Raw genomic sequence first — 72,089 nt, forward strand, 5'->3', positions numbered from 1 at the left:
GAGAGCTCTGTCCGGCCGTGGAAGGAAGAGACGAATGCGGCACCTGCCGAGCGTCCCGCAGGAGCCGGGCTGGGCGCTCCCTCCTCCTGTCCCAGTGATGGATAATCCCGGCAAGAGCCCTGGGAACAAAACGCCAAAGAGAAGAAAAGAACCATACCAATGAATCGCTCCACAGCCCAAACGGGGCAACCGGCAAACAAAAGCCAATCTGATGTTGTTTTTCTCTGCGTTTTTCGCACAAACTCAAAGTTTCTGAACGATTCCTAGGAGTCGTACAGTTAGAATCTTCGCTCTTGCCGGTTCCGGACCTCTTTTTCACCGCTCCCTTTCTCTAAGGAAGAGTTTGGGGTAAGCTTTTTTTTGCTTGCTAATTGTGCAAGAATTTCTCAGGACTTCAGCCTCGCTGAAAAGCACTTTTCATTCCAATTCATTCCTTTCCAAGCCCTCGGCTCAAAAGAGCTTTTTTTTTTTCAAGCCAGAAAACCTCGTTCCTCTCTCTGGCTTTTGAGGCTGAAATAATTGGAGCTGGAGATTGCCTCGCACTGTACCAGAGCCAGAAGAGCGGCCGTCCGACCAATTCGGAGAGAACACCTGGCGCAGTGTTTCTCGGGAAGTGCCATTTTCCTGAATCGCTGTATTATCTCTGAGGAAGGGGGAGGGGGGGGTTAGGGGGTGTAAAACCACCCAAGACGTAGCCCTTGATGATCTGGAGGCGATATGTTGTCCGGACTAGAGGGAGAAAGAGGGACCCCTAAGGAGATTAAAGAGCGAGGGCCGATTCAAGATACCAGCGCAAGTATGAGATGCCATCTCCTGTGGTCCGCGCAGCATCCCGAGGAGAACAGTAATGAGAAGGAGGACGACATGAGCTTTTTGAAACCCTGAAAACTCTGAAGCACGGAGTGCCTCTGTGATGAGAAAGGGCAGCGCCAAGACTTGCGGTGGTGCTTTTAGTCTGTACCTCTCCCACCATAAGACACAAAGCCAAGTTTGAAGGGAAAAGATTCCTTCAACCTTTAGCACACACTTCTAAAGCCAGAAGAAAAGAGAACTCGGCCCAGGACCCTCAATCTGTATTGTACCCCCCCCCCTCCCCCCCATTCCTTTTCTTTTACTCTCTCATTCTCATTTATTCACTAGGCCCCTTTTTCTCGCTCTCCCTATTTTTTTCCCCTCCCTCTCGAGTCGCTGAAAGCCGCGGATCGCTAATCCATGGGCGTTCCGTCAGATTGTCCATGCTGATTTTGCCACTGATTGGCCGTCTACTTCAGACCCTCTCCTCCTGTACCCCTCCTTCACTCGCTCTTTCGCTCTCCTTCATTTTTACCTCCCTTCCTCCTCCTCCTCCTCACTCCATCCCTCCCCCCTCCCTCTCACTCTCTCACTCTCTCTCGCTCTCTCGTTCTATCTCCCTTTCTCTCTCTCTCCCTGCTTCATTGTCTCAGTGTGCAGTAGCTGAGCTGCCGGGGAGCCGACCCTTTTTCACAGCTCCGGCAAGGACACGGCGAGGTTGAGGTGAGTGCTTCTTGAGTGTGTGTGAACGCATCCCTACGGCTCTCCACTCTCACTGACACCTCTCTTCCCACGGGCTGGGTGTGAACCAATGTCCCTTTTACATGTGCGTCCACCACCTTTTCTCACGTCACCTAGGTTGTACGTACCTGTACGTCTTTTCTGTCTTACTTATTCAGTGTGAGTCATTCGCGCAGTGGGACATGTGTGTGTGTCTGTGTTGTCTTCTTTGTTTGGGGAACGCGACAATGTCAGCTCCTGCATGTTTTGGGAGGGTAGGGGGGCAGCTTGTAGGAGTGTGTCAGACAAGTGGGTTTTCTCTTTTGGGACCTCATGTTTTAGAAATGTGGGTTAAAGGCTTTTGCTTAAGGGTGCAGCATTAGCCGATAAAGTGTGAGTGAGTATGTGCGCGGGAGAGGGTGTGTGTGAGGTTATTAGGATGCTGGACTCGTCCTCCTCTCGTTAGCGCTCGATTGCGTCGCCTTTCGGTTCAGTATGCGGACAGCCTCGGGGCAAGGGCTGCTGTGTCCGGCACCGTGGCTGGAAACCGCTGACCACTGCTGCATCTGTGCATGCGCTCTTGTTATCCCATTCATGCTTGCGGCTCAAACTCGCACACGCGCCGGGATCGTAACACTTTGGAACACAGTGATACACACACACACACACACACACGCACACACACGTTGGCTATGATAAATTTAGGTATTCCCCCAGGACTGGATGGAAATAGTCGCCATGCTAAATTAGGACAGGGCTCTAAAAGGTACAAGTCCTCTGAAAGGGAGAGCGTGGTTGTGCAGCCAGTGTGATACTGTGCTGTTTAAGAGAGTTTTCTGGACCATATGCTGACACACATCTCTAGCGCTATCTCTAGCCCCTTACTTGATGTCGGTGCTACTGCTTTCAGTGACACCCCCCTTCCTGCCCCTCATCCCAAAGCAGGATCTCTGCAGTGACACCTTAATCTCTCACCGGCCTGTCAACACGATGCCTTTCAGAGAGCGAAAGTCCCTTAAGATCTTCATTTCCATGCAGACTGCTGTTACCTTTGTTACAGCGGTTGGTGTGCGGCTGCTTGGGAAGCTACTCCGTTCAGTTCAGACTCCCTTACAGTTCTGCTGTTGTTGCATTACTAGGACATTTCTGAGGTCTTTGTTCTTGTGAAGGGGAGCTTTCAATCGTTAAGCGTTAGCCGATTTCCGAGTGGGTTCCCGTCCTGTCCGGGTGGTTTTGCTGGTATCAAAGATTGTGAAACTTCGTACTTCAGAGCCTCGCCACTGTATTACTGCGTACAACTGCAAGACGAGAGCGGCCGAAGTGGCGGGATTTACCTAATCCCCAGCATGGCGGACCATAGACGGTGGCGTGGAGTCAAAGGACTCAGCCTCTCTGAGTAGAAAGTGGATTTTTCACAGTGAAACAGGATTCCCTTATTTCCAGCGTTCCCCTGCTGCTGGGGGACGTGGGAGCACAATGGGAGTGTGTGTGTGTGTGTGATTCTGTGCACTCTCTTTATGTGTGTGCGCGTACAGGTGGGTGTGTATGGGGAGAGGGCAGAATCCACATGCTGCGAACGTAAACTGACAGTAGCTAAATTAGTCTGGACAGATTACGGTGGGATCCGCGCTCTCGTTCTGAAAGGGCTGTACACCTACGGGGGGTGGTGGTGGAGGTGAGTGGTGGAGGTGGATGTGGTGATGGGGAGAGGGGGGTTGGTGGGGTGATACACTGAGCCCTGCTCAAAAACAGCAGGTCCGCTGAATCCTGTCCTTCCCAGTGAATGCCTGTCTGTTTTACACAAAGGCTGAATGCAGAGAGGGAGTAAAAAGAGAAAGGAGAGGTAGGGTAGAGCAGAGAGAGAGAGAGACATACGTAATTGGAATACAATATATAGAAGAGTCCAAACTGAGGATATTATAATGTATGGTGATATTATGCTTTCGTATGAACAGCCCCGATTTGTCACAGACAGGAACTTTTATGAAAAAAAACAAAAAAAACAAACATATTACACAAATTAGACGAATGGCATGGAGCACTAATGCAGCTCAATCTGGCTCCCCCCGTTCGCCGGGATCCCCGTGTTCGGAGACAGTAGTTCATCTCCGACCATCCTTCCACCACTTCTTCATTCTCCCACTTAAGCTGACGCCCGAGACAGTGGGGCTGTCAGGATTAAGGCTGCTGAAGGAGCTCTGTCTGCCTTCAATAACTCACCCTCCATTCCCCCCATCGTCTCCATCCCATCTCTCTCACCTGAGACCGCTTCCAATCTGCCATAAAATTGGTCACATCCTAAAATCTTTGGAATAGTTGACCGTATGTTCTCACTAGATTGCGACCTAAATGCACAGAATTGCGTGGAACGATTGCTGTCCGGGTCCGATTTGTATGACTTGAGTAGCAATTTTCTTTTTGGAAGAAGGGGATTCCTCGATGCTTTTGAAGTACGTCAGAGTTGCAACGCAGCAATTACTTGGAAGAGACTTGTTGTAAGAGGCTAGGATTGTGGTTTCGGTGTATACAGCACAGGGCATCCTGCCTTTCAGGGTTTTCGTATGCCGCTATATTGGCATTCTGGACAGGTTCAGCGATTACGTCATTTTCTAAAGCTCAGTGTTGACTGTTACTGGGGAGGTGGGTGTGGCTGAGCGCAGTGGTGGCACCCTCGTCTGACTGGGCGATGAATCGCTGGTAGAGGAGTAGAACAGATCTCCTGCACCGCTGCCTCCACAGGGTGTGGTTTACGTGCTTATTTTGTCTTGTTTGTGCTTTTGCTTTGACTGCGGATGCTGCCATGGCTTGGTTGTGGTCTTTCAGTTCTATCACACCACAGCATTTCAGTTAATGAAGAAGGTTGAATCCAGAATTGTAGTCCGTCCTCGACTTCAAAATCTAATTCAACAGCCTCAAACCACGACCCCACTGTTTTTGTGTCTCTTGCAGAGCTAAATATGGAGCCACTGTCTGTCTTTCTCAGTTTCGGCGATTATTCAGTTTGCATTATCTAATAATGGAAGTCCCGGAATAGTGACGATAGCCAAATACAGATGTAGCCACGATGCCCAAGGCTTGAGCTGCTTGACTGAGATGCGAAGATGGTGTGTGTGTGTGTGTGTGTCTATTTGGGGACAAAATGTGCCCATGATTATGAAAATTAGATTCCTCAGGGGTTGGGTAAGGTTCTTCAGGGGTTGGGTAAGGTTCTTTAGGGGTTGGGTAAGGTTACGAACTGGTGGAATATTTTGGTTTTCTAGCTACAGTAAAACTGGGGGTCACTGGAAACACCCCACAAAGACAGGAAAACAAGCCTGTGTGTGTGTGTATCTGAGCGTATGCTATTGGCAGGCATTGATGACCGTGATTGTGTTAGTGGAGGGGGACCCCAGCCTTCAACACAGCAGCTGCCACCATTGCATCACTCACTGAGTGAGGCAGAGAGCGAGGAGGGAAGGGGCGAAATGGAGAGGGGTGGGGGGGTTGGTAGAGCGAGTGAGTGAGCAGGCAAGCGAGTCAGTGATTGAGTGTAAGACGGACTGAAGAGAGAAGCGAGGGAGAAAAAAGAAGAAAGAGAAAAGGGGAGTTGAGCATCCTCCACATGAATGCTGAGGACTCTCTAGTGCAGGAGTGTGGTCATGCCAGAGCACAATCACCCACAGCCTACAAATTCATCCCAGCCCAGGGAGGGATCCTACACCTCCTGTGTAACCTTCCTTTTCTCCCTCCCTCTGTTTTATTCATCCTTTTCTCTCATTCGACTGGTAATGACTCTCTCCCATCAATTAGGCTGACTCCATGCTAACGCTTTTTCGCTGCTGAATAAATACATAATGATGTCTCGCCCGCAGCCCCCCATTTCTCCCCGGAGGTGTGGAGCAGGGGAGAAAAAAAAAAAAAGAAAACCCTCTCACCTCCGCAGGGGAAGGCATTTGCCAGAGATAAAGCTAATTTAATCCGATGAAATGTGACATTTGGCGGCGGGCGCTCCGATGCTCCAGCATGGGCCAGAGTGCAGGTGCTGCATCAAGATTAATGAATCGCCAGCAGCCAAACCGTTCACTCGGGCGAAGGGAGAGGGAGCGGAGTGCAGAGAACGCGTGCCAGGACAGCGAACGGCAGGAGGTCAGAGTTCTGGTGTGTTAAAAAAAAAAAAAAAAGAAAGAAAGAAAGAACGAAAAAGGTGGGCACCGGACCACGTAGCTCGCGTGGCCGTTTGTCACCAGCTGAAGCCTGCTGAGAGAGCCTGAGAAGGCGGCTACCTTGATTAGAAGTGCAAGTTCTTTTTTTTTTTTGGTGGTTCTCTTCCTCTCTGTTTAGTTCTCCTCCTCCTCCTCCTCTCAGTGAACCTACTGCTGTTCCTGAATTGTGTAACCAGCATGGAGGACGCAATATGCGTGTGTGTGTTTCTGTGTGTGACTGTTTACTCGCATGGTTAACAGCACCCACGGTTGGTGGGGAGTTTCCTTGCATGGAAAAAAACAAAAAAACAAACAAAAAAAACACCCGTCCCTGCCAAGCCAAGCAGATTGGCACTCGGCTCATGCCAGGGTACAATAAATAATTATTGCCTCTCACGATTACTTATGGTCTGCTGAGTAGAATTTCATTAGGAAATAAAGCCTATTAACGCCCAACGACTAGCTTTCTGCACAAACCTTATAATTACTCGCTGCTTGTATCCCAGCGCTTTTGCTTCTTAGCTCTTGGTTGGTGCCTCAAATTAAGGGGGTCAAAACTGTTTGGCCCTCCGCTACAGGACTGCCCCCTTTCCCTTATGTTCTTCTCCAACATCACCTTGACCTCCCCACCTCTCCTAAATTATGGCGGGTGACAGGGTGGCCTCATTAGGAGAGAAAAAGAGGGCGCTCCGTATTCACCAGAGGACTCGATTACCATAAAGTGACAGTGAACAAAAACAACTCAGGGATATGAGGTAAGGAAGCAGACCTGTGCCCTTGATAAGCTAAGCATAGCTGGGATTTGGCTGGAAATTTGAGACAAGAGACAGACCCTATACTGAACGGCAGCTCTGTTCGCACTGTTAGCTTGATAAAGCTAAACACACCAATGAGAGCGCCCTTGCTGAAAGCAGAAAGCCGTGTGTAGGAGAAGTTAAACAAGTGATTTCCTCTCAATTCTAGTGAAGAACAAATGTATTTCTTTTCAGAGGGAACAAAAGCATACTCCTAAAAATCATTCTTGTTAGCAAACTCTACAGTACTGTACTTGGCCAGTCTTTGTGAAGAGCTTGCAGTTAGTTACATAGGGGACACCACCTTCTTTTTCATTGCGCTTCCTCCGAGATGTTAACTCCACCTCAAGCTGACACCCATTTCCCATGCAGTAGTAATTTTCCTTTTCCCCCTCCCTGCTCGCTTCCCTATTCTGCCATCTTTCTAAGAGCACCGTGACCTTCTCCTACTTACCTGTGCTGCTTTGTGGTTTTAGATAATCCCTCAGTGCAAGACAAGAAATCCCCCCCCCCTCCTCCTCCTCTTCCTTCCCTCTCTTTTTTTTTTTCATGTATTGATCTTAACCATGTTTGGATGCCTCAGCAGGAGAGCTGAAATAGGCTTATGTCCTCACATTCATTTGTATTGTTTATTTTTATTATTCATTTTCTTCCTTGAGTGTGCTCGCACTTGTGCTCCTCCTTCTCCAAGCCCTAGGTGGCCAAGTGTGCTTGGATGTGCTTAGTCTCTGGGTAGGATCTACCCGTGTCATTAGCAGCTCGGCGAAAAGGCCGGCGTAATAGTGTTGTGACTGTTAATAAGCAGTGCTTACTCTTTTCTATAGGCAGTGTGTGTGTAATTAGGTGGGGCGGGATGAGCCGTGCTGTTTGATCAGGAGACTAATGCACAGCTCAAAGGAGCTCGGGAGAGAATAGTGGGGAGATTGCCGAGCGCTGCCGGGAGGCACAAAGACCACTGGCGAAGGCTGCAGCTGTCTCTGCTTTAAGCCTCCCAAGATCAATTTGCCATATCCTGGACAGAGACTGTTTAGATAGCCGAGGAAAGCGAGACAAAAGAGGTTGCGTTCTATGGCCGTCCTCTAGGGGGAGACGTCGACCCCAAACAAACAGTGTACCTCGGGTGGAGGGTTAGAAAAAGGGCTTTCTTTTTTCTATTTGATTTAATAACTCTTAAAACAGACACACACACACACACACACACTCCCACAAACTCCCTCCCTAGTTACTCTTCTGCCACTCATATTGATTCGTCCATGATAGGCAGGCAGTGCCCAGTTTCATTCAGTGACAAAAGTATCAGTGTCTGTGGCCCTTACAAAGAGCTGTTTACCCAGGCCTCCTTACAGAAAAAAAAGAGGGAGAAAAAAGAGAAGGAAGAGCAAAAAAAAAACTGCCCTGTAAGTGTCCTGAATGGAGGCTTTGTTTGCAGGGGCCAGAGCCCAGCGTGAGAGGACACAGGGCACTGATGGATACTTATACCTGGCCCCCCTGGTGCCTCAAATGCCTCAGCCAGATACCACTTCCACAAACGCACCCTCTGTCCACCTCTTCTCCCGCCTTCCCTGCCCCGCTTTGTGTACGAACAACCGAAGCTTTTTCTTGCCTTTGCGCTCTCTTTTTTTTTTTTGGCCTTTCCATTTTCTGCGCAAGAGCAGGGGGAGGGGTTTGAACAGTTGTCCAGACTCACCTGTGAAGAGTGGCTTGCGGAGAGAGAAGAAGGGGAAAGGTATGACCAAGGTATTGTCCTTTTCTCAGAAGCCTAAAAGCAGTGATCAACTCTGAAGCTTTTCCAGGGGCTCTTTTTCTAGACAACCTGTTGAACTGAGGTGTTTTCCATCACGAGGGATCTGGATTGAGAGGTCTGCAGATTTGTTTTTTCTTTGTCTTTTCCATCATGGCTGAAGCAAATAGGCATATAACATATCTTCATCATTGGTGATATAGATATTAATGCGTCTCTGCAACGCTATGATTAGTGGCATGTCAAATACAGGATGGTTTAAGTGGCTCTCTAGGCCTTCCAACCAAGGAACTGCAGTGTGGCTAATCACTGAATGACATGAATTGTTGCTTCTTGAATGTAGACTGTAGTAGCTTGGGGCTCAGGTCTTCCTTTCTGAAGAAACCGTGCACTGTGTTGTCTCGTCCGTCTCAGAATTGCAGTATTTGCTCAGATTTGTATGAATGCTTTCATTGCAAATGTACTTTTAGACAGAAAAGGCAAGTTCAGCGAAACAGCATGTGAAGGAGGCCAGTGGGACGACCTGAGCGACTTGGTTGAGCTTCTTTTTTCTTTTGTTCTATTTTTGTTTTTTTTAGAACGTATGACTCACTTTCCCTCCTCACCACCTTCCACCCCACCTATCCCTCCTTTCCCTTCGTCTTCCCTCCCTCTCACGGCCGCTCAGACAGGGTTGAGATAGATAAGCACCACTGATCAATGAGGCCGCGCTTCGCTCTTTAACTAGACTCTCTCTCCCTGCACGGAGTGCAGGGCGCCGTTCCGGCCACCGCCATCCATTTCACTCCTCTCCGGCCAAATGGATCCGCTGGAACGACGGGGATCGACTTCTTTTTGTTCGCTTGTTCGTTCCTTCTCGCTGCGCTCTGAAAGGACTGACACGCACAAGACAAAAACCAATCGATCGTCCTGTCGATGAATCTTTTTTTTTTTTGTGAAATGCCATAACCTGATCGAAACGTCAGCCCAACATGCCAAAATTTGATCAGTGGCTAGAAAGAGACGCCAATGAATTATAGCCCGGGTGACCCGTGGCTCTTATCTGTAACTGTCACTCGTGCCCTTTGCCATTCGTCCTCGCAAGACAGAAAGCACCAGGGATTCAATTGATGGCTTTGAATTTGAATTATGGAGAAAGCCGCCCCCTTAATAGCCTTGTGGCCAAACTTTGTTTCTCCGTCGCTGAACGTCAGGATTATAGTCTCTCATGTCCATATGTGGGAAAACCTCGGCTTATTGGCCTGTCTTGCTGGGAAATAGATAGATAGATAAATAAATAATTGCATAAGGCTACTGCCCTTTTTCGCAGAGATCTTGCTAACAAGCGAAAATCAGCTTACGACTTCTTTCCTCGCCCTCCTTCATCATCCTATCACCCTCTCTCATGTCCAGGATGTGGGAGACAGAGGGCGGATTTAAGTCTCCCCCTGACCCTCTCTGTCTCCCTTCTCTTCTCATTTCTCTCTCTCTCTCTCTCTATATATATATATATATATATATATATATATACATACATAGTCAGAAGTGGTTCCAAATGTACAGAACTGGAAGCAAGGAAGCAAGGATTAGGCAATCTACTTTATCTATGCACCAATCCATTCCCATGACAAAGCCCCCCTTTGATTAACGCTGTACCTTTTTTTCAACCCTTTGTTGGTTGTGAGGTCTTGGAGAGCATCGCTGCGTGCGTTTTTAAGACCTTCGAGAACTGACTTAGGCGTTCACAGTTTGACATATTAAAAGAGAAGGAAACTTTTCTAATAAAGAAAGCTAAATGCTAAATTAAACACCCTGATCTTTGGAATACAGGTGAAATGGTGAAAGTAATGAAAAGGTGAAGTAATAAAAAAAAGGAAAAAGGTTTGTTATTGCTAACTGCACTCAGGCTGGAGTCATCCCTTTTTCTGCGAGTTAATTATTCATGCCTTCTGGGAGCCTCTCACTTTTCTTCTCACATGAAGTGGTTTTCCACTAGGCCTAAATAATCTTTAAAAGGACGAAACCAATCCAGGTACTATAGACCCAACAAACAGGTTTAAGCTTAGCTTAGCGAGTCTGTGAGGGCTGCCAGTCTGAATGAGACTATCCCTTGAGATGTCTGCACTGGTGGCTCAACATACCATCTTTTAGTCCTCTCTTCCTTCATGTTTTTGAGCCTGTGCTTGTCGATACTCCAGTCTGGGGTCTTATCTCAGAGCCTCAGCGGTGTGCTAGCCCTTCCAGACCTCTCTGCAGCAGACAGACATACAGGTGCTGAGGGACCGGTTGCCCGTTTAGCCTGCTTGTCCGTACCTCAAGGAGAGCGGCGGAGTGTCTCTCTCTGGAGCTTGTCTGTTGTGGGCATAGTGTTGTAAGAAGGGGGGGGGGGGGTTGGGGGTGCAAAAAAACAGCTGAAGAGAGTGTGGAGGGGGTGGGTGGGCTGGGAAGGACAAGCGAGTTGGCATGTCTCTGCGGTCACGCTTGGTCACTGCTGTGTTTTATGGCTTTCTATTCCTATGTGATTTTTCTCTGCCATGTCACATAGGGTTCAAAGCCATTGGGTACAGAGTGGAAGTTCAGCTGGGGACAGATGCAACCAGGGAAGTGCACCTGCTATGAAGCTGAGGATCTGCAAGGTATAGCTCTCTGTACGACGTAAAGAATGACGCATCTTAGTAGATTATCAGGTTGGTTTGCCTCACAATGGAAGAACTTCCAGTCGCATGGCTGGCGCAGATTGCCTTGACATTTTCCCCCCAGTATTTTTCAAGTGCTGACAGTCCAACAGACTGGATATGGCAAACACTTTGGTTAATCATTGGAAAAAACGCGAATGTTCTGTTCTGTCAGGGGGAGCACAGCGTATGAGCATGAGCTCACTTTCCTCATTCCATTTCCACCTAAAAAAAACAACCCTGTTTGTACAATAGATGTTTGTTTCGTCTCGAACGTCTCGTCTTATTTCCCTAATTAACGCTGGTGTACCGGCAGTGTGCTCATAATGGCTTGTCTTCCCACTCTGTTCAGCTAGTGTGGATTGCTGCTGCACATGCTATATATTTTAGCGCCCAGCAAACACAAGTAGCTCCTGCGCTGTTCCATCCATCTTGGTAATGCAGTTTGCATCGAGCTGTGGAATGCAGTCATGCTTTTAATATGGTAATTAAAAGTGCGGCTGCTGCTGAATGGAAGCGCTAGTCTTGCTGCTGATGTGTGTGACATTATGGCACTCAGGAAGTGGCAGGCATGCACAACGCTGGCAGTAATACTACCTGATTATTTCCCTCACACACAAACACACACACACACACAGCATGCCCAGAGGCACTCTCCCTGCATGCTCGTAGGCACCTGCAGCACCGTGGCTGGTAATTGTCCCCGTGGCAGGCAGTTTTAGCGGCGTGTGGAAAGTGCCTCGCTTCCCAGTTAGAGCGGGCTGCTGAGTCAGGCTGTTTTTAATGAAGCCTGCAGTATTTATCACCCGTCTCCCGTCCTTAATTAGACTCATTGGGAGCAAACGGATGGGAAGTGAAATGTTAATGTTGTATTTCCTCTCGGGCAGTGGTTCACCCCTGCTTGTTATTGTGTGGTCGAGGCAGCGGTGGCGGCGGGAGCTGAGGGAGTCAGTCGCGAGCGAAGAGCAGACAGTTGCATCGCTAAAAAAGAAACGGATAACAATAACGGCCATTGGAGCAGCGAGAATCTGGGTGGGCAATTTTTTTTTCTAGACCAGCAGACATCTGTAGGCACACCGTGGCGCAAGGCCCCGAAAGACTTGGCTAATTTGTCAAAGTGTGAGTGCTAACTTGTCATATTCGAGAACTGCAGCTGTCTCGCAGCTTCCTTTGTGCAAGCGTTTGTGTGCTGGGTGCTGGGCGCCTGTGTCTGTGTCCACCACTGCGTCTACCTCTATCTTTATCCAGGTGTTTCAGACCAGTGTGTGTACACTGTGTGTTTCCAGGGATTTGGCGGTCATGTTAGAAATAACAACGCTATGTAGGTATAAACCTCTTTGCGTGTTTGAGGGTGTATGTCCGTGGGATTTGCCGTGGGTATTTCAGTGCGTGTCCTTCGAGAGCTAATGATTAACAAGAGACTCTGCAACGCTCCACTGGCCTGCAACCCTTCATCTGAATGACTGAAGCCTATTTCCCTGCAGCTACAGTACTGCTCCGGACACAAAATAATACCATAATAAGAGTACTTTCCTGCAACCTCAGCAAGCAGTCCTCCTCCACTCCAGTCACAATTGCCCTAAGCACAGCTCAAGTGCCGTGTGCACTAGAGACAGCCCCCCCAGCAGCCCTTCTCCACCATGAAAACAATCATCAGGACAGTTCATCAGGTCTACAGCCTTATGCCTGAGCCCATCTCTCGCTCTCAGATTGCCCCTGAGATCTCTGCTTGCCTTCGTTTGTTGCACCGTGCCGCTACAGTTGGGTTTCCATGCAGGTGAAAGCTAAAAGTTGGAAGAACATAAGTCAGAACAGATCAATCACCTTCCTGCCAGGTGTGATTTTTAAGCATAGGACACATACTGCTCTGCGGACAGGCCTTTCGTAACCTTACTCCAAAGACAAAGCCAAAAAAACCCAACATTACAGATCTCCTGGACTGAGATGTGCTGTAGCTGTTTCTCAGAACTGAGCAAGGCAAGGTCATCTATCCATTTCGTTGCGCTCTAAGATGGGTCCTGCGTTCGCTTACTGAGTAAACTGGCTACCCTTGGGACTGTAAATGGCCTCCCTAGTTTGTCTAAAACAGGAAAGCACGAGTCTGGTGGCTTTAAGTCGCTTACATGTGTAGTTCTCATCGGTGGAGAGCCCTCAAACGTTACTGGCAAATGCCCTAATGGGACCACGGGGACTTCCTGAGGTTTCGCACAGTTGAATTCACAAACGCATCAAACCCCCTAGTCACATTGCTTTTCTGTCCACGTTCCACTGCACAACCTTATACTCTGGCGCACACACACATACACGCACACCCACTGCCCTCACCGAATCCTTTTGCGCCACACCACATGCATACGCATGAACTGATATTGTCGGCTCCCCATCCATATACATAAGACAATTCGGGTCCTTATTGAGGAGGTCTATGGACGAGCACAACCGCAGTTTCCGCAGCTTCCCCACACATGACCTCCTCTCTGTGGTGTGGCTTAAGATGCGAGGGTCTTTCAGGAGTCTCAATCCCTCCGAGAAGAAGCACCACTCGAGTTAATTGTGGCCTGCGTGTGATATGATAGGCACGACTTGCTGTTGCCATTCTCTCACGGAAAAGCTCATCAGTGCACAAGGTGCCTGGCGCAGCCAGCCAAGTCCCAAGCGCATCCTGCTAGTAATCTCCCCTTTGCAGCACAGCACAGTATTCAGCAGGCCTGCAGCCCAGAACAATGCAGAGCCCATAAACACAGCAGGCATGCCAGGCCTCTACACTTCGGCGTCTGTACGATGCATTGTAGCTCTGCAGTACTGACCCGTCCGTGCTCCACCAAAAAAAACAAGCTACTGTTGCAAGGTTGGACAAGATTTACAGAACCAGAAATTGTAAATCATAAACTACATACAATATGAGTGCATTACTGGTTTCAAATGATATTTATTTTATATATGTATGAAAGGTCACACTGTTAAGGTTGATCAGGTGTATTGTCTTATGTAATCTCGACCTTTATTACAGCTACAGTTATAATATAACAGGTAATATTGTCATTATTCCTATTGGCTACCATCATTTCCAAAGATATATATGTAATATTTACATGTTTAACAAAAATACTAAGGGCTAAAATGAATGTGTGGCTGTATAAAAGGCAACATTATCATTATTATTATCGTTATTAGCAAAAAATGCCATTAGTGGCCATTCTTGCCACCAATTTGGAGGCTGCCTCTTCACATATGCTAATAAGATACTACTACAGCTAACCAATAGCATTGAAAGCTGATGAGGACTGTCTTAGTGGTACTATCACCAATTCTGAACATAGATAACATCAACTAGAGTAGTCACAGCTTTCTGAGGCACATCTTTTTAGAACAAAACCAAAATAATTGGCACTTGGCCGTCGTCTTCCTGATTTCAGCATTTCAATACTGGCACCTTCAATCCTGGCTCAACTCAGGTACCTGTGCACATCCCTATAGGCTTATAGGCTATAGGGTTAACTGACTTTGCAACAGTATGCACAAAAGAACTCATTTGTGGGCAGATCGTGGTAAATTATGATTTCGAGGCTTGCGTGTTTGTTAGCGTACACTGAAGTACGTATTCTTTGAACGTTTGAATGCCTTGACGTCTACCCAAGTTTCTGTGTCTGGTTTGACTAGAGACCATCATGTGATGTCTGTGTCAAAGATTGATCATCTTCATCAGCACCTCTTGTTTTCCTCTCTCTTTGCCCATGTGTCTCTGCAGGTGGCGTGGATCGTTGGAAGAACAGGAGACAGGTAGGCAATGCCTCAGTTCACCTTCGCCTGCTTCTGCGGCCTCCATGGCCTCTGCCGCCGGAAAAAGAAGAAAAAGAAGGAGGAGAAGGAGCAGCGGCAAGTTGAGTATGAGACAGAGGTTTGATGTGTCGGGACTGAAACAGTACAAAGCCTCCTTGCAAGCCCAACATCGGGCAACCTCAGGGTTGAAGTTAACAACTCTGGTCAAGCGGTACTTCAGGAAATATGCTCACCAAAACAAAGCAACACCAAGACTGAACAGGCTGTAGTACATACTCTTTTCCCTGAGCTCTTTAGCTCTGAGTTAGTCTCCTTTATGAATGAATGAGTCTTTCAGTCCCAGCTGCCAAGGTGAGGCCACAGACTTGGTCATTAACTGAAACTTGTGCATTGAACCGGAGTTAACACCCCAAAGAATTTGGAACAAAATTATCTGTCGTTCAGAAAATGAACAGGGGCAGGTGTTTTGCTGTACAAAATACAGGTATTCAAATATATACTGTCTCCTGAATCAGGGTCCTCAGCCCAAGCCACTGTGCGCTTGAAATGTGATGATAGTATTTTTAGTAATGACAGCTGATTAATGGCCTTTTCCATTTATGTATGAAAGTGTGTTTCAGTAGAGGCTGTCAGCTATGAAGGTATTCCTCGGCACCTGGTTCTGGTGCCTTCATTTTCCAACAGTTTGCCTGTTAATTGACTTCATGGTAATTATGGACCCCTAGGGAGAACCAAGTGGCCCCTTCGCAAATGCCACTACGGTAAAGGATGGTTACCATCTGTCATTTCTTGGGTACACTTCAAATCTGGCCGTGAGCAAGTTTCACCTGACTTCCCCTCAATTATTGTGCGGAACTTGGAAGGCGACGTGGCATGAATTTGAATGAAACGTCTGGGTGGAGTGTGAGTGTGTGTGTGTGTGTGTGTGTGTGTGTGTGTGTGCAGTTTTTTTTTTTCTTTTTTTGGTTTTTTATTGAGAGGTATGTCTGGAAAACGGTCAGGACACTACATCAAACCATGTAATCAGTCAGGGAGAGGCTTATTCACGCTGTGAATTGGACCTTACCAATCATATCATACCAGAGCAGTCTGGCAGCCTGTTGATAGAGAAAAGCGTGAACATGAGTCGAGATTCAGGGGCCTGTGTCGGCTTCCTCTGAACAGTTTCTGACCATCTCTAAGGATACGGGGTAGGAATGAGGAGTGATGAATATGCAGACTATTTCTAGGCACCTTTTCCTCTGACCTCAAGTGGTTGCTCACGTCTGTAATTTCTTTCTAAGGTTAATGTGATTAGGCCTTAAATGGCAGTGGTAATTTATGGGGGTGGGGGTCCTGTCCAAAGGTTACAGAAGTCAACAACATCTTATTAGGTCACGTCGACACAAAAGTCACCTCATCACCCGAATACCAAAAAGTGCCCCACCAAACTAAACTTTGTCCAACAAAGTTCCTTAATTATCGCTTTTCTTAGCACATTTATGCATGTATAACCCCCAAAGCTTGTGTGAAAAAAACACCCATCAGCCCTGCATTAATATATTCAATTAAAATGGGAAGAAGTTCACCATGGCAACCAGTCTGACCAAAACTTTGGCCTTTGGGTGCAGAGGTTTGAATGGGTTTGAAAATAGCAGTAATTGTGGTGGTAAATGGCAGGCCTCATTAAGGAAGGTGATTATGCAGTCCACGCCTGCTAGGATGGGGCGACGCAATTAATCTCTCTCAACAGGAAGCGGGCCAGGATGACGGATGCTCCTAAATCTGATGTCGCGGAAACAAAAAGGAAGAAAAAGTCAGTCTTAAACTTGGGATAATCTCCTTATGCATATTCAGGCGCAGGGCTTCGGAGAACGCTTTAATACTAGAGAGTGTTAATAATTACAACGCCTTTCTCCCTCATGTGATCTTGGGAAGAGATTGACAAGTGTTTCGTTTGCAAGGCGTCTTAAGCTGGACTTAGCGTTCCGATTAAACAGGATTTCAATTTCTTTAGTTTACTATAGGAAGCATGAGCAATTCTCTTATAATCTAAACATGCATCTGAAACAAGAGATGGCCAAATCAATTTTGCGGAGGTGAGCGCCTGTTCGCCAGACCAGAGTTATCACGTTGTGGGAGCAGGACCTCTGTCAGACGGAGGACAAGATTTAATGATGAGGAGATTGAAATGGTTGCTAATTACCTGCAGCCGCGCTAATTGGCTACATCTCTCTTGCTGCCTTGAAAACTGCACTTTATATGGGCAGGGGTGGCATAAAATGAGCACAATGCATTAGTGCTGGACTGTTTTTGTATGTTTGCGCCATTAAACAGTGACAGCAGTCGAACATTTTATTATAGTTTTTTAGGACCACCAAACATCACATTTTTTGTGCTAATGTTGAAGCTTTTCTTTTTTGTGCTAATGTTGAAGCTTTTCAGCTTTTGTTCCCTTGTTTTTTTTTTTGTTTTTTTTTGACAAACCAAAATATTCCATGTCAAACTGTGATATGAGGAAGATTCCCGAGTGCCGCAACTGTCTAAGTGCTGAACCTATGTTCGAGCGATCGCGAGTTTGTTCCCCAGTAATGCCAGTGCTGGAGGTCCAAGAGACCATTATTGGCTTCGCTCTCTGTCTTGGTGGGCAGGGCGGCCCTCCCTCTAGCCAATGTAGGCATCTGTTAGCTGGTAACTGAACTGGCAGTTCCTCCCAATGAGCTGTCCAACAACATTACATTAGCAGCAGTTCACTGGCTTCCCATGCTAGCCTTCACCCTTCCAGCACTGGTAGCATTGTGTGATAGGGGGAGACCTAGCTAGTGGGTTAGAATTGCTGAGGCCTAAAATTGGAAAAAACGCTGGGAAACTGGACTCCAGGTACATCGATAGAGTGGTTTGTAGTGGAGTTATTTCATATAGTGAGACCTGATAAAAAATAGGCTTGGAACTTAAAACCGGCCTTGGGTTATATATTGCTGAGGGCGAGTTGTTTGAGAGAATGTTGTGTGTCTGTATGCCACCACTTTCCACTTGTCCTTAGAGGAACAAAGATACCTGAAGCTAGTACAATCTGAATACTACATCTAAAGCTACCAGTTAATGACATTCAGCATAATGATTTTATGCGAAAACTATTTGGTGCAAACATTACAACACTCATTCATAATTTACACTGTAAGCTCAGGATGTGTGGAAGATGTTGGTATGCTTGTGGCTGTACTAGATTTTGAACCCAGTTCTATGCCCCATGGAAGCTTATGCAAAGGCATTTTTGGCTGCATCTGACATTAGAAGCACACATTTGAAACACTGAAAACCTGGAAAAAAAGATTGGACTGGACTATTCCTTTAAACCTTCCAACTTTCTTTAGCCCAAACTCTCCCATTAAACTGTAAACCTACCGCCTGTCAGCCCTCACAGAAAAAATGAAGGGAACACAAATAATCGGTGTCACACGCAGGGCGACATTTATCGCGTTCAGGCTTCATTTTTCAGCTGTGCTGCGTGAGAGATAGAGACGGGGTCGGCGACACTCGTTCGTCCTGCCGACGGCGCCGTTCCTTCTCCTCTGCGCTGACAGCCGACCCGTCTCCGCGCCCTAATGAAGATTAAAGCAGGCTTCCTCCTCTTAAGCTCCTCTAATTAGCCAATCGTCCGGACGGACAGGCGGCCAAGGCCCTGGCCGATGGCAGCCCCTGATAGAGAGCAAGAGCTGGGGGTGTGGGGGTGGGTGGAATGGGGGTGAAGTGAGATTGTGTAATTGCGACGGTAATGGATTTTGTCGGGAGCACCTGTCAGGGCCCCGGCAAAAACAGCCAAGGCAGCCGGGGAAGGGAATTGGAGTCAGGATGCCAGTGAGCTGAGCTTCTATCTGAGCCAAGCTCACCTGATTGCCAATTTAGGGGAGTCTTCATGCATCAAGCGTCAAGAGCGCAGGCGTTAAGGGGCCTGGTAGGTGGCGATTCTCTGGGCAAGCCATTAAAGAAAGTGTCAGGGCGAATAACCGGCCAGACGGGCAGGATTGAAAGATAAAACCAAAAGACGTTTAATTTCCAATTGAAAGCGTGGAAAATGAAAAAAAGGAACGCACCAGTGAATTTGCCCCACTAACACGAGGCCCTTGGTCGGAAGTGCTCTACCAACCACACAAAGTTGATGCGAGTGAACCTGGCAGCCGCATTGCAGGGAATGGGGCCTGTTAAGGAATGAAAAACACACCATCAGAAGTCAAAACACACAGGGGTCTTTCCTTGCATGTGAATGCAGCTCGGCAACAACAAATAGTAAAGCCCCCACATAGCTGCCACAGTCGGCTTGTGCTTGAACCGACAACCTCTTGGCTGACTTTGGCCTTTGGCCACTTTCCTGTTCTACTTATCGTCATCTTCTTCCAGAGGTCAAACATCACATGTCTTCAGTATGCATGGAACTGCTTATCTCTGTATCTATGCATCTATGGAGATGCAAACGGTTGCCAAAATAGGCATCAAACAACCAATAGCTGACAAAAAAAGTCATTTTTACTCTTCATGGCAACGGTAGCCAGCTTGCAGCTGCCAGCTGCATTATATTGAATCAGTCCTGCGATGCAGGCCGGCTGTGGAAACGGCTCATCTTTTTAAATAGGTGAGATGGCTTTGCAGCTGCTCAGTGGACATATCCAACACGCAAATACTGATTTGGAGGCTCGGAGCTGGCAGCCCAGGGCCCGTGCAGTTTATCGGCAGTAAACGATAATGACAGCGCTGTCACTAGAAACTCCAACGGGAATGTTCCCTCCCGTCAAAACTGAACACTTCAGTGCTTTCCAAGACACTATTTTGGTGTAATCTGCAGCTGTGTCAGGGATGTTATTTAGGAACAGTCTGAGTTGCAATCAGAGAATTAGAACGATTACTTGGATGCAATCTAAACTGATTAAAACTGTGTTAGCCTTTCCAAAAAAGTTTCAGAGAGAAGTTCACACGAGCCAGCAAGCCAGACCAATGAGATGGGCTCCAAACTACACATTTAATCTTAATCAGATACCTATGGGATTCCCTGATTTTATTGATTAGATAAATCAATGGTCAGTCTCTCTTTCCCTCTCCCTGACTCTCTTTCTATCTCTCACACACACCCACAGTCAACATTCTCAGCATTCAGGCAAGCTCTGATGAATACTGATGTTGGCTAGGAAGCCAGCTTGGCCAGCTCAAGCCTGGCTAAGATGGTAGTTTGATGGTTTAGACGATCAAACAACATGACCAACGTTACCAAACTGCCTGACCATCATGACCAACTTGGCCAAGCAGCATACTCAAGCTCACCAAACAGCATGACCAGCTAAACCATCAAACTCAAACAAAAGGTAGCTACTTTGTTGCCCAGTCCAGATAGATGCCCAACTTCAACTGTCAACTAAAAGGACATTCAAAGACCAGGGGCTGGGTTTGCAAAAATTAATTATTTTTCTTTCATACTTAAGAAACTAGTTTAATTGCCACTACAAACCGTGGGTCGCAAGTTCGAATCCCACGCCATCCCACTTTGCCATCAGCAGCAAAAGTCCAAGAGTGCACAATAGGCTGTAGTCTAAAAGGGCTGTTTCCCCACATCACTCTTAAAGCAATATTGGCCGGCACTCTTAAAGCAATATTGGTAGCAGTTTAAAAAGAGGCAGTGGTCTTCACATGTTTTTGGACAAGACCTGTGTAAAGTCCTCACCTAGTGTTGGGAGCATTGTTAGTGCTAGAGGGAGAACAGGTGGTTTTATTGGCAGTACCAAACTGGGAGAAATCCCACTTTCACAGTCAGTTGATGCCGACGTCCACCAGTGTTTTCTTATGTGGTATTTGTTCAACTCACAAGGACAATGGTATCCATCATTACAAGAGCAGAGTTGTGAACAATTTGGTGTTTTAAAAACACATCATGAAAATGATGTAGACTTTTTGATAGGACTTTATTATTATTTATTATTTAAGAAATGTATTTTTAAGATATTGGTGAATGAGCCCCCGTGTTCTTTGAGTGCTGTTAATGCTTACATAATGAAAATAATAGCTTTCTAATGTTCTTATGAACCTTTTAGTGTTTATCTTCAGATTCTTTGTAACTTTTCGTAGGAAAGCTTTTGCAAATCCAGCCTTTGTTGAGACCATCTGGAACCAGCTATTAGCAAATGCTGGTCTTAGCTGTTTTTTTTTCTCAACAGTAAGGCCTTTCCTCACAACCTCCAAGAGTATGATGACTGTAGTTTTCCCAGATATGTACATTTCACAGACATCCTTATCCACTCTACTCATATTACAGAGAAAGACAAAAGTAGCCCTGGGAGTTCTGTCTTGTGTACAGTGTGTTTTGTTTGCCTGGGCAGTGTTACCTACTACGCTATACTCATGCATCCTGGTTGTGAGAGAGAGGGGGAAAAAGGGTTTGCATTTGTTTCCATCCAGTGCCACCCTTGATACGGCCTTCCGTCAGTTCCTGTAGGTGAGAGCAATGGAAAACATCAACATTCTAATTTGCTCTGCTCATTTCCTTTTTCTTTTTTTACTGCTCTTTAGGAAATGAGCTATGCCCCATTGAAGTGTTTCTCATCATTCATTAGCTTCTTGTATCCAGCGATTGTGTTTTGCAGACATCTCACAAAATAATTCCCATTATAGCCCTTCGTTTTCAAAAAAGAAGCGCTTCGGCGTGGCACATAGAAAAAAGAGAGCTCTTTTGTCTCATGCTATACTTCCCAGACTCCGACTTAATCGTGAGTCAGATGTTGCTCCTTTGTTTCGTTTGACTTGGACCCCCTTTCAGCTGCTTTTGTGTGTTTGGTCTCATTTGGGAGATTTGATGAAGCAGCTTAGCGCCCCCCACCCCCTCCCCTTTCTCCCTCTCTCTGTCTCTCTCTCTCTTTCTCGCTCGCTCGCTCTCTCTCTCTCCACCTCTTTTGCATTATCTCTGTGTGCCCGAGTCAGCAGCCGTAGCGAGCTTGACGCTGCTGTAAGCCGCTTCGCTATGTTCCAGGTAGAAAGTTCCATTATTCATTTTGCCAAAGCAGGCAAAGGAGGCTTGTTCACTTTTGCTGCAGCAGAAGGTGAGACTAGTCGGTACATACCGTCTCCCAACCCCCGCCACTTCCCTCGCTCCTCCAAATAATATGGAATGAACCGTACAGGTAGTCGTGTTGTCGTGTTGGTGTTAGGCAGGATTTCACCACAAATTTAATTTCCAGTTTTATGGGTAATAGGTTAGATTTAATACATGAGCCTATGTTTAAAATGTTACTCCAGTGGAATTTCGTATACTTTTAACTACTCTGGATGTTTGGCCCAACACTTCTTATGCTTCTTCAGTGTTAGCTAATGAAATGTAAAAGTAGGTGGGGCTAACAGTAACAGACTGAAGCTCTATCCGGACGGGATTACTTCGTAAAATACATGACCGATCAACACGGGATAAAAATGGCTGAGATGTCAATAGCTACTTGATTGACATGCTGTCATCGACTTCATAAAAAGAATAGTAATCTTATAATCCACTAATAGTAATAATGCAATTTAAGCTTGACAATTAGCAGCTACATGTTGAGAACATGTATGTAGGCCATAGGCTAGGCTACACAATGGTTTGCCTAAAGCTGCCAGAAGCGTCGTGCCTCTGAGGAGTCCTTTGGTTGGTGTTCTGGATTTGACTGAGGTCAACGACTCAAGGAATCTAGGCACAACGAAAATGCATGCCTCTGAGCGTCTCCATACTTGAGGAAAAACTCCTTTTCCACAGGGTTTGATGGAATACTTACCCACATGTCGATTCACACCTGATTAATTTAATCGGAGGTTATTTTTGCGGCTTGTTTTTAAGGAAAGGTAAAAGGTGCCGGAATCTTTAACTGATGCGTGACTGTGCAGACGTGACTAGTGAAAAGTATTTAGGCAGCCCTCCTTAGAGTGAATCTTAAGAAAAATGTGCCTGAGTGCTGTTGAAACTCACAAATGATGGTGCTAGCGATAGCCAAAAGCTACTCAACACAAAACTGTTCAACTACATAAAAAGTCCATGCTAAATTAAACACCACACTGGTTGGTGCCTGCTCTCCCCAACGTCCCCTATTACTATATACATATTTCCTCACGTATGCGAATGTGGTAAATCAACACAGTAGTACACGCCTCAGTTTACCTCCTTTTGACGATTATTGTCTAGATCCATTTTAACCACGACCGATTAGATTTTCATCATTCATTTCTAAACACAGGATCGGGCCCATCGTCCAGAACTGATGTATTGCTACGCTGCCGAATCGCAGCTGTTGCTCTATACTTAGAAGCGAGGGGAAACAATGGCCTGTGCCCCTGCCAGCTCTCTTGATTAGGAAGCTTCCTCCTCTTCACCCAGCAAACGGCACTTGTGTTGATGAAGGTTCAGGCGAGCGCACGCGTGATCTGATCCGCATGCTCGCAGCTTAAGCCCAGATGCATGGTCAGGGGAGGGTTGTTCCTCCTAATCATGCTTATGTGCCTCTTTGCCTCCGTCTCCGATATGAGAGGAATTAACGAGCGCCCTCGGATCAAACCTTGCACCAGGAAAAAGACGCACAATGCAGCACGCGTGCGGTTCATCACGCCTCAAGGTTAATGATGTTTCGTCAAACGTACACACACACTCACAGGCTGCAAGGAAAAATACTCGTGCCAAGCAGCGCTAACAAAGAGAGAGACAGTGGGGCACAAAGCAACAGCCCGTGGTGTCTCAGAGCGGCCGAAGTTAAGGCATGACCCCTACACTGCCTGTGTGCATGTATGTATGTGTGTGTGTGTGTAGGTTGGTGGGGAGGGGAGTGGGTGGATTCTGTTTGGGATGCCGAGCACGTCTGCGTTGGACGGATCCCTCCGGCCCAGGGAGCCTCATTAGAAAGACTTGTGTGCCAGTCTTAAAGCTGGGATAAGCTTAGCGGCCAGGAGCTAGCGATAAAGGAGTTATGTATCGCTGTCTTACATGCGCATGACAAAAAGCCCTCTTATCCAGGTGCCACGGCGGCCTAACCTTATATCACACGCTGTGGAGGATGACACTGAGCCCGTTACAATTTGCTCTTATTCAATTCTCCTCCTCCTCCTCCGAGCGAATTAATAGGCAGCCGCTGGTGGACGAGAAAAAAACAGTTAAGCTTGAGCTTCTGTGAGTGAACGCGCTTGTAACTAGATTCGCTTCAATGCCATGTTTCTTTTCAAGTCAAAAGTGGCAATACCGTGAGATTTTAAGGGTTTTTTTCAGCTTTTTTTTGATAACCCAGAAATCAGACCCCTTTCGCCACCCTTCTGTACATAATCAGAGCTGTTTCTGCGCACTTTCTCTCATTCAGCCGACACTGAAACCTAATAGCAATGTCCTTGACTTTAAATCTTTCATATTTGCTGTTAACGACAGGATTACGTGGGCTGAAGCGGGCTTTTGAAGACCATAACTTTCTGCCTTGCTAATAAGATGCTATATGATTCTTATCCATGTGCATTGTAAACATGCATATCATTGCTGACTGAACAAAATCTCCTATCTCCATTTCTCCCAAAACGCACACTGTCCATTATGCTGGTGGTTGACAATGAATGGGCCAATAGAAATGAAATCTCTTTATATTGACTTCAATGCAAACGTAGGAAGTCAATGGTAAGTCATTTTAGCCTAAAATCAACGTTGCCAGTACTAGTAAAAACTCAAATTCAAGATCTCTGTAATGCAGTTTAACAAAGCTATCTGGACTAGTCATATTGCCAAGATGGCATATCCTTAATGTAATTTTGACCAGTCATATGTTACTGGTACTTTACATGGAAATTCACTTTCTCTGATTTGTTAGATCGCTATAATATCATTTTACATATCAAAAGTTCAGGCTTTTTACTATTCACAATTAGACATCTGCAATTACAGTATCTGCTAGTAAAACCGTAACTGCAGAAATCTATAACAACGGTAACATATTACTTGTAATGCTGGTGTGATTTTAGGCTAAAATGCCTTGCCATGTCTTGTAGATCTGAGATTTGGTTCAGGACAGCAACCATGCACAGATATACAGTATTGAGCAGATGTTAGGCACCTTAACACAGTGAAACGTAACAAAAAATTCTCATTCTCAAGAAAGTAGCTGAGATCTTGCAAACTAGTCAAGCTTTGAGAAGAACAAAGCTTGGTTTCAGGTTTACCCTGAATGCCACCAGCCAGTGCATGGATGCGTTCAATTCCCTCACCAGCTATAACACCTGACTTAACATCATTAAGCACTGATTTTCCAAACCAGGTGTTAGACTAGAAATAATGCTCGACTCCCATGTGGAGATGTTTTATAATGAACAGTGATTTAAAAACACCTTTTTGTATGAACGTTATTTGTATTTCTTCTAATATTTGCATTTTCTTGAGTAAACACAACCCCATTAACACCCAGATTTTGAACTCCAGCTGCTTAATTCTAGTTTCCTCAGTTTCCAGAGGTGCCTGGTACATTTGCTCAGTACTGCATATTCCTGCATTTGACTAACAGGTTCTAATAAAGTGTAACAATCAGTACTGTAATCCTGGAGCATTGTACACTGTGGCTGAAAAACGCATAAGAACGAATGGTTATGAATTGCTATACTTCTTTGTATACTTTTAATACGGTACTATAATGATGGCAATGACTTACCATCGTTCCACTTTCTTAGCAAATGCTGAAAATGTGATTGCCATGTTCTGTGTGCCTTTTTCAACATACGAGAAGCAGAAGTATTAATATGCACTGCATTTGTCCCAAGAGAGCCATAGAGCCAATAAGCCATGATTCAGCCAAATGAGATGCAAATGTTTTCATTAATAAAACATTTTACTGTGATCGCTTCGTGATTACTCTGAGGATGCGTTTGTCCAATGCCTACAATAAAAAAGTAATAATAATAAAATAAATAAATAAATAAATAAAAACCTCAACTGAAACCCAATGCTCATGTACACATATGAACTTTTTTTCTTCTGAATACTATTACTGCTTTAATTGCCATGCATGCTGTTCTTCTGTGATTGACCTGAATTTGACTGATTTGAATGTATCTCTCTCTCTCTCTCTATCTCTCTCTCTCTAACTTCCTCTCTCTCCCTCTGAATTCTGTTCAAGCAATGTTTTCTAATAAAGATATTTTACCCCACTGCTTTTGAATAAAACATCTTTATACAATTTCACACAGAGAAGTGGCTCTTTTGTGATAGCTTTCTGTGAGCTTCAGTGATGGCTTTCAAAGAGAAAATGGCTTTTAATCTGTTGCCGGTCTTTAGACCAGCCCTCCTACTGAACACAAAGGCAAAATTTTCCCCTCGTTTGCTGAAGAGGCTTCTTTCACACAGTTTAGATTTCACTTCCAAGCACATTAGTGTCTTCACATTTGCACCTTAGACTAGAACGCTTTCTCACTGCTCCTCATTATCCTGCAGATTTTAACCTTTGTGCAATGACACTTGCACAGGCACAGACACGCACACACACACACACACACACACACAGACACACCATGTAGCCACTCTGGACGAACAGTGGCATGGTCTGATATCTGGGCTTCCACTGTTTCCAAGCGGATTGTGGAGGATTTCAGCACGGATTTCTTCAGCATACTGTAACTAATCCCACAGTGTCTCCTCCGTGGTCTGGCTGGTTAGAGTCTCTTCTCCTCTCATGTCTACCCACTGCCTCTTAAAGAGACAGGCCCTTTTTGGTTGTCTTTTTGAAGACTATTTTTCTCATTTGTTGGATTCTTTTGTTCGTATTAACTGCATATGTTTATGCTGTCGCTGTCTCACACGCTGTCTCACTTTTTCTTTTTGACATAATGTGAATCTGGCAGTTGATTTTATATTATATCAAAATTTTATGATGAACGAACCAATAGAAATGCTCCAAAATTGCCACTATGAGCCGAGGATCACTGGTTCCAACCCTGAATCATGCTGCTTGCCATCAGCAGCCGGATTCAGAGAGAGCACAACTGGCCTTTCTCTCTTTTATGGTTGCTTTAAGGGCATTTGCTCCCCACATCACTCCAAGAGTAATGTTGGTCAGGGCAGGCGTCTTCAACTTCTAAGTGTTGGGGCATTGCTATTGATAGGAGTTCACATGAACAGGGATTGGGTAATTGGCCTTCCAAATTGGGTGGAAAATTTACATTATTAACTGAAAGTTATGAAGGTGTTTCCTTTTTCTGTAAAGTTGTTGTACATTGAAATACAACATATTGCTTATACTGGAATACATTAAAAAGAACAGTACATTCCAAATCAGCAAAGTGTGCAATAATCAACCAATAAAAACACATATTTTCCCATCAGACAGAGGGTAAAACTTCCCAAACCGAGGCACAAAATCATTTAGCTGGCCCAGATTAGAGTCCCCATGAACAGGGGAGAAGTAAATGAAGGAGGTCTGGTTCCAAAACCAAATGCCATTAATTGTCATTTTTGTAGTTTTCCAGTGAGATTTACATGCATAATAAAAGTAAGTGCTATATGATGATTAATATTCCATTATCCACTGTTATTAGAGAAATAAATGAGTGTTTTTTTTTCATTGGGTTAAATGGGGCTTTTAACACACGATTTATGTCCAATACATAATGCATGGAATGAAACTCTTCATATGTTGCTTTATGGCAACATATAATTTTACAGGGGTAAAAACCAGAGCAATGCTTGCTTAAGGCTGTGCGTTTCAAAGCCTACACATCTCAAACCACAGTAAATTTACTGTAACCGGCGGCTTGTTGCTTTCCTTTATGCCTGAAGATTTGGTGGAAATCACTAGAATACTCATTCATAGTTCACAAAACCATTTTCAGCCATGAAAGGAGTTTGAACATTTCAGCCACTGAAAATTACACAATTTCATATTTTTAAATGAGAACACCAGCCATATCTCGGTCTCTCTATCACACACACATACACTCTCCCTCCCAGTATGTTTCCATCTCTCTCTCTCTCTCTCTCTCTCTCTCTCTCCCTCTCAGTCTCACTTTGTATAAAGGTGATGACAGTCCCACTCCAACAGAGAAATGGAAGTCATATTCTCATTTGCAGGGGTGAGAAATCATTGTTGTGAGAAGTGGTCAGTCCGGTCCCATCAGGTTAGCGCAGGGCGAAAAAGGCCAAGATTCATCGATTCCTCCCAAGGATTTTGTAACCTAGCAACCAGCACTGGCCAGCCCCACGGTATGCTTAACGCTTAATCCTCGCGGTTCAATGCTGGCTGACTAAATGTAGATTTAAAGTTTCTCATTTGTCACCATTCCAAAGACGCGACACTTCTTTTTTTTTCTTCTTTTTCTTCGTTTTTTGTTCTAGGCCGATGCCATTCAGCATTCCCCCACATTGTGTCCTTTGTAAAGGGAATTATTATTCTGCGTAAATGAGCGCTGTGGGAAATGACTCTGAACCAAAAGGCCACTTGATAAGAGTTAAAAAATGTTGTTTTTTTTCCCCGTCTCCGCGTTCTTTTCTCATGCTGCTGCCACGTTTTCAAACGAGGTTTTAAATGTGTAAATGAGCGTAATCCAAATTAAGCTGGCGGCACGTAGGTGGTGAGAGAGCGAGCCCTAACAAGGGTCAAAATATTTCTTAGCTAAGTTCATATCTTTGCTGCATATCGATTGTGTGGGCTGGCTTAGCACCTTGCCTGGTGAAATGCGCAGTGCGCAGCCAAATGAACGAGCCATGCATATAGACACAATATCTGTTCTGGAGTCCCCTGTTGCCAGCGGAGTGAAGAGAGGAGAGGAGGACGCACTGAAGGGCTGAATAGGAAATGTAAGAGGGAGTCAACAGGAGTGCTCAGGCAGTGACAGCTCTTTGACAGGTGATGACAGAAGAAGAGAATACTGCTACAGACAGACAATGCAGAAAGAATCCAAAAAAATGACAATACAGTTGTTTCAGAGCTCTCTCAGAGAGAAACATCAAGGTATGATCACATCTTCAGCTAACATTTTACCTGGCAGACTGTTTTGCATTGGTTCGAAGATGTGAAGCTGGTAGACATGGAATATAATGCGCCTTAAACCTGATTTGAGACAAATATAGATGTGTAATGGTACATGTATTCGCTCTGAATCATCACAGTATGGATGTCACAGTACAGTGCAGTACAGGGAGTACACGATACTCACAGCCTATAGGTATGAGCAGTGGCCTGAACAGCAAGCATGGCAACGAGATAAACAGTTGAAATCAGAAATGGTTGCTTTTGTAAGCCTATTTTTGTTCAAAAGAAATAAACCTCTTCTATGCCCAGCCATGTCGCTTTGCCATCAGCAGCCGGAGTCTGAGAGAGCACAATTAGCCGTGCTCTCTACGGTGGGGTAGATGGCGCTCTCCCCCCCCCTCACTCTAAAGCGATGTTGGCCGGCACAGGTGTCAGTTAGCTGGTGCGGTGTAGCTAGGGGCCCAATGCTTTCCTATGAGAGTGTCGGCTGCTAAGCAATGTCGAAGTTGGCGGCAGTTTAAAATAAGGCTGGCTTTGCATGTATCAGAGGAGGCATGTGTTAAGTCCTTACCCCCTACTAGTGTTGGAAACATCGCTAGTACCATGAATTTTTGCTGTGACTGGCAACACTACACACTTGACACTGACCAACCGCAATTTACGTCCTTGTAAGTCCTCGGGGAGGTGGAGCAAGAAACTGTCAATCACGGTTACAGAAGCACTGAGTGTGATGCTGGCGTTTTTTAATTCCTGGGTGTCACAAAGAGGACTGTATGGGCTGTCTATCCTTTAACGAGAACTTGAGGTAACATGTATATAACATTACATATATGCATGCCTATATATATATATATATATATATATATATATATATATATATATATATATACCACAGCTACCAGGTGAACTGTATGTAAACAGAAGGTCTCATAGAGAAAAAAAAATCCTTCCCTTAGTTTCGTTGTTCCACCTGACAGCTGGAGCAGCAGCATCCCTCTCCCTCTTTATTATGACACTTTACATGTTGCGCCAGAGAGCACTCTGTCCTCCGATTGGTCAACCTCAAGGAACATGTTGTAAGACCTGTCAAACTCGGCTGAAAAATACAAAATCTGACATGCTAGACTTTTCACTGGGGTGTCGTGCAACATCGTTTAATATGCTGAACTCAGTTTCTCAACCGCTTTGAAGCAATCAGAGTCACATATATGCCAAGAAACAACCAAGCTCCAGTTAGATAGTTAGACAGCTGTTGAATTTGAATGACTTAACTCATGGAATTAAAACCAACAACATATCAATGTAGCAACAGAACATTAGAGGAAGTGTGTTATCACGAGTAACATCAAGGCTGTGATTTGGTCGCAGACTGTCGAAGTATCAAGTTCAGCCAGATTCGGACACTAGTTGTAATGTGAATGGGAGTTCTCGTGTCGCCCAACATGGCGTCTGATTTCTGGATAACTTCACAAAACACAGTGTCTCTCTTCAAAAGATTTTTGTCAGATTTTACCAATGATTTAATATTTATTTTTTTGAAACAGTAATTTGAACTTTAGTTTCCAGTATTTTGGTCTCTCCTCATTCATAGAGATGGGGGCCTGGTTTTATCTGACTGAAAATTACTGCTTGCTGGCATTGCAAAGATGGCCACAGAGTGAACAGACTTGCCATTCGGAGTGATACAATTTTAGTGTAAAAAAGCCATGCTGATATTTGCGATACCTGCTGACGAGCTGACAACTGGTGGAACGCTTCTCACCCAATCAGGCTATGAGGTCAGAGCTAACTGTTGTGTCATGTGTAACAAATTTCAATTCCACGTTGTGTGGACAGTTGTGTTAACATCATGAACTTTGGCCAACGTTGGCTTTGTTGTTTGGATGTTTATGACATTTTGGATTTTCAATGTTAGCTGCCAATCACTATTTGACATCAAATGTTGTTAGCTTTAGACATTGTCCTAACATTGATTTCTGGTCACCCGACGTCACAACCTACATTGAACCAGATAACAACAATTACTGACATTGGTGGCCAGCTGGTTGGCATTGATTGTCAAGCTGAGAACGGTACGCAGTCCAAGACACCTGCTGATACTATTAAAGCTCACCTTTTGTGGTACTGACATAGAATTAGAATCGTCAAAGTAATTGTAAAGCTAAATGAGGAGACCGGCCACTAGTTGGAATATGGGAGTTCTCGTGATGCTCAACGGCCTTTAACAAAAAGAACCTGGTTCTGGTATAATAACAACAATTATTGACATTGGTGGCAAGCTGATTGTTAGCAAGTTAGCACCATCCGAAGCTTAGATCTAGCTGGTTGGTGTCTGAAATTCCAAAACATAAATGATATGAAATGCCTTTTGCATTTTACTCACTGTACTGAACTTGTACTGAACCTTAAGGTTCATACTGTGGTCTGAACCATACAGTGACCCTTATACAGATGCCCTGTCATTTAAAAAAAAATCCTATAAGTCATTATGGGAGAACCACTTTCTTTACTCACTACTCAATTAACATGTTGGACCTGTTCTCAATGCGGTTTTACATTCAACAGTCCCTTCCAATACAAAGCATACCCACAAACACATCCCTCACGCTCACTATATTGTATTGCTTTTATTCCATCACTTGTAGGGGAGATTAACAAAAGTTCTGCGTGACAGGATAAAGTGAGGCAGCATTATCAGCCTGTTATCAGACAGCAGATTTGTCTGTGCAGCGGCATCTCCTCGCTCTTTGAAAGGTAGTGCAGCAGGTGCGGCTGATAAGGCCACCCCCACCCCCCTCCCCGCAACCCCCTCAGGACAAATGCACTCAACAGTGTCGTCTCTCCTGTCCCCTGCCTTTTGTCGAGAAGGGGACGCCTAGAAAAGTGTGTTTTTTCCTCTGACAGTAGTCAATGGCGATGCGTCAGGAGGCTCACTGCGGCACAAGGCTGCTGACGCTTTGAAAGCTGTGCCATGGGAAATCTGTCGGGGATGCGGTTGAGTATGCAGAGTGTGAATTGCAGTTTGACTAAGTCGTCTTGAAGAACATGGGGATCCTTTTCAAACGTCAGTTCCAAGGGGAAAGTGAGGAGTTGGAGACTTACTTGAAGTCCACAGTTGGGGTTTACACTCACCAACTTGCATTATTAAGAATATGGTGACGAATTACATTTGAATTTATGGCTCATGCCTGGGATTCTTTTCAGAATAGAACCTTGTAGTGTCTTTATTTACTATGCTGCCACACGTGCATTTTTGAAAACCAAGGAGCTCCAAAGGATTCTTTGAGTGACGCCTCATGGAAGAATCAGTTTTGGTCCCTTAATTACCACATGCAGAAACTTCCTTTGCATATATCTATTTGAACACAATTCTTTATGGAACCAAATGTGGTTCTTCTGTGGCATCACTCAAAGAACCATTTGTAGAACCATTATTTTTAAGAGTGTACGCTAAAACGTATGGTCATTAACTGTGTTTGGTACTAAGGGACTACATGAAATCTGGACGGCAATTAGAGCTGTCTACCTTTGAGCATCTTATGGTTACTTTTCAAAGATTACTGTTATCAAGGGTTACACTTTTAATTAGGCAGTGCCAATAAACAAGTCATTAATTCATAATTTAGTCAGCGTGCCCATAAACTATTTAACAGCTCTATGAATGATGAACTATAAATGATGATGACCATCGAAGATGATGTGATTAGAACAGCAATAACAAAACTGAAAAACTCAACTCAACTCCAGCTGCCAGTTTTTTTTAATGTGTCACATCATGGATGTTCCCCCTCGATAAAAAAAAAACACTGCAATGAACAGGGAAAGACTGCAGGACTAACTTAAAGCCTGGACATTTCTCTGGACCAGTCCTTCACAATCACAACCCGTCCACCACTGAACGTCAAGTAAGTAATCTAAGCTTTTTGTCCATAAAATAAATGATCGTTCCATCATAGAGTTTTCATTTGGCAAGCACCAATCACACATCCCGTTTATGTTCAATGAGAGGTGAACAGAGACTCGAGCCAGAGGAACCTCCAAGTGTATCCATAAAACAAGCACATGCAGGCCTGCCTCCAAGAAAAACCAGGCAAGCGATTCTGGGCAAGACCGTCAGCTGGCGTGATGGTGGTACTGATGCCCCAATAGGGATGAAAACACCACATTAGCGATGCTAGGATAGGCCAGTTGCTGCAACGGCAGCGAGACTAACGATACAATAGCAATGCTATCACATGCCTATTTCAGCAAGGTCCGTCAGTCAGCAAGACAGTCAGTCACTCAGTTTGTCAGTAAGTGTCCACTAGGCAGTCCGGCAAAAAGTTGAACGTTTGTGTTCGAGACGCTCCCCCAAAGTGCCACCACAGATTTATGAATATGGGGGCTAAGTCTTTACCGGCTACGGACCTCGTCTAACATCGCCAAGCAGCGTTACCACAGCCTGCCTGCCAGTCTCATCCAACATCGCTACTGCAGCATTAGCATTACCTTCGTGAGACAAACACTGCACACCGAAGTTGTCACACACTCGCATCAAACCCCATGCCATTAGTTTTAGACAGACTTGTTTAAGTGGATTCCAACGCTGTCTGACGTACTACATCTGTAAAACATCTGCCTTCTTGCCATGATTTAAGACAGGTGTGATTTATGCATACAGATTACACAATGCTAACATATGAATTGCGGCTTTAGTAAGTTAGCTAGTGTTAGCTAGCTCCATTAACCTTGTATTTGTAATGCAGGACAAAAGTATATTATTACAAAATGCCATCTGGTCCTCATTCACACACAGCAAATGGAAAAAGAAGCCGTAATGGCTAAGTGGTACGGTACAGCCTTAATAACCATTTGGCTCAACAATCAATACGGCTCAACAATCCAAAAGCGAATGAGGACTAATCTATATGTTAGAGCAATGATTGCTCTATGGCCCTTTCTTAGCATATGAATGCTCAATTGCTAGCTAGTGCAATTGTGCTATACAATAAAATATCGGCACTGGTGTGATGCAGTCTAAGATCAGTACACCAATAGCTATTTCCTACGGTATTTACCCTCCTTGTGCTAAAAACAGATCACTATTTTGATGTTTATAATTGTAACAACATCAAACATTTAAAGTTTTTAAGTTGCATTTTTTTGTGTGATAGATCAATGGTTCCCTCTCTGGCAGATGGTAAGACTCTTGATCATGAAAGCAAGCTGCTTCTGAAATAGTTTCTTCCCTTCAGCCATCTAACAACTCCAGCAGTGACTTCTGCATGCTACTGGTATTTTCAATGTACACCATTTTAATGTTTGCTCAGCTATATTTGTACCTGTTTTGCAGCTGTTGTGCCCTCCTCAAGGGTGTAATAGAGACTTTGATATTGGGCGGAGATATTCAGCTCGATGGTAAACTCAAGGGTAAGTAAAAGACCCAGTAAGACTGGAGATCAATGAGTTGAGAGACCAATGGGAATAAAAGCTTAGCTTTTGGCTAACTGCTCTTGTTATGCAAACCCTACATCAATGGTCATTATATAAGTTTTTTACCACAACAATTTCTTGGTTAAATGGCACTTTCAAGGCAATCTTTGAGTCAGTTAAGACCTCTTAATCATTGCTTAAATTTCACAGTCTGCTGGAATATTGTTGCAGACCATGTGCATCCCTTCATGGCCACAATTCACCTCGGCTACTTCCAGCATGATAATGCACGTCACAAAGCAAAAGAACCTCAAACTGGTTTCATGAACACAAAAATAAGTTGCATGTTCTTCAGTGGCCTTCTCAGTCACCTACTGGATCTGAATCCAAAAGAACACCTTTTGGGACATGGTAGAACGGGACATTTGCAGCTTGAAAGTACTCCTTAAAAATCTGCAGGAATGCGTGATGCAGTCATATCAACACCGACAAATGCTTGTTTTGAGAGCATAGAGAGGCCCTACACAGTGTTTGACAGGGGGGAAAAATCTCTCTTATGTCTGGACACCAAACAATGACAGGGAACACAACATCCATTGTCATATTAATCACTGCCAAATGCATTTGCAATATGACACAAATGACACATTGAAAATTTGTATTCTACTCAGTTATAGGTAGTCATTCAAACTTGATATTGGTAATTTGATTGGAAGGGACACAGATATCGCATCTGAATGCTGAGCGCTGTTGTTGTGTGGCAACAAGAGAATCTTGGTCTCAATTCAGAGTTTGGCCTATACATTTTCTGGGGATAATACTCCTTCAAGCAATTGGTTCCCAATCCTTGGTGTTGAGTCCGGTCCAGCACTGGTTGCATTGCTTGTGGGTAATTCAGATCCTGCGTGACAGGTCACTGGAGTGGCTGAGGTCCAGAAGAGGCTGCAAGAGCAGCGAGCTGTTCAGTTTGGGCCGCTCAGCTGAAGGCTGCTGGCAGATCTGGGCCAGCTGTGCCCATGAATACCGTAGACCTAATTTTTCTATTTTATTGCGCAGGCCATCAAAGGGGTAGACAGTATTCACAGAGCTGCTGCTGGGTGGGAGTGTGTGAATGTATGCGCTACTGGGGGTGGGGGGTGTTGGGGGTACCGTTACAGTTAACTTATGAATTTACAGCCCATTTACTCAAATGTTTTAGTCTAAAGTAAACAGCTCAGCCTGTAAAAGAGTTCTTGTTATTACACACTACAACATGCAGGAGGGGAACAAGAACTCCTGGATAACCAATGTAATCAGCCCGCGCTGGGCACAATCTTTCATTAATGACTCGCGGCTGTAATCAATTGCTATCTGTGTTTGCAGTGAGTCATTACATGGAGGGGACCTGCACCTCTCTCCGTAGGTGCAGAGCTGGGAGAGGTGGGTGGGCTTGTGTGTTAGAATGTTCTACCTTTGATGCTATGAAATATTCAGTTATCTAATTAGCGGGAGGTGCGCGACTTTGCTCCTTTGCCACAGTGTGATTGCATTCCCTTTTTCATGAGAAGCAACCTTTGGCTCTGCAGAAGATGTGACGTACCTCACAGTGGATGCACCTGACTGGTGGCAAAGGGCTAGGGTACAAGACCGCACAGCACGCACGTGAGGATAGGAAAAAAAAAAAAGGAGGAACTACGAGGGCCTCCACCTTCTCCTCACTCTATGAGATGAGGGAGGGAGGGAGGTTTCTGTGTTGGGTGGGCGGGAGTAGGGATGGGGTGGGAGGGTGGGGGGGTGCATGGTCTCGCTCTAGTTGCCACACTTTGCATCGTGTTACAATCCAGCCCCTGCTGAAAGGGGAGGAGGGGGGTGCAAAGAAGAGGAAAACAGCAACAGAACAAACGACTAGGCTGTTTGGATCCGGTTGACGGCCTGAGCGTATCAAGTTTGTGGCGTCTGATCTAAATGTGGGAAAGAAACGGGGAGGCCTCACGCAACGTCTTATTATTCTGTCACTTACCATTAAGCATGAATAAACAGCTCGAGCTCCCTGTATCATCCAGGCATTTTATTTTCCTCCTTTTTAATGAGAGTAAAATTGCTTCCATTGCTGAATGTGCCTCTGTAATTTCTTGTGCATTAAAAGGGAGTTGAGGGGATGGGGGGTTGGGGTAAGAAAAAAAAAGAAAAAGAAAAAAGAAAAACTCTCTTTGAATCTGTTCAGCAGTGTTCCCACTCATTGGGATTATTTGATTATGAAAAGTTGAAAGTGCTCAAATGTTTACGGAATAAAATTAGACTTGAGGGTGCTGATGCAGAATGTTCTCTTTGATCGCTGAGGGAGTCATCTGCTATCGGTTCAGCTAGTCCATCAAAGTCAGAGGGCTCCGAGACTCACCCGTACCTTGGAAAGGAGCAGAATTACCAGGATTCACAAGGCCACCATTCATATTTCAAGGGGAGTTTGATAGGATTTTAGTTTTGCGAAAAAAAGTTCATTTCACATCATCGGATGAACGAGTAGATCAGATAACATGCATGGTGAGTATTGTGTTGGCAGCTAAGCAAATATTTGATGTAGTGGAGTGAAGTATGCATCACAACATATAGACCGATCTGCAAGTGCATGCATGTGGGTATATTAAGAACCTCAAGGCTACGGCATTAGAATATCTAGAAAGCAACTGAGATTTAGCTTAACTATTAATAAAAGGATTAAGGAATAATTCTAACAGATTCTCTAAATTTCTGCATGATTGACTCGCTAAGATCATTTAGAATGGTTTGGAGCGTAATGGTTTGTTCTAGAGGAACCATTGTAGAACTGTTTACAGAAGTGGTGAAGACTAGGGTTTGGTAGAAACAGAATTCATGTAACAGCGTTACATAATCAGGATAAAAAACACTGCAAGTAACTGTAATCCGTTAAACATGCACTTTTAAAAAAAGGGTGATTACTAGCAGGATTACATTGCAGCCTAAAAAGCATCACTAACTCAATATTCTTACTGTGTTTGTTTATAGTCAGTAAGCAAGCGTTTGTGAGAAATAGGCAGATGATGTGGTTCGTTGTGAGTTTCTCTGTCTTTTTAATGACACACAAGGAGCTAGTTGAGTGTAACGGCTCTGGGGCTGATTTGCTTCCTCTGGCCGTGGAAACCTGTAGCATGTGGAGGGCAAGATGGATTCAAGTATCAGGAAATCCCCAGCAGTAAACATCATGCCTTCTGTGAGAAAAGCTGAAGCTTGGGTGTCATTAAACCTTCCAGCAATTAACCCAAGCATACCTTAAAGCACACAAAGGCTTTGTTTCAGAAGAAGTCCTGGAGGATTCTGGAATGGCCATTCAATCGCTTGACTTGAACCCCGGGTCATAACAGCAACACAGTGCTCTACCAAGTAGTAAAGATGCTTGTCCCGAAGGGACTGAATAATTCTGTGGCTGCAGTCGTCATTAAAAGAGGCATTTGGTGTTGAATATGGACAAAGCACTTGTTCTATTAGCTGTGTTGAGCTATTTAAATTGGTCTTGTTTGATTGGTTTATCGCAAACAGCTGGACGTTTGTAAATTGTGTTAATAAACCTAATTTGCAATGAGAGTTGACTAAGTAAACATATAGATGCATCATTTGTGTTACTCAATCTTCCATACACACTACTACCAATACACTTGTACCATCACCACTTGTACCATCAATTTCGCTGCTGTGTTAAAAATGCTCCACCATCTGATAATGTCTGGTCAATAGGGTATCCCCAGTCTGAAAAAGACCACAGAAGAGAGGAGAAAATGGTTGCTGACTAAGTGTTTATGTGTTTGTATGCAGAGTGTATGTAAACAACAAAGAAATCCTAATGATCTGTGGCATCTACACTTCCATCTGTATTTATTAGGTGAATAGATAAAGCTCAGACAACATCTAGCAGTTGTTCCACACTTTTACATTGAGCACTAAATGACTGAATGTCCCATCCACACATGTGCCAATAGGACCAGCACTGTTGAACAAGCTATTTGGCTGCTTTATTAAAAACAAATCTCTTGCTATTGACACACGCCAGCCATAAAAACAATGCGCTTGCCGGCTTAGCGCATTAATGTCGCAGCTTCCGATGGGGGAACAGGCAAGGCAAACAGAAGCCCAAAGAGAGTGTTTGCTTGCGTATATTGCAGCCCACAACTAAGTTGGATCGACTTAAAGATTGACACTTATTACAGTGGAGCAATATAGAAAACAAGAACAAGAATCACCTGAACGTCTTTCGTTTCCTGTCATGAAAGAGGGTGCATACTCCAAGGGGATTTAGGGGCAGACATTATTAGTCATTTTTATCTAGAATCATTTCTAGATTTCTAATACCCGCCCACCACTTCCAATGAAAAATCCATTGCACATTGTAATGACTGGATCATAGATCATATCACTCTGCGCTTGAGCTTCTTTATCTCCCTGAGCAGATCTTTAAACTCTCATCCGTGGCAGAATTGGTTTCGACGGTTCTGTTTCTAGAGAATTCTTTCCCCTCTCTCCTTAAACTGTTGTGTTCTTCCCCCTGTGTCGATCCTCCGAGCTCAAGCCAAGCAGTAAAACCGTCTGCCTTGTCGCTTTGTGGCTCACCTCCCCGGAAAGCGGTCAAATGTTACTAACCACATCACCTCTCCTGATCTCATCCAAATTGGAAAACCACAGCCACCTGTCACACCTCTACCAGTTCTGCCTGTCGGCTCTGGCTCTCAAAGTATTTAATCAGCGTGCTAATAATGCCATTTGATACTTTTAGCTCCGTGCCAAGGCTGTAGCCTCCGAGTATAACGATACATTGTTATTCATAATAAATCAAGAGCAGCGAGCTAATGTCCTCGCTATCACAATCACAATCTCTTTGTCTGGCAAATAGTCCAATCAGGGATTTCATTCTGGGTTATATCTTGTCTTCCTCAAGCTATGCATCTTCAGAAGCACCTTGTGGCTCTTGAGCCGGGGAGCTGAGGATGTTGATAGTTGAACAGTGCCACCTTATGACCGCTGCTTGTATCGCTATGGTCTTTGGAAAGCTGTATGTCATCTGATTCTGGTCAGGCAGTAATCAAACTGCTCTGCTGCTCGTGAAATGGGACTTGTGGATCTGTGAGTGGAGATATAGGAAGTGTGCTGTGTAAAACTCCCTGGTGTCCCCCCAGACACATACACACACACACATTCCACATTCAATAAATGTTTAAAGATGGAGTTCATTATGATGGCGATCTAGGAAGTTCACACATGAACGAGCCACATCTAAAGGGTTGAGATTTCACAGAGCTCTGTTTGAGAAGTTTCCAAGAGCTGCTGGTAACAAACCCCCAGGCTACTCCATGACGGATACAGGGCAGCAAATACAATGCAGAACGAAGTGCAGGGTAGGGTAGTTCTACCTTTTGACATTTATACATTGGTCTGCAGTTCAGTTTTAATATAGGAGAACAGCGACTACCTTCAGCCCATTTGGAAGAAACCGGCAAAGTCTCGAACTGACGGCTCCAATTGAGTCTACGCCATTCGCATTCCACTGCAGTCTGGTCCGAAACACCTGGATGAGCTCCTGAAGCTTTACCTCCAGTTAATTCTTCTCTAACACCACTCTGTGTCTTTCCTGAGGGTAGATTCTGTATTCTCCAGAGGTTTCCTCTTACCCTGCACTTCCCTCAGCTTGGCTGACTTTATATCTCAATGGTTGCCTCTTTCTCAAGTTTTTAGCATTATTTGGGCACTTGTGAATGTAGCTAACTGCCACAGCCAGGGCTCTTCACCTTTATTCATGAGCCTTTTCATCTTCCGTCTTCAAGTGTCAGCTCTTTCACAGCTGTCTGGACAGGCTGGATCCGAGCCTCAGGAACCATCAAGAGTTTCAGCCAGAATATCTCTCTCTTTTTGTTGCTGGCTGGATTCAGTTCAATTACAATGGATGGTGTCAATCAAGGTAAAAAAAAAAAAAATACGGTGATATGAGGAACCCATTTTATGGGCCTGCGGTGTATATATTTGGCACTAGTCGACCATAATGGTGCTGTGAGATATGAGAGTGCTATTGTCTCCTCAATAAATCCAGGCAAAATTGGGCTGCTTGGTTGAGATACACAAATCTATGGAATCCTTTCAAAATCTATGAATCTTCTATATCCTGTTGTCTTTTATAGCTATATAAATGCGAAGTAAAAACACCTACCCAGCAACGCTGACATGGGGGAGCAGTACCACTGGGGCGAGTGGGTCATGGAAAGCATTGCAGCTGAAGCATTTTTCCCTCCCAGTTTTACATTCCTGTTTTGTTCAGCAAGGCAACATACCCCTCAAACTGCCACAGGTGAACTACATGGATTTCCAAACAAGACATTTAGATCTTGCTCATCCTATATAGACCAATACAAGTCAAAAGATGTGTCAGATATAGCTGGGTGTTACTGTACATTTTCACAAATGTAAAGCGTTTCATCATAACTAGATTTCTAATGAGCAAATGTTCAAATGCCAATTTTTTGTGATGTAAAAAATTACAGCAAGACAAAGACAAAGCGGAAAAATCTAAAATAAAAACTTAAAATAACCTGGTTGCATAAATATGCACACCCTTAAACTAATACTTTGTTGCAGCACCTTTGGCTTTTTATTACAGCAGCCAGTCTTTTTGGGTAGGAGCCTATCAGCGTGGCACATCTTGATGTGGCAATATTTGCCCACACTTCTTTGCAAAACCGCTCCAAATATGACCATTCTTTTTTTGATTTAGATGTGTGCTTTGGGCCATTGTCATGCTGAAAGATGAAGTTCCTCATTATCTTTAGCTTTCTAACAGAAGGCCGGAGGTTTTGTGCCAACACTGACTGGTATTTGTAACTGTTCATAATTCCGTCCACCCTGACTTAGGCCCCAGTTCCAGCTGAAGAAAAACAGCCCCAAAGAATTATGCTGCCACCACCATGCTTCACTGTAGGTATGGTGTTCTTTTGGTGATGAGCAGTGTTGTTTTTGCGCCAAATATACCTTTTGGAATTATGTCCAAAAAGTTCAACCTTGGTTTCATCAGACCATAACACATTTTCCCACATGCGTTGGCTTGGATGTTTTTCTTTGAAAGATAAGGCTTCCGTCTAGCCACACTACCCCATAGCCCAGACATATGAAGAAGACGGGAGATTGTTGTCACATGTACAGCACAGCCAGTACTTGCCATAAATTCTTGCAGCTCCTTCAGTGTTGCTGTTGGCCTCTTGGCAGCCTCCCTGACCAGTTTTCTTCTTGTCGTATCATCAAATTTGGACGGATGTCCTGTTCTTGGTAATGTCACTGTTGTTCCATGTTTTCTCCACTTGATGATGACAGTCTTCACTGTGTTCCATGGTATATTTAATGACTTGGAAATTCTTTTGTAGCCTTCACCTGACTGATATCTTTGAATAATAGGATCCCTCTAATGCGCTGGCAGCTGTTTGCGGACCATCGCTTGTGCTGGAAGATGTGGCTACAAAAATGTCAGGACAAGCACTTTAATTGGTGACAGGTGTGTGCTGATTCCAATTGAACATGAGTTTGAATGTAATTGGTTAAATCTAAACACAGCCACACCCCCAGTTATAAAAGGGTGTGCACACTTATGCAACCACATTATCTCAGTTGTTTATTTTTACTTCACCCTGAAATTGCATTGTACAGGTTATAGGTCACATTAAAGGTGGAAAAAGTTGTGAAATTATTTGTCTTGCTGTCATTTTTTTACATCACAAAAACCTGGCATTTGAACATTTGTGTAGACGGTTTTATCCACTGTATCTAGTAGCTTAGTGTGGTGGAGCTGGGAACTTTCCTCTGAGCGCGTTGACTGCCTGGCGATGCCGCACCTGTGTCAGTTTGAGAAGAGGCTTTGCATCTATCAGAGAATACGTGTTGAACCCGTGAAAGCTGTGAAGATGGATTAAGGTACATATCCCTGCCTATTGCCTTGTCTAACCGGTGGATTTGTCTGGTGGATTTAACTGGTGTCTGTCATCTGCCGCTCATCTGTAATTGCTGGATTTGTGTGTGTCTATGTTTTGTGTGAAACTGACCAGTGGGCATTCAGAAACTCATCTTCTGCCTCTCACCGTTTATGTACTGTTTTGACATACATTCTAGGGATGCACCGATCCGGATTTATCAGTTCTGATAGCTATACAATACATAAACTTTGCATATTGGTCGATACTCAGTACCAATCCGATACCATTGTTGAATTAATGAACCATATACCTCACCGTGTGCGAAAGACAAACATTACTTTACTAACTTTGTAAAATAAAATATAACAAATTAACACAAAGGTATGTATGCACTAAATTGCTATTTACTTGTCACTAAAATAAACAGTTGTGCAGGACCTTGACACAGCTTTCAAATTTAAAGTAAAAAAGACTTCTTAAAATAAATTTAAAAAAATTAAATGTTTCAGCCAAAACTGAAAATAAGTAGCTTCACTTTGTCAAACATACAAACAGTAATCAAACATTGCAAACATGTAAACATTAAGTGCCGTCTCACACCAACAAATTAAAGTCAAAGTATCTGTTCCATGGATCGGCCTATTTACCCGATACCCAATCCAGCTAATTTTGTTAATATCAGGACCATCATCTGATTCTAATATCAGACTGGTGCATCCCTAATACATTCCACTACTTTTCTGAGACCCTGGTAAACCCATTTTAAGCACCAAAACAATTTGTCCATGTGAGGAAAAAAATGTTTTCACAAGAATTGTAACAAATTTCTCATATCTGATATCAGTTGTTCAGGTTTAGGGTCAGAGTATCAAGTCACAGTGCTCTAGGTCACATGGGGTCTCATTATAGAGAGAGCTGAGATTGTTCTGAACATTCTGATATAAAACGTGTAAGTATGAACTGCAATGCAAGTGCGAATTTTAGAATCGGGAGCATTGCTAGTGCTAGGAGGGAGTTATGAAAGGGTGGGTAAACTGGCACTACCAAATTTTAAAAAATGGTAGAGAAAATTTTAAAAAATCCAAACAAACAAACAAACAAAAGGTAAAAAGCATTTTTTAGCATAATTTGGATCCATAAGTCAACATCGTTGCCACAGTAAAAATATCAATTGTTGTTGTTTTCCTTCATAAAATGCGTTCCAAACCACTCACTTCTATGCTTTATGTACTACATTAATGAATGAGTGAATGCTACTATGCAGTAGGTTACAGTTCAACACAGCATGCTGTCTCCCTTCTGTGGAGCCACGTTATTTAAAGTAGGCTAGCTGTAAAAAAAAATGGTGTTAACTATCAAACATTAGTCACCTATAATTATTTATCATGTTGCCTAATTACTTCTTCCAGCTGAGTATCTGTGTGTGTTTGATGATGTGGGCTAGATTACACACGAGGCAACTGTAGTGCCTCGCACTAATGTTAAGCAGGTTAGCCTTTTCCTCTGATATCAGTGAATCTCAAGCTGTTCATTGGGTGGAGACGGTTGTGTCCCCTCAGTAATTTATTTCCCCCCCTTGTCTAATTGATTCTGCCACCGGGCCTGTAATGACATCCTTTGTTGAGCACAAAAACAGCAACATATTTCGCTGTATATTGCATGACAGTTAATGCAACAAAGAAGAGCAAGCTGTTATTACTTCGTTAAATATAGACTACGTGGGTGGAAATCAAGCGAGAGTGATTACGTAAAAAGTGGGACAAAAATAGAGGCTTTGGCTGAATATAGTTTAACTAAGGGGGATGCAGTAAAGCGTGGCTGACCATTTCAAGCTAACAAGTCACCCGCTGAAACATGACTCCCACTATATATATATGTATATATGTATATATATATATATATATATATATATATATATATGTAAAAAGTGGGACAAAAATAGAGGCTTTGGCTGAATATAGTTTAACTATATAGTGAAACAACTCCCACTATATATATATATATATATATATATATATATATATATATATATACACATATATATATATATATATAGTGGGAGTCATGTTTCAGCGGGTGACTTGTTAGCTTGAAATGGTCAGCCACGCTTTACTGCATCCCCCTTAGTTAAACTATATTCAGCCAAAGCCTCTATTTTTGTCCCACTTTTTACGTAGATAAATAATTTGCACTATATACACAATATAAATAAGAATTAAAAAAGCAAGAACAATATTATTTACAGGTTATTGCAAATGACTCTGTTCCCTGAACATGTGTGTGTAGTTTAAGTGTATGTGTATGTGGTCCGCTGGGAGCAGTGCTGGTTGTGTATATATATATATATATTGCCATATATTGTTGGCAAGTCTGTTAACTATGAACATGATTGATTTAAGTTGATATTTCAGTTTATAATCACCACTGCAAGCTGACTGTTTTGATTCTTGCTATTTCTTTAGAGTGGATGTTCCTTCCCAGTCCTTGCAACAAGATTTTGTTTCCCCCTTTTGAAATTTTTTTTCATTTCTAGGCCTTGTTATTATTCCACAACCATGTCCTAGTTATGGCAAAATGGCCTATTTGTGTACAGCGATATCTCACTCGAGCATCTCGGTCTATAATGGCTGTTTTATTTTAAACAATGCGTCTTGGTCCCTGGGCGAGCTATTACAGGCGTGTGGAGTCTTCGGGGGAAAGTGCAGAGGGAGAGCGAGCGAGAGAGAAAGGGAGAGAGAATAAAGAGAGAGAGAGAGAGAGAGAGAGAGAGAGAAAGAGCGTGGGAGGCAAACTCCAACTCTACTCATCTGTCAGATCCTGAGGGTCTCCATGGGAACCACAAAGTGCATCGCAAAGTAATGAAGCAGCCCATAATTGTTCCACGTGACCTTGCCGAACTCATCAAGGATACTTCTCTTGCTGCGTCGCTGCGTATTAGCGCATAGCTTAATGGGAGACCTTCTGAGATAGTATGGAGACAACCTCATGATCAGGGCATTTGAGTTGAGCTACAGTTATTCATTTTCTCATTTCAGAGATACCGAGGCCATTTATCCACAAGAAGAGTCTTCAGGGGCTTCGGTAGTAACCTGCTAATGACTTAGCGCTAATGTGTGCCTTATGGTACTTGGAAACCATGTAGCGCAAAGGATTAACTTAAGCAATGGAATGCGTTGGCAGTTGCTTACCGTCTTGAGCTTTAATGCTGTAGTCCTCTTCTGCTGTATGGCCGAACTCCAGACTCTCTTAAGTTAGTCCTTCTGGGCATTTCTTCTCTCACCTGTCACTTGCTTCAGGACCTGTCAGAATCACTGCTCACCTCGGCCTGTCTGTGTGCACTCCTGCAGTAGAGATGAAAAGGAGTTACCAGAATCAGCTCCAACAAGAGAAGCTTGTTTCCCTCTAGACTGAGGTGTTTTTTTGTTTGTTTTTTTGTCTGAGACAGCACCTACATTCAATCTCAAGCGTTAGCTAATGGTAATGTTAGCAATTTTGTGTGACAGAAAATCTAGGTCAAAAACAGAGAGTGGGGGTGAATGAGGACCCACATTTCCAAGTCTCTGCCTTACATAACCCTTTTGTCTGACATAGCCAAGTACTTGCGGGACAGTGAGTGCATCACGACTCCCGGATTCCGTCTTCTCTGACCTAATGAGCGGAGGCTGCTCCACAGCTCTGGGTAAAGCTGCCATGCTAGCCTAATGAGCTCTGACTGCATGTGATTGCAGCATGTTCTCCAAGCCTTCTTTCTTGTTTATCCAGAATAATTGGTGCTAATGATGTGGTTTTCACGCCGTCTCTGTCTTTGGAATGTAAATGTACGTTTCTGACTGATCAGGAAGAGCCTTCAAGGAGAATGTTTACTTGCAGGTTGACAGATACCTGGGTTCAAATGCATTCCAATGAAGTCAACAGGGTGAGGTTAAGTGGAAAATAGAAAATCTATATATGGGTGAAGTTTGTTTCCTTTTTTTTTTTTCCTTCACAAGCAAATTTATCTAGGGTATTTAATTAAGTTCTAGTTATGTACTTAATATAGTTATAATTCATTAGCTACTACAGGACACTACCATCTATGACAAAATGCCAGATATAGATTTAAATATATATAGATGTTCAACGTGATTAGTCCAATACAGCAGTACAGTTCACGTATATACAGAATATATGGGTAATTTGTGACACCAAATGTGGTGGAATATGCCCTGGGAAACACACATCTAACTATTATGTTTAATCTAAATTTGTCAGGATAGTTGGTGGTATATACTGTATGATCACTGTATACTAATACTGCGTAGTTACAGACAGTGTCAGATAAGTGTAGTAAAAGGGGGCCCAAAAATATCAAACTGTATTTACACAGAGTACAAAACAGCTACAGGTTCAAAAACTAAAAACAGACAAAACTGAGATACATGGTTGTTATTGGATATTAAACACTGCATATTAGAACAACTCAGATATATTAGGTTGGGCACTTTAATTGAATCTTTTGAGTTAACCCACAATTTAACTCAACTCAACTGAAGGCATTTTTGACAAGTCTCTCATTTCTTTACTGAGAGCATAATCTCACAGTAATGCAAGAATGAACACTGATGTACTCAGCCAGCATATAGTCACACTTAGCAGTACAGAAACTGCAAACTTGCTCTTACTGCCTGCAAAACTGAGGCCAGAGAGTTTCATAAAATATAACCACATTCCTAAGAGAATGTAGCCTGATGGAATGACTACAAACTGACTGTGAATAAGGGGGAAAGAATATGCCCAGTGTGCAAATATATGATGATATGAGCCAATGGGAAAGGTTTGAATTTTACTCAGGTTGTATTGCACACATAAGCCCACTGTATATTATAAAACCAGTAAAACTGACACAGTTACTGGACTTGTTGAGAAACAAAAACAGCAGGAGAAAAATGATTCAATCTAACATCAGTGCAGTTCAGTTTTTGTGTTGTTTATAAAGCTTGTATGGGCCAATCACTATCCATATGACAATGGCAACAGATTCAACTCATTTATTATATGTTCAACTCAAAGATCTGGAAAATGAACACAATTTTTCTTCTTTTAATAGTTGATTACAACGGTGGCGGCCGCTTCAGCAGAATGTGGTCTTGTTAATACTAAAAAGCAGCATAGTTATGGGAATGTGGGCTGCTATATGTACCAGGCCTCGTGCCCACAGCTTTTTCTGTGCCCGTATCCGCAGAAGAAGAGTTTAATTTTGGCATGCAAAGAAGCAAAAGCTAGGGAGGGCAAATTGGGATCCTCGCTAGGCTAAAAGCTAATGCTAGCCATTTACCATCACTTCTACTAACATCAGAAGAGAACGTTTTCTTTTTTTACTGGTAAAATTTGAGAAAGACAAACCTGGCTATACTCTCTTCAGCTTGAATCTCAGTGACACACTGAGAAGACAGTAACACAATTCAATAAGATTTAGGGATAATAACAGTATTTTTGTGAGCCATCATAGTGCCATAAACCCAGAGCTTATTGATTTTTGCCCTCTGTAAAAGGAAAATCAGCATGTTTCATTCTGAGGCTAAATAACAGGGTTGTAAATATGCTTTTAATGCTGTGTCAGAGCATCCCCAGCCAGTCATATTTATTTACTATTTCTATCAAAACATCAAGGAACAACTTAAAATACTCAATAAATGCAGCCTTTGACACCTTTTGGTAAGTTTTATCTCCCTCCCGGGCCTATGACAAAACTAAATACCATGAAGCTGGCCAAAGCTCTTTAAAATAACCTACATGCATTATTACACGTAAACAACCCATATTAGTCATAAGCGAAACAGTGGTCTCACCAATAGATACATTCATCACTACCCTAACAAAACAGCCAATATTATCGTATCATGACCTGAGAATACGGATTGCATGTTTTCTAAGTGAATTACATCTGAATGTTGGAAGAAGGTCAGTATGCCATAATGTAGCCCAACACTGCCCTGTGAAGTTAGAGCATTATTCATCATGCAGGTCTCTCAAGGGTTCCGCCCTCACAATCTCTTTGCCCCACTTTTCTAGTCTCACAGCGGAGAAAAATATGGCAAGCTGTTGTCTTTATCACCTTAATTGGTAAAAATCTCAGCTGCTGTGAGAGAAAGATGAAATGGAACCCTGAAATAGAGTCTGGTCTCTTGGGAGCTGGCTCTGCGACTCCCAGAGGTAAAGACTGATGGATATGACACAGGTGTATTTTCCATAAGGGTGATATGTCAGTCTCTTGCCTTTATGAGACGGAACAGTCATTTGTAAGAACCGAAAATGGTCATTCCCATCGTTTTAGCATCGGCACGATTGCTTTGTCACTGTAGACTCTGTAGACTAACAGAATGTGAAAACTGTCTAGTCTTGTTAATTGTCATGCTTTGCATCATTTTCTAGTTTGCCATTATAAACAAAACAAGGCCTTTCATTACAGGCTCGCAGCTAATTCCTAATGTCATCACTCAACTATTAGCGTGACCAGCAAGCATCGCTCACTATTGATTTACCATCTCAACAGCAAAGGTCGTCATCGTTCATGGGTTTCAGTATTCGCCTTTAATTGAGTCCGGTTGGTGTCCATTGAAGGGCTGGCTATTCTCATGTGAGCTTTACAGGCATGAGCTAACAGATCATGCTAGTGGACATCCCGAGTCTCTCTGCTCAACCCTGGAGAACATAAACTAGCATTTCCAGGAGATGGGGAGGATCAGCCGCAGTCCCTCATCTCCCACTTACACACTTGAACAGCAGTTTGCCTCAGGCAGCCTGAACTAAGTATTCAATAAAAATTTTAACAACAGCAAGCAGAAGCTGGAATTATATTCCTGCAATTCCTTTCTGTCACCATTTAAAGGCTAATGCTAAATATTTCATAGAGGCTAGCTTCTAGTCATCCAAATAGGCAACAGAGCTGTTTTAAAAGCTACATATTTCACAGAGCTAAAGGACTTCACTGAAATGCCTTATTCAAATGACATTACTTTATCAATGGGAGAGCTGTAAAAACATGTCTTTTCAGCAGTGTAGGTGCTGGACTATTTGAACCAGGAGAACTTGGCTAGGCCAGTGTCTATTTCGGAGGGACCAATTACTTTTGGCATTGCATTGTATAAAATGTTATAGTCACTGTTTGAATATAACATACAGTTTCCCGTTACATTTTTCTAGATTTTATTCTGTATTCCAAAGATTTCACAGATTTAATGTTTCAACAAATCTATTAATTCTGTCAGCAAAATGTGTTTTTACACTGGTGTGTTGCTTTGTCGCTGTGCGTTTGCGAAAGTGAGGGGATTTACGCCTCTTTTAGGTTGACCACACCCCCTAGAACCGCCCCTTTTTTCAATAGATTGACTCTCACATTCATATTGCAATAACCGCTGGACAAGTGAGGTTCTATTTTCTATGAAACCAAAAAGTTACATTATTATTAAGTATCGCATTATAGCTGTAGCTGCAACTAACCATCGCTTACTTAGTCACCCAGCAGAATCTTCTCTTTCTTTTGTTTTTTCTCCTTCTGCTCATTCTCTCCCAATGTAGAGAAGATAGAGATAAAGTTCTAACTCCCAGAACAAGTAAATAGTTCAGACACTCTTCTAAAGCATTCACTGTGTCGTGATTTGGATAGTGTTTAACTATCAAACACCTTTCTTTCCCAATGCAAAGCGACATCTGCCTGGAAAATCATGGAGATGAGCATCTGAATGGGACAAAAGTGTTCAGACGACTGCTGAGTTCAAGAAAAACAGGTAGTAGAATAGGTAATTTAGCCAGTAATTTTCTCAGGGGGAGGGAGAAAAACACAGGCATGGCCGATTCGAATGAAAAATAACTCACGAAGTAGTACCTGTAAAAGAGAAAAATGCCTAAGGGCCACATATAAATTTCTCAGACTAACAGCACACTAAGCTTTGTTTACTCTTGGCATTAACATCTGATGTCTGATCACAGTCACGACAGTGTATTACACTCACCGCCTTTTTCACTGCAGCTATAGATACAGGCCAATTCCTGTTCCCTCACACAGGCTATGCTGACATGACATACATTTTGTCTCGCTTAAAGCACTTACAGATTGACAATCTTAATGCAATGATACGATAAATCTCAATATGTCTCTGAAGGCATTGCCCAGCGACCGCACAATCAGGACAAGTGCATCCAGTCTACTTTGGAGCTATCTAAACATTCCTATCACACTCGTGGATGCACCTCTCTTTGAAATGCATACAAGGCCAACATCCAGATACGGGGCAAATTAGTCATATTTTTGCCCACAATCTTCAGTTTCTGATGCATGAAATGCACAGGTAGATCACAGGTAGATCACTACAGTAATTAGCATAGTGCTGTTTCTATTACTCATTCATAAAAGAGGGTTATTATACCGTTTTACCTTTTGTGTTTTGGCTATTACATAGAATTATAGATATATTATAGATATTACATCGTATCATGATGAATGTTGTTTTCATGATACACAATGTACTTTTCTAAGCATATCGAGAATATAGTGCTTAAAGAACACTGATCAGCTGCAAGTTTCATTACCAGCAGTGTAATTAGACTGGTTTAATTAGACAGAGCACAGCAGATGTTGAATAAAATTCACTGTATTCAGTACAGGAGAGTATCGGAATAGTAGTTTTTAAGAATCTGTCGCTACTCATGTATTTAGTCTCTGATTACATACATCATGATAAATATTGTGTATCGTGAAAATGTCTTAAAATATCATGATAATGTATTTGTACCATGTTGCCCAGCCCTACTATTGCACATGTACTGAACATTTAAACGGGTGGATAGACTGAGTAGAAATGATGATATTATTTTAAAGAATTTTAGTCCTTATCTTAGCACATCCATGCAGTTTGTGTCAAGTACTGGAACTGCCTGTATATCTGGATGTTTTTCTTTTACTTTTCTTTCCACCAGTTTTAACAGCGAATTGAAGTTGTGTTGATACCATTATAATACATTTGATACCACAGGGTAATTGTGTTTATAACTTGTGTTCAGCTGTACACAAATTAATACTTAAATTAATAAAAAAGAAATAAAAAAATAATAAACAAAAAGTCATTTTTCAGTCTTTATTTGTTAGCAGCATTATGTATTATTTGTGTTTGACAAACAAACCAGGTTTTTACAGATTTCTTTCCAATATTATTTTTTTTTAGCCATCTGCAAAAACCTGGTTTGGTTGTCAAACCAAACCAAGTACTACAGTAGTAACAAATACAAGTACTGCTAACAAATAAAGACTGGGAAACCTAACTATTATTATTATTATTATTATTACTATTATTATTAAAGTATTAATTTGAACACATTTCTAATGTATCTTGGTTTTGTAAAAAGCATCTGTTTTGTTTTTAATATTTTAATAATATTGAATATGCCCACTATTTTAAAGCATGCAAACAGTCAGGGTTCACTGCTGTGCAGTACTGATGAAGGAATCTTGTGTATGTAAGCACTTGCTTAGACTGCATTACTAGCATTTATCTTCTATTACATTCAAAATCCTTCATTAAAATTCTGATGTGTAGCGATAGCAACACCTTGTGATCTGTTCCTTCAAACATGCGTTCCAAATACAGGCTCACAAACAGCTTGTCCACGGCCAGAGTGTTGAAGTGAGAGTGCTTTTTTAGACATCCCCTGCAATCGATATTATGACTCAATAATAAACCCAATTCAATAAAAACAGCAGCGCACATATTACTGCATGGCTCCACGGACACGTGCGGCAGTGGTTGGGAAACCATGGCTATGATTCAAGGAAGTCCTTCCATAGTTCTTCTAGCAGACTCCAGCAGTTAATAACGTTTCACTTTATGCCCCGGGGGGAGGGTACTGTACAGGCCTCCTACATTCTCAGTACTTTACTGTGGATAATATATTAAATTACAGCATAAATCACAGCGATTCCTTTCAGCGTACACTCAGATATGGACAGGCAGGAATTCTAGTATTCTCAGACAAACTCAAGGAATCTGAAGGACTGCTTAAATCAGCAGCAAATTAGCAGGGCACATTTATCAAGTGATGAAGCACTGACTCTGAAGATGAAGCTTACAGAAAGTGATCATCAAAAAGCAACACATTTTTCACCCCATGCCCTCTCTTAGCCATTTCATCCCATGCAGGCTAATTACGCAGAATGTTAATTTTTTTTGTGATTGGAAATTTAATAGGCAATCACGTTCCACGAAATGTGTTATTCTCTTAGCTTCCACTGAAAAGCATTTTTCTAATTAACTCTAGTTTTCATCCGCAGCTTGATACATTGGCGCATGAAGGGTTATGAAAATGATCATCTAATGTTGATGCGTAGCTGAAAGAGAACCTAACTTTAGATCCATGCGGGAAGTATAAAGATAGTTCCATTCCTGTATAGTAGGTTTTCATTTTTTCACATTACTACTATTATAACCAGTAATATGACGGTTCTTCTTCTAATTTGTCCAGCAGTACTACTCATACACTGTGTCACTTTGCCTTTACAGTCTTTTACAGTTTATTTGTATTGCTTTTCTTATCCAGGTTATCACTGGTGACACTGAGAAAAATGCTCTCAATTTCTGATATACACCAATTAGCCATAACATTAAAACCACATGCCCAATATTGTGTAGGTCTCCACTGTGCCGCCACAAGACCTCTGAAGGCCTCCTGTGGTATCTGGCAGCAGACTCTTTAATTCCTGCAAGTAGCAAAGTGATGCCTCCATGGACCCCCCCTCCATGGAGCACTGAGCAGCCACGGCCCTGTGGCCGGTTGTTCTTCCTACGTCATGCTTAAGAAAAAATGTTGATTCTTCAAAGGTCCTCTTAATAATTTTCTGATTTTTCTTCTTAATTTTTCACTTAAGAAAGTTTCTAAGAACTAAATGTTCTTAAATATTTTCTTAACCTTACAACAGTCTCACACTTGTCTTAGACTGTAAGAGTTCAATAGGTCAGCCTCTAAAATTATCAGTTTAAATAGTTTCACTGCTAGAATTAATGTCTAATTTAACTGGTTTATAAGTGGAGTTTTCTTACAGCTCTGTTAGTTTCCACATAAATAAAATATCACGTCTTGCTCTTTAAAAATGTTTAAACGCTTAGTTTGATTCTGTTTTTTCTCCATTTTGCTCTGTGTCCACTGCATGGGTTTAGCGAAATATAGGAAAATTGAATATATTGGAAATTTATTTTGCATTGTTTATGATTACAGTTTATGACTGTAAAATACAGCATAAAAGACAATGTTACAAATAGCCTAAATAAAACCACAACAACGAGTGGCTTAAGAAACGCTTAGGAAAATAATTTCTTTCCTGAGAGAACATTTCAGAATCTCTTGGCGAACTACATTTAAGAACATTCTTATAAACTTCTTGGTGTTTATCTTAAGAACCTTTTCTTAAAATGCTTTTGTAAATCTGGCCCCAGACCACCACTAAGTTTAGTAAATCGGCCTGCATTTTTTTTCAATCTTACTTACTACTAATGCTGTAGCAAACAACCCAGACGGCAGATTAGACTTTGGATTAAAGTGTTGTTCTGCACCATGTATAATATTTAAATTTTTGTTTCTAATTCGTGAGATTCACAAAAACATGCGGTCAGCGTCAACAGGATGTAAGAAAGACAAAAACGGAAGAGCTGCTTTCTAAAGTTTGTGACTTATAGTTTGTCTGCTCAGTTTGTAAACTTGGAGCATTTCCCCATTGGTTTGGTCACAATAGATAATTTAAAAAAATTTTTTTTGGTTATTGGTCAGACCTGTCAGGGGTTGGGAGCAAGAAAGCAAATACAAAAATAGGCATATTTCTGTGCTGTTTTATAAGGTTTTGTTAAGATGGAGCAACAGCAGAGATGGCATAGCTGTAGTGGCTAATTATGTGCGCAGCCAGGTTAACACTTGGCTATGGGATCCCTTTAGCTCAAACTTGAGGAGTACAGCTGATAGTTGGGTCAGAAAGAGGTCAGATCACGTTCTCACCACAAACAAACGTCTCCAGAGTTAATTTATGACCGAACCAAGACCACCTCTTCTCAGGAACCTTTGGTCCACATCCGAGAGTGATTACTGTATTCACACCTGCCCACTTTGTTTACACAGATGATGCTGTTCACAATACCAGACTGGTCTACCTCAAAATTGTCTTGTACTTGTTTTGTACTTATTGTCTATGCACCCTGTCTTATGTTTTGTGTACTGTCCTTGCACTCTTGCACTATTGCACATGTCCTTACCTATTACTGCACCAGAGAACATTGTTTATTTGTACTCTACAACCCTGTATTAGTATAATGACAATAAAGTTGAACTGAATACAATCGAATTCAATCGCACCAAGGGTGAAAACGAACTAACCGGACTAAACTGTAGGTGTAAAAAAAAAAGCCTCGGACTGCTGAATGAGGCACAAAAGAAGGCAGAAGTAAAGGTACAATTTTATTTTTTAGTATCAATTCAGATATGCGAAGAATTCTAGCAATTAAACAGGAGAACTGACGCAAAACATTCTAAGAAACTAAAGAGATTCTAAAACACTCAATTTAAGTAAAACTGATCGTCCAACGAGCCGAAAGTGTTATTACAAGACCCTAATACCAAAGCATAGCCCCTCCAGTTTGTACAGAAGTCCCTGTAGTTACTAAGTAATACCCATTAGTGTGTAACAAGCCTTGCTGTGTTAAGGGGTTAGGACAAAATACAATAAAAGATAAATACAGGATATGGACCTTTCATACAAGACCAAATGGCACAGTTTGAGAACAATCCTTGATTGGGATCTTTTCTTTGGGCAGTCCACCAATACTATTGATTGATATATGTATATAGATCTTTAGAATCTAGTATCTTTAGAAACGTCTAAAAGTCTTTCTGCCCACACAACATCTATTCTGAGCCGTTGTCTAAGATCGCTATCGCATATCAACTTTTTAATTAAGCGCATAATTTGATTCCCCATCATAATCACCACCCCCATGAATCCTACACACATGAAAGGCTTCTTTAAAGCAACTGACAGCCTACTTTCTAAGTTCATGAGTGAGAACTCTGCTACGGGTAAATGGATAATGTTGTACTTCCAGCATCTTCACACAGACGTGGAATCGGCCGGCGATTGATGTTGCGCTCTCTGATTCTGTCTTGTTCGCTTCAATGATCAAAGTTGCAGACTTAAAAAGATGCCCTTCACACTTCAAACCTTGCTCGAGGCAGATAGTGTTCTCTGCATTGTGAGTGTGTTGTCTTCCAACCCCGCTTGCTTGTGAAGCTTGGTCTGTTTTTGAATCAATTCAAAATTGATGCACATGTGCCTTCCTAGGTGTCTCTGCAGGAAACTGTGAACTGATGGTTGACTGTGTCAAGATATCACACCTGCTCCCCAAACGGTGTGCGTGTATGTATGTGTGTGTGTGTGTGTGTGTCTTTGTGGCATGCTTTATCAGAGATGTTCTTGAAGCAGGACTTCTTCTGTAATTGCTATTCTCAGATTATCAGCACATGCAGGTTAGCTTTCTAGTGGCCTCAACGTGCTGCAGCAAGGACACACATTGTGGAGTGGCAGTGCAAATGTAGGGCATGCTGGAGGCTGATGTACTGAGGGGACCAGACAAGCCCAGAGGAATCACTTGGACAGATATGAACCAGTTTCATATACAAGCAAATGCAGCATACAGCTGTGTTCAAAAAATAGACTGTAAAGCCAACAGTTATATATAGAATCACAAACACTAAAAAAATAGAATTTTAATGCATACAGTCTTGTGCAGTCGTGTAGATACATATTTGCCGTTTTTTATTTAGGGATGTCTAGTGTTTGTGTTTCCTACAACTTAAATAAAATGTGCTTAATAAACATTAGTAAACCCCAGTAAACCATCACCAGATTTATACTTTATACTGTTTCATATGTTGTAACCCATTCTGGCTGACCTATCTGACCATTCAGCTCCCAGTCCCTTTAAAACACTGCAGTCAAATCACTTTGTGTGTGTATAGTGCTACACTATCTGGACTAATAGCTGTTGCTTCCTTTCCACTACTAATGATACTAGTGATCTAATTTAAATGTATCTAATTTATTGCATGGCAATTTTTTTATCTACTTTTATTTAACCCCTTAACACAGAAAGGCTTGTTACACACTAAGGTGTATTACACAGTAACTACAGGGACTTCTGTTCAAACTGGTGGGGCTATTCTTTAAAAATGGCGGAAAATAGACAAACATTTTACAGAAGAGTGAAGATTCACTAACAAGCTCTTTAACGGCTGTTCTGTCTGTTGTTGCTGTGTCACGTTTACAGCGAGGCTCTGAGCTAACTCTAAGCTAAGTATCTAAATAGTATTTTTTTATGAATATGTTTATAATTATGCATTTAGTCTGTGATTACATGCATACATGTGATAAATATTGTGTATTGTAAAAATATAGTATTTTTACCATCGCCCAGCATTAATGTCAATGCGCAATATTAGGACCACAAATGTTAGGACCCCTGAATGTTTTATTCTATTTTTTTGTTTTAGTGATGTTTTATTCTATTTTTTTTTTACTAAAACATTTCAGTATCACAAACATATTTGTAATATTTTACAGGGCTCTCTGGGACTTTAATGAAAGACTGAATTATTTTTTTTTATTGAGTAAAAAAAAAACAGAAGAAAAATATGATAATACAAAGTCAATTAAACTTATATAAAGACATCTTTCTCACAATTATGACCAAGATCTAATGTTTTAATTCAAAATTCCACTTCTGAGTTCAGTCAACTGAGTGAATTTGGTGATACCATCACATTATAAGATAGATTAGATCAAATTCCTACCTTGAAATCCCTTGCAATTCAAATGCATCTGATCAGCTTTGATGATATGCTAAACCTGACTATGTGCTCAAGCGTTTATCTTTGCATCAGTTGATAACAGACCTTTGAAGGAGGTAGCCCAGCTTATGAAACGTGCTGTATTCTCAGTTTGATGGCAGATATTGCTACTGATTTAAAATTTTCACATATGCTGCCTTCAACACCTCCTTGGAAGTTCCTTCATAAGACTTTATAGGTCATAAGTACAACGTGATTTCTGATCAAGTAGTTTTGGTCAGAAACAGCATGAACACCCTGGGAAAATAAGGTTTTTTGTTTATGTTTGTTTTTCTGTAGCCAAAAACAGCAAGTTTATTTGGCATTACTGCAGCAAAATAATGAGCAGAGGAAGTGCATTAGGTGAGCAATGTTTTTCTCCAGAAACAAACATCTCTGGCATACAATCATATCCCCGTTTCGTGTAAAGATTTTAGCCTTCAGCGTTCATGTGTGACTGCTCAATAACTAAAATGCAAAAATAAAAAATATCAGCAGCCAGCGGAGTTATTTTTATTAACACAAACCAAACTCTGAAAAAAATGGAGATTGCCACTTGTAAATACGGCATTGTGGTGGTTTTATTGCTTATTTATTAACTTAAAGCCCACAAACACCGTATTTTCACTTAGGTAGCTAGCTTGCTGAAAAAAACAAAAGCTAAAGCTAAAATGGCGTCATGCGCTTTTTGTACTGCACAATTTATGTACTGAAATTTAGAACCATTTGTGTTTCAGCTATGGAATACATCACATCCTATAGATTTATAATGCATTATATTTTCTCTCATACTTTCATAACCAAACTATAGGGAGTAGGGGGCAAATCTGAACAGCGTCATAGCCGCTAATCCTACTAATACGGAAATGAGACATCCTAAAATGCAATGCAACAGTCCATATTGCATGTAAAAAAGCAAGCTAGGCATCGTTTACATTAAACCATCTGCCTTTTTTGTGAAAATGTGAACTATAAAATGCTCAGATACTAGCATTAGCTTTTAGCCAAGCTAAAAAACAAACAAATGCCCAGTTTGTGCTTCGATGCATCCAAGTTTAAGTCCCCCTTCTGTGAACAAAGGCACAATAAATGAGGTCACGTTTGCATACACCTATCTTATGCTAACCAAAAATGTAAACTGTAGAGAAAACAAACGACTGCAGGCAACGTGTGCTATGCCGCAGACATGGCAGCTAAACAAACTGCATGAACACACCTTCCAACAACGCATGTGATTGGTCGGTGCTAAAGAGGTGCTACTTTACGGCATACAACATCTTCCTCTGCCATTTGCTGCCTTTAAGTCCATGTCATAAGTTTGTTGTACAACGACTTTGGAGCTCGTAAGTACGACGTGATTTCTGCTCAAGCGGTTTTGTTTGGGAACAACATGAACACCTTGGGAAAAAAGCTTTCTTTGTTTACTTGTTTGTGCAAAGTATTTGTTTTGTCACATGTGGGTGGGAGTAAACCATAAAAAAATAGACTATAACCATTTATTTTTTTACAGTTATTAGCATTTTTATTGTCATGTCCCCAACTTGTAAAGTCTGGGCTCATCTAAAAATCCCAGATTTCCAACTCGTAAATATGACTTAGCATAAATATTGTGTATCGTGAAAATAATGTATTTTTACCATATCGCCCAGCATTAACGTCAATGCGCAATATTAAGACCTCGCTCCGAACATTATTAAGTGATGTTTTATTTTATTGTTTTCCTTTCCCTAAATTTTGCTGAATGTTTAATAAAACATTTTAGTATCACAAACATATTTGTAATATTTTACAGCGCTCTCTGGGACTTTAATGAAAGACTGAATTACTTTTTCATTGAGTAAAAAAACAGAATAATAATAATATAATAATACGTTCTGAGCCAATCAAACTTATATAAAGACATCTTTCTTAAAATTATGACCAACATCTAATGTTTTAACTCTTCCTCTACCATTTGCTGCCTTCAAGTCCACGTCATAAGTTTGTTGTGCAGAGTATTTGTTTTGTCACATGTGGATGGGAGTAAACCATAAGAAAATAGACTATAACCATACAGTAATATACAGTTATTAGCATTTTTATTGACATGCCCCCAACTTAAAGCCTGGGCTCATCTAAAAATCCAACTTGTAAATATGACTTAAATATATATGTAATGTATATACGTATAATAATATATGAGCATAAATATTATGTATTGTGAAAATAATGTATTTTTACCATATCGCCCAGCATTAACGTCAATGCGCAATATTAGGACCACGCTCCGAACATTATTAAGTGATGTTTTATTTTATTGTTTTCCTTTCCCTAAACTTTGCTGAATGTTTAATAAAACATTTTAGTATCACAAACATATTTGTAATATTTTACAGCGCTCTCTGGGACTTGAATTACTGGGACTGAATTACTTTTTCATTGAGTAAAAAAACAGAATAATAATAATATAATAATACGTTCTGAGCCAATCGAACTTATATAAAGACATCTTTCTTAAAATTATGACCAACATCTAATGTTTTAACTCTTCCTCTACCATTTGCTGCCTTCAAGTCCACGTCATAAGTTTGTTGTGCAGAGTATTTGTTTTGTCACATGTGGATGGGAGTAAACCATAAGAAAATAGACTATAACCATACAGTAATATACAGTTATTAGCATTTTTATTGACATGCCCCCAACTTGTAAAACCTGGGCTCATCTAAAAATCCCAGGTTCCCCACTCGTAAATACGACTTAGCGTTCATGTGCACTCGTCTCGCAAATGCGATTTTTACTACATGACTTAAAGGCAGCAATAGTACCCCCTGCAGTACTGGAGCACCCATACGCAATGGCCAAAATGAAACGGTACAGAAGGTGGATTACATGGCACGCAACCCTCATTAGCTTAGTTTAGCTAAAAGTACACCAAGGCCTTAACACTACTGTTGCACGAATGGGGTTTGATTATGGGGAAGAACACCTCATTATACCAACAACAGTCGTTGGGCAAAACACCCAACTCGACACCGACCTGTGTAGCATAATTCAATAATAAATTTGATCCAGATAAAAGAATGTGCCCAAGTACTCTAGATGTAGAAGAAGAAAAGTTGGTGAAAGAGTTGTGATTAGTCTTGGGGAGCCACTGCCCTGCTCAGCAACTATCCCCTGCCTCAACACATCTGACCCGGCTCATCAGTCAGTGATCAAACCCACCACTGTCTATGTTGCACCATGGTCCTGGAGGAACGTTGTTTCGTTTCACTGTGTACTCTGTATGTAGTTGAAATGACAATAAACCCACTTGACTTGACCATGATGTGGGTCAGGATTGCTGCTGGGGGGTATTGGGGGGTATTGGCAGAACATAGCTGTACCCAGGACTGCTGGATAAAAACACATCACACAGTGTTAGTGCTCACCCTGGCCGCAGAACATGCTCCTCAGAGTCAAAGTGACAGTGTTTTTAAGAGCAGTAGAGCCGTAAAGAGTGAAGCAGCACTGTAGCAGCCTACTTTCAACTTCACCAACAGCCTTTTTAGTTTCAGAAATGAGAGTTGGCTACACGCCTCATCGTCGGAGAAATTACAGTGACCCCCTCGTATGCCTGAGTGACGACGAGGCTGAGGGGATGAATATTTCAGAATGTGACCCAAATGAGACGGAAAGGGAGCGAAAAGACATGAGACTCGCTCAGCTGTGGCTGCGCAGGGAGGCAGTTTGCTGTCAAGCAGTCGCTTTCTAAGGGCACAAATGGCAGCAAGAGTGGAAAAAAAGAAGCCAGAGCAAAACAGAGAAAGCACACCGCGGAGAAGGGAGTGTCCTGCTTCTCGGGGCTCTTAGCGAGCGAGGACTCTTCAGCACACAGCCACGAGGAATCGCCCGAGGAGGAGAACGGAGGGGGGACCGTCTTTGAACGAAAAGTAAGTGGATTCGCGAACATTTCCAGACGTTCGAGTGGGTTTGGGGGGGCATGACGTTAGGATAATGTGTGTTTTTACGGCTGTCATGGATCCCTTACCGGAGAGTCGGACGGTGTCCGGAGTGAGTTACAGCGAGATCTGTGCGGAGTCGCTGCGGCGGCAGCCGTTAGAATGTTCGCGTGTTTGAAATTTAAATTTAAATCGCTTTATAACGGTTTTAACGGTCGCTTTGTGGCGCGTTATTTGTCAGCTAGCTGCTACTAGCCGAGATTTGGTTTCTGAGGTAAACCTGCACGCTAATGGTGTCTTTTTCCAACTTAAAGTTTCACTTTTGAATGTTTACTGACTGAATATTAGATACGCCGACCTTATTCGTTCGATGAAACGAAACGCCTCGTTAGCTAACCCGAAGGGCAGCCTTCGTCCCGAACAAGTTCTGAGTCTCTGGCAGATTCAGCATGTCAAACTTTTTGGCCGTGATGTCAGTGAAGGGTATGTGGACTGCATTATTCCAGCAGAAAGGTCACCGCCTCTTTATGCTGTCAGTCATAACGCCGTGGTCATTGAAATACAACTGATAAATGTCTGTTAAAGGTTACCCCACTTTGTAAGCAGGCTGTTAGCTATATTCCCTCCGAATTTTTAAAGAGGAAGGAAAATGATTTTGCCTTTTATTTTCCAGGCATTTCCTCCCCCAGTGTCCCACATCACTGATCATCTCTCGCACCTTGCTAGTCTTCAAGACTGAAATTGCTGTACTGTGCATATGTCCACCAACTCCAAATGTTAGCTGTCTGGTGCAGTCACAGCCTGCCAAGTTTCAGAGTCGAGCCTCAGTGATTTCCACTGCACTGGTCTCTAGAAATACCTCGGGGGAATAGCGGTTTCTGCTGATTGAGAATCCGTAGGCCTTAAAACTCATTCGTCTTGTACGAAGGCATTTCCATAGCAATTAGTTGTAAGGCCTTTGGGTTCGCACTTTAGAGAAACTTATCCCTGGCTCCCAGTTGTAATCTTCTTCCTGAATACTCACTCCATCCTTTTTCTCTCCTCCTCATTATGCTTCGGCATTTATATTCAAATGGGATCTCCAATAATTGAATCCAGGCCACGGCCTCGGACCGAGGGCCTTCAACGGGAGCCAGTTTGACAATTACTTTGATAAAGGTTTTAGATCAATAGTGCAGAACATCTTTGTCCAATGTTGATGACCTAGATTTCTATGCTGGGATATTTCTCAGTTCACCAAATAGTGAAAGTGCCTTTGACTTGATATAGCAGATTTCTTTTTTCTGTTGTCTTCAGCATTGTTTTCTTTTTGCAGGCTGTCACGTTACTGAAGTTACAGACCCACTTTCTGTAACACATCTGATTAGTCCACAATACCAAGCTCATGCATACTAATGCATCCTGCTCTGAGGGCATTCTTTTCAAATTAGACCTATCGCGCCGCTCATCTTTTCATGCAGGCGATGCTAACTGGCTAATTGTCTTCAGCGTTCAGCAAACTGCATTTGTTTTGGTAACAGACAGCCTGGGGTCTCGCCCCCTCCATATGCGGTGCTATGCCTAGTGATCATGTGAATATTTAATGTCCCACCCACGCAATCCTTGTAAAATGAACAAGTAGTAGGACGAGAACGTGGAAAACGGACGGAACTGCGCCTTCACCTCAAGAGAAATGAAACAATAACAACTGAAGTACTAGAGTACTAATGATGAAACGCATGCAGGCTCATTTGTACATGTGGATCACTGACAACGGAGCCGGCACCGAGTACTCCGTATCATGCACTCATGAGCTGGATGCAGGGTTGCTATGGAAATGATCTGCTCTGCTACAGTTGTCACTGACCCAGCACAACAAGCCAGCAACACAGTCCAACAAGAGCTCCCTTGCTCTTTGGTGTCATAACACTCCAAATATGGAAGTGGGGGTGGTGAATTCCAGCATCTTGAGTAGAATTGGGTCATGACATAATTTAGCAGCGTGTACGAATCCAGCTCGCTCGTCTTTTTTGCCACTGAAGTCAGATGTGCAGGCCTGAGAGTTCAGCCGCCCTGCTAAACAACTTACCTGAATGCTCCCGTATTCATTCCTCTGGAGTACTTTGCGGAAAAAAGTGCTGGGGAGCTATTCTGTCGCTTCTGTGTTGCTGCAAAAGAATCAATACCTCAACATCGCGGTGAGTGTGGCTTCCTCTTAATCAAAGCGTTACTCACCTCCGGGATGTAGAAAGGAAGAACTCCAAAAGCGCAGCCAAAACACATAAAAACCCGAACACTGTTGAGTCAGGCATTTACCTGAAAAACCGGGGACTGCAGATGAAAGCACGGCAGTTTTTGTTGCTGTCAGCGAATGGCCATTGTCCGTGTTGGATAAATCCTATAAAATAAAGTCAACTTGCCAGCGGCAGAGTTGAACTGGTCATGTCGTGCCGTTTGTTCAAACGGGCCGTGCGTTCTGACACCCCACATCAGCGGGCGGCACACTAATAAGGGATGTCTGACTGTAACAGCGTAATAGAAGGCAGACAGGAGTCCTCCTTACTGTGAAGTATGGATGTCTCATATTGACACTAAATGGAGTACAAAGAAAACCCATCACGCTGAAGAGGACTCTGTAGAACCACACAAAGCGCCGCACAGATAAACCAATAAAACCCACTGCTACCGTCCCCCGACTGCAGCGCTCTGATTGAGAAGTGCACGCGTGTGGATTCAAGAGTAAGCAGTATTTGAGGACTGGGAGGCTAATTAAATGGAAGTCAATAAACGGGTGCCTACTGTGGAGCGCGGACCCAAGAGGCGAGGACGACAAAAGCACTTTAACTGCTGCATTCAACGAAAGCCCATTGGATCGGGCATATTAGCTAATAGCTAATAGCTGAGCTAAAGGATTATATTAGGCCCAAAGTTAGGTCTAAGTTATGAAAAGGGTGGGGGTACTAACTAACTAATTAAAAGTTTGAAAGGGATACGAGCTGATTGTAAATGACTTCCGTGGGCGCTCATAGGCCTACTGTTGATCTCAAGCTGTTCGAGCAGTTAATTAAAAAAAAAGAGAGAGAGAGAGAGAAAGAAGTGGCGAAGCAAATCGGTTACAGATTGCAATTAATGTGCTTTGCGAGGCATGCCAGGAGAAAGCAATTCCGCTTCGTTAACTAGAGAACGCCTGCCCCGGTCGAAGGAAAGAAAAACAGTGGTCCTTATTTATTTGTTAATCCATTATTAAAACTAAACTAGCCATGGCTTCCGCACCGACGCAACGCAGAGCGCGAGAGAAGGAGAGAGAAAAATGAGGCCTTCTCTTTGTTTCTATGGCAACCCACCTCTGCATAGTTCGGGGAGAGGAACAGAAAAGGAGTCAGGAGAAAACGTCTCTCTTTCCTTGAGATTCCTTTTATGTCGCTGTCTCCTGGCGGATGAAACGTACGACAGCTCGCCATTAAACGATCTTGGAGATAGTAAAAGTCTGCGGTGAATGGCTGGGACCTCAACACAAAGGGAGGCCATGAAGAGCAGAGGGGCCAGACCCAAGGGGACCTGCATATGCTCATCTGCCTCTTTCTTGAAAGTCAATTTGCATCTGAAAATACCCCCAGATACTGTACCCTCTTCCCCTTTTCGGTATTAACGCTATATATTTCTGTCTCCGTTGATAAGCCCTTCCCGTGAAAAGCTTTGAAACCTTTGAAACGATAATAAGAACTTTTTTTTTTTTTTACAGGTCTGACAGAACATCAGCAGCTAATTGGATGAGGGTCCATTTCTCCGGATTGGAAACGACTTTCTTCTAAGAGCGGATTAAAAGCTCCGTGTCCTGTCAGCCGTTGGACCTGTGGCGGTGTTACGGGTTAGGAAATGAAAATGGCAGTCTTTCTCCCATGCAGGAAGAGACAGGAGGATTTAGTGTATGAGAGAGAGAGAGAGGGAAAGAAAGAGAGAGAGCCCACCTCATTTACAGCATGATTGAGCTTGATTAAGTGCTCGCCACTTCCAGGAGTCCCCACATACTTAACACTCTCTCACTCAATCACCAGAGGCCCAGAGCACTCCACCTGTAATAAGCTAGTCAAATCATTATTACAGTACAATTAGATGGCTCACAATGCAAAGACGGCCGCCAAACGCGTCTATTCGGTAATCAAGTTTTTCGGCGAAGCCCTTCGGGGACCAGCCATCTGCCTAAAAGGCGAAGACTGACGCGAGATGTTGCCGTTGGGGGAAAAGAAAATGGAGGTTCGCCTCTTGTGTTTACACGTAACCGAGCCCCCGTGTAGCTGTTTCGCTGCCTCAGTAGGCAAGGTTCAGAGCCGAACACGGCATCTAATATTAATTAGGTTTGACTTTGATGAGTGCCGAAGCCCGGTGCCATGTCATGCTAACAGAGAAAGGGTCTCTGCTGAAATGGCGGTGCTGTGATGAGAAATCTATGACGCTTCTCGCTGGTTTGCATAAGGGCTTGGTGGAATTAGCGTATTCCTTTGATGGCTCTCCTTGTAGGTGTCCTTGCGAGGGGGGAAACAAGGGAGTCGTTGCTTAGTGTAAGCAAGGGAATAAGGGAGATGTGAGGGAGGTGGAAAAGGTGGTTGCTTGGTTACTGATGGATGCTAAGCTGTGGTACAACAGCCCACTTCAAGCTAATTGTGTACACAGCTGAAGAGGGCCACAGCAGAACAGCCGTGCAAAATCGATTGCATCAACAGCCATGCTGTTCTAGGCTCTCTCTCTCGCTTTCTCCTTCACCATGTCTCTCCCTCTCCATCTCTTTTTGTGTGTGTGTGTGTGTCACTTCCTCTCCACTTGAATAAAAATAGGAAATAGGTGGTGAAAAAAAATGAGCAGTGGAATAATTCGGATGCTCTGAAGTGTGGAGGGAATACAGTCCATTGTAGTAAGACGTGGTTCTGTCACAGTTAGTAAAATATTGACTTATCGATTTAGTGCCATGGTATTTGTCTATAGCTGTTCAATATTGTTAGGGACAGGCACAGACCTTCTAAGCAATGGTTTCTAAGCTAAATATATAGGGTTTTCTTTGCATGTACTGTGATGTATGGGATAAATATGGACATAGTACTTTATGTGGTAAATGATACACTTATCAAATCAAATTGATTTGTATAGCGCTTTACAACTGTTGTTGTCACAAAGCAGCTTTACACAATCAGTAATTAGTAACTTAGACCCTGTCAACATGCATCCGGATATGTTTGGAAGCGTAGGTGTTTCAGCATTAAAAAACTAGGCCTTTTATTAAAAATGAATCTAAGCCAACATTCGAAACCAACCTCTAATCTATGTGCTCTTGCCCAAGTTGATTATTTCTTTTTGTTTTATTCTGTTAATTCTGTAAAAAAAAATTTCTCACTGTGTGTTTATGCACATACTGTTGCTGGTGAAGTCACTTGACTCAACCCCTTTCCAGTCTGCAACATGGAGGATAACATAAATACAAAGACAACTGAGAAACTTGAGCCGCTTGTATAATCATTCTTTATTCATAATCGAGTTAAAATGTTGATTTGATCGTGAAACTGATTTATGGCCATATTGCCCAGCATTACCGTTAAAGCTTGTGTGAACATGCCAGCCTGTTGGGAGGGGGCTGCTAACGCCTTACAAAGTTTGATGCCCAAAATGAAGTGCAACAGCCAAAACAGACCTGAATACAACGCATCTTAAAACACAAAAAAAGCTTAAAATTGGAGGGACAAGCATTGCCATGGTGACGCTGCTATATGTGCGGACAGGGCCTTAGTACACAATTAAACACTACAGCATAGAAAGTGACTAAATACTGCAATTCTTATTGCTATTATTATTATTATTATTATGCTGGATGCCAAATAATGCTTTGAATGTGTTTAAACAAGGGCTGTTTGTTTGTTCTTATGATTATATGTAAATGTGCAAATACTAACAGATTACAGTGGCCATTGTTTGCAGTGGATATTTTACAAGTGAAATCATTTTAAATCTAGTCTTTGAGATTGTTGCAAGAGTGTGATTGAACTGTCTGTAGTCTATGAATGCTCTGGTGCGCCAAATTCAATGTTTTTATTAATACCTTTAAAAAAAATCCAGCACAGAAATACAGTTCTAAATCTGTAGAGTCCGCCCTCACAGATTTAGTTCTATTATCAGCAAGAAGTATTCTAAGGGGAGTTAATTAGTCAGTCCACATAGTATTTTAGCTGCAAAGACATTTCAGTGATCCAACAAACCTGTAAGATTTTTCCTAACTTGGCCCTACTGACACCTTTCTCTCTTTCGCTTCATCCCTTCAGCCTGCTGGTGAAGGCTCTTTCTTGCTGCTGAGAAGTCCTTGTGGTCGGTCGGGGCAATGGCAGTGCCCTCGGCCCATGAGTTCCACTGGCAGAGCCTAGCTCGCCTCTCAAGCGGGCGCGTCTACCACTCGCTGGCTGAGGTGGGGGGTCAGCTGTACATGCTGGGCGGCTGTGATGCTGCCGGAAGACCCACCAGCTCTCTGGAGCTCTACTCTCCAGAAGTAGACCAATGGGTCAGCCTACCTCCCATGCCCACTGCCAGAGCTGGGGCTGCTGTGGCCGTCCTAGGCAAACAGCTCCTGGTGGTGGGAGGAGTGGGGAAGAACCAGCACCCTCTGAAGGTTGTGGAGGTGTACAACACGGAAGAGGGCAAGTGGAGGAAGAGATGTTCGCTGAGGGAGGAACTGATGGGAGTCGCCATCACTGTTAAAGGTGGTTTAAGCAATCTTAGTTCAATTTCAGTGATGTAAATCCTCTTTCCTAAAACAATAGGCTAAGCTCTGAGTTCAATAACCAACGTCCAGTGACAGCTGAATAATGGTCCAACCCTTAGAAGTCGGTTGAAAATACAATAATTTATTCCAGTAAATACATGTAATCTACATGCTTACTGTATAGAATTCATCAAATTTACACCCAATTTACCTTTTGCATTACCACTCAGCTACCAGCTCGGTTGGTGTTGCGCAACAGAAAACACCACTACCTTCCAGTGCACTACCACACGATGTGGGAGACTAGGGTTTGTGACTTTGCTGCGCTACACCAATAAGAATGCTTGGGCAAGACTCGTAACCCTACATTGGCCCACTTCTGTAATACAAGTAACCTTGTAAGTCACTCAGGATAAGAGCATCAGCTAAATGCCATGAATGTAAATGTAAATCATATCCCCACTTAGCTCCACTAGTTCAGGGACTGTATGCACTTTGCACATTAACTGGAACTCCCTCTACTGTAACTAAGCTGTGTACTGTTCTCTCTACCTGAACAGCAGCTGCTATACTCATTACTGCACTGCACACCTTGTTTACATATGTAATGCTGTTTATAACACCAGACTACCGTACCTCAGCTTTTACTTTTCCATTTACCCACACACACAACACATCACTGGTCTACATATTTATTCCATTTGACTATTACAGAAATTTAGTTTGCACCTTAATCACCCAGGCTTGATGCACATATTTGTATATTTTTGTATTTATTATCTTTTGTACTTATTGTTCATTCACCCTGTCTCGTGTCTGGTCTATTTGTCCTTGCACTATTGTACCACATCATTACTGCACCTGAGACTTAACAGTGTTTTGTTGTACTGCACAACCCTGTATTAGTATAATGACAATAAAGTTGAATTGAATTTAATTGTATGGGTAGCCCAACAGGGAACCAGAACATTTTGGCCTCGGGTTCCATGTTGGCCCCACATATATGGATATATGTGGATATATACTGGCCCACCAGGGTCAGTGATGGGACCAGGAGGGATTAAAAATGGGCCCTTTCTGGGATTGTACACTAAACATGGAGCCTATATGGGACCCAAGTGAGATTAAGGTGGGCTGTAACAATGAGGGCCATTTGGGAAGTTCAACTGGGTCACAATAAAAACATATGTACAAGCCCACTCAGAGCTCAAGCCAACCTGGAACCCACCTCACGCACTTTTCATCAAATTTAAATCATAATAAAATATTTCCAGTAAAGTATTTTCCATTTCATGTGGTATTGAATCTGCTCTTTTGACATACAGTACAGTGCAGACGTTTTAAGCAGCTAAGCACATTGCTTATCTCTGAAATAATAGTAATGTTTTTGCTCATAAGACTTCTAATATTCACAGATAACAAAAACATTTGCATATTATGGAAGATTCTCTGCTTCTTTTAATAAGCTCCATGTGGGAGCTGTTTAATACTGTACCGGACTCAGAATGTAGTCGGTAGAATGGGCTGTTCAATACAAAGATTCAACTATTCCTTCATATATTTGTTCCCCATATGGGAACATATTTATGAGCATTTAAAAATCAGATAAGACATACATATACATATGATGAAAGATTGCAGACTATTTAAATTACAGACATGTAACGGTTAGGCTGCAATATGGATTTGTGGAATATTGAGACAGACAACAGCTTGTATTTATGGTATTTAATTATTTTATTTTGAGTTTACCCATTAAAATAGCTTCTTCAGCAGGGTCAGCCCACTTCTTAATTTCTCATTAAACATAAAAACCTTCATAAATAAACAAAATTAACAATAGAAGGTAGGCCTGAGAGATATTTGCAGCATCGCTCGCTTCTGAAATAATAATTTCTTGTCTTCTACAGGCTTATTAGATGACTGTGTTTTGTAACTAAATGTAAACAATCTTAGATGTAAACAAATAAATAATCAAACTAAACAACAAACAGCTAACAGGTCTAAACCAGAAGATTATGACAGGCTATGCATGTAAACTTACTGTCTGTGTTAAATCGCAAAACCAGATCGCTGGAGAACGGCTGCTTATTGCAACTTACCCGTTTCCAGCGGTTTGCCATGTTTGATGCTGTTGAATGATGAGCGAATTCTTGTAGAGTTTGCATTTAAGTTTGTTAGGATCCTCCTTCAGAAGTGAGAAATGTCTCACGTAGATTTTCTTCTAGCAAGCACGCCAGATCGACCCGCTAGAATATTTTTAAAAATATATTTACGATCCCCATTATTGATAAGTGGAAACCTTGTGCATGTTTGTAAGCGCTTTGTAAGCATTTTCATCTATTTTTGTTATGAGCAAAATTTTTAGATTGGGATTTGCATTTTTAGGCATTTTGTATTTTTTGATCGTTTGTAAGCATTGCTGTTAAAAAAGTTACTTTGGCTAATAATAAGGCATCTAAAATGTATTATCATCAGGAATCAGTATATATATGTGTTAAATATAGATGGCAGAAAGCCTGTGATCAAAGCTTCAGGCCGTATTTTAGTCAGGGTCCACATGGCCCAGTCTGCTCTACCGGGCTCCTTTTGTGCTTTGTTAGTTTGGTTGTTAGAACAGAAGAAGGTAAAACTTTGTCCTCTCTTTGCATCTGATCAGATGGCAGAGCTTTTGCTGTTGGTGGAATGGGAGCAGACCTCCTGCCCAGAAGCATTCTGCAGCAGTATGACCTTCGCAAGGACGTCTGGGCCCTTCTGCCCCCCATGCCCACTCCCCGCTATGATACCAGCATCTGCCTTCAGGGATCCAAGATATACGTAGCAGGTTGGTTGGAGAGTGTGCGTGTATGTGTGGCTATAGAACTGTCGAAGCGTTGCAGAGACTGTCTATTTTGTGAGTCGGTGTGTCTCCCTCCACCTGTCAGAGCATTTCAAGGATGTCTTGTGTGTGTGCGCGCGTGTGTGTGTGTGTGCATGCGCATGCCGATCCCTTCCTGCTTGTCAGCCTACTTGACTGAAAATCTCTTGCCCTCCAGGTGGGCGTCAATGTAAGCGTTCGGTGAAAGCTTTTGAAGTCTTTGACATGGATAGCCGCACCTGGTCCTCTTTACCCAGCCTGCCCTGTAAGCGGTCCTACTCTGGGGTGCTGTGGGATAGCACCGGGCGCCTCTGCTGGCTGGGAGGGCTTCGGCTAGGAGGAATCCATCAGAGCTCAAAGTTCACAAAGAACGTCAACATCTTTGACCCCAGCCAGGGTACTGTATTTGGCACAGCTGGTAAAGTATCAAAGAAACAAAAGTTTGAAACCGAAAGGCTTTAGGGCTTTTCAAATCATCTCTTATTTTCTGTATTGTATGAAAATGATTACGAAAATATTAGGCTTTTGATTACATCTATATTTGACATTTCAAAACTGTGTTTGCAGTCTTTTGTCTTGAAATAGAATTTGGATATTTTTTTTGGATGAATAATGTGCATGTTGTGGAGTCACATGACTAAAAGAAAAAGACATTTTTGATTAATGGCCAGTCCTACCTGAAAGTACAGGAAAAAAAGTTTTTTTATTAAAAAATATTTAACATATTGATATATCTTCTTTCAAACATGGCTATAGATAATGGTAAAATATTATAATTTGACAAAAAAATTAAAATGCCAATTCCTACTGAGGAGAACATAACAATACCCTATGCCCTCATAGCTGGCATTTCCCTCTTTGGCTAAAATTACCATCAACTGAGCGAAAGTTTTTTCCACTCTTCCAAACAGAAATCTTTCTGTTGTTTGAGAGATGATGTTTGAGAGGTTACTAACTTGCACAATCCATTTCAAATCACCTCCCAGCATCTCAAAAGAATTAGGATTTGGGCTTTGACTTGGCCATTCCGAAACTCTCCAGTTTTTTCTTTTTGAGCCATTTCTTGGTGGATTTACATGCATTGTCTTGGTGCATGGTCCACTTCTGCTACAGCTTCAGTTTTTGGACAGTCTCATATTTTCTTCAAGCACCCTCTAATACAATAAAGGCTTCAGCTAGGCCCTGCTGCATCAAAGCAGTCCCAAACCATGGCACTTCCACCCCATTCTTCACAGTCATAATGAGGTTTTTGTGTCCATTTGTTTAAATATGTTTCACATTTTTTCACATGACTGTATATTGCTACATCCCTAAGAAGTTTTTCTCTAGTTCTCAACTTTAAGAAGAAAATACATCTAGAAATCTAATATCTCAGGTGGCTGAAAGACCATGCACAACTACTGCACATCTTTATTAGCATTTAGAGATAACTCTGCCCTTTTCTATTCAATTTCGATTCAGATTAACTCAAAATAGAAAAAAAGATGATGGGAAGAAACAAGGTGTGACAAAATGTAAGGCCTACTGAAATGAGTTATTGATTTCTCCGCAGGTACTTGCTTCTTGGTTTTCTCTCCTACCGTTTCCGTTCAAATACGATCATTTCTAATCAGGCTCACCAAACGAGAAAATTGCACGTAAACCTTTTTTTCTCCCTAAAGCCCTCAAGGTACTCAAAAGAATAAACCTACAATCCAGGGAGGGGAAGGGGGATGGGGGACGGTCATTTT

General features: G+C 42.6%; 2 protein-coding genes across 4 annotated transcripts in view; both read left to right on the plus strand.

Moving 5' to 3' along the window:
• Positions 1 to 735: 735 nt before the first annotated feature.
• On the plus strand, positions 736 to 17,976 carry LOC140543197 (uncharacterized). The gene is made up of 2 exons (XM_072666227.1): positions 736 to 1,515; positions 14,631 to 17,976. Exon 2 carries the CDS (start codon positions 14,670 to 14,672, stop codon positions 14,784 to 14,786), a length of 117 nt encoding a protein of 38 aa, XP_072522328.1. The 5' UTR covers positions 736 to 1,515; positions 14,631 to 14,669; the 3' UTR covers positions 14,787 to 17,976.
• Positions 17,977 to 60,415: 42,439 nt separating this feature from the next.
• Positions 60,416 to 72,089, plus strand: part of klhdc8a (kelch domain containing 8A) — a 16,397-nt gene continuing 4,723 nt past the window's right edge. Inside the window, exons 1-5 of one of the 3 annotated variants that reach the window (XM_072666382.1) lie at positions 60,416 to 60,775; positions 64,506 to 64,631; positions 67,069 to 67,500; positions 70,162 to 70,326; positions 70,538 to 70,777. In XM_072666382.1, the coding sequence (XP_072522483.1) occupies positions 67,125 to 67,500; positions 70,162 to 70,326; positions 70,538 to 70,777 (781 nt within the window). In that variant the 5' untranslated portion in view covers positions 60,416 to 60,775; positions 64,506 to 64,631; positions 67,069 to 67,124. Of the gene's footprint in view, positions 60,776 to 60,941; positions 61,059 to 64,505; positions 64,632 to 67,068; positions 67,501 to 70,161; positions 70,327 to 70,537; positions 70,778 to 72,089 lie in introns of those variants that run through there. The other 2 variants (XM_072666384.1, XM_072666383.1) reach the window with 2 other exon arrangements.

The sequence above is a fragment of the Salminus brasiliensis genome, chromosome 21, assembly GCF_030463535.1.
Source record: "Salminus brasiliensis chromosome 21, fSalBra1.hap2, whole genome shotgun sequence".
NCBI classification, from domain to species: domain Eukaryota; kingdom Metazoa; phylum Chordata; class Actinopteri; order Characiformes; family Bryconidae; genus Salminus; species Salminus brasiliensis.

Bases quoted from the DNA above. Each gene is read 5' to 3' on its own strand.
- LOC140543197 (XM_072666227.1), top strand. From the start codon at position 14,670: ATGCCTCAGTTCACCTTCGCCTGCTTCTGCGGCCTCCATGGCCTCTGC.